This window comes from Cupressus sempervirens, chromosome 1, assembly GCF_028749045.1.
Source record: "Cupressus sempervirens isolate cs-2001-9-10 chromosome 1, ASM2874904v1, whole genome shotgun sequence".
Classification (NCBI taxonomy): Eukaryota; Viridiplantae; Streptophyta; class Pinopsida; order Cupressales; family Cupressaceae; genus Cupressus; species Cupressus sempervirens.
The window spans coordinates 244,596,611-244,668,699 of NC_143118.1; the positions used below are offsets into that span (position 1 = coordinate 244,596,611).

General features: G+C 35.7%; 1 pseudogene across 1 annotated transcript; it reads left to right on the plus strand.

Moving 5' to 3' along the window:
* Positions 1-14,319: 14,319 nt before the first annotated feature.
* LOC149577074 (putative LRR receptor-like serine/threonine-protein kinase At5g48740) lies at positions 14,320-19,728 on the plus strand (annotated as a pseudogene). Its single transcript, XR_016364001.1, has 14 exons — positions 14,320-14,416; positions 14,510-15,074; positions 15,159-15,631; positions 16,105-16,231; positions 16,324-16,395; positions 17,270-17,338; positions 17,545-17,616; positions 17,709-17,780; positions 17,894-18,347; positions 18,442-18,568; positions 18,649-18,720; positions 18,817-19,006; positions 19,100-19,232; positions 19,340-19,728. The product of XR_016364001.1 is annotated as a putative LRR receptor-like serine/threonine-protein kinase At5g48740 (transcript).
* The last annotated feature ends 52,361 nt before the right edge of the window (positions 19,729-72,089 follow it).

Here is a 72,089-nt window from a genome sequence, read left to right on the forward strand (position 1 = left end):
TGACGAGTTAAAGTAAATCTTTCTAAGAGTTAAGTTGGATAAGGCTAAGGTCTATGATAGAGTTAAATGGAGTTTCCTAAGGAGTATTCTTCTTTCTTTTGGATTTAGCTCTGACTGAGTTAGTTGGACTATGAGTTGTGTTACTTCTGCCTCTTTTTCTATTCTTATTAATGGGCAACCTTCTCAGCTATTTGGTGCCTCTAGAGGCCTCCGCCAGGGTGACCCCCTCTCCCCATATATTTTCATCATCATGGTTGAAGGCTTGGGTAGATTCATTAAGCATCAGCTATCCCAGAATCCTATTCAGGGGTGTCAGTGGGGTAATGGCTTACCTTCTCTTTCCCATCTCCAATTTGTTGATGATTCTGCTCTTGCGTGTCTTGCTAGGATCAAGGAAACTGAAGCCTTTCGACATGCTTTGGAAATTTATTTGGCAGCTTCAGGGCAAAAATTTAATGAGCACAAATATTCCATTTACTTTTTTAACACTCCTGATTCTATTCAACATAGGATTGTTGGTATCCCGCAGTTTCAGATTGGGACACTTCCTTTGACTTATCTTGGCATTCCTATTGTTGTTTTTAGGCAGCCACATCTCTTCTAGCAAAATTTGATTACCAAGCTTCAAGATAAGGTTAATCATTGGACTCATAGATGGCTTTCTACTGCTACCTGGGTTACTCTTCTTCAAGCTGTTATCCAAGCTCTTCCTACTTATAGATGTATGGTTCAAGTTGTTCCTATTTACTTTCTCAAGGAGTTTGATGTTCTCTCTTGACAATTCATTTGGAGTGGTAATTTGCGTAGTAATAAATGGAGCTTGATTAGTTAGGCAACTATTTGTAGGCCTAAAACGAAGGGTGGTCTTGGTCTTCGATTAGCTCTCTTGAGTAGTCAAGCATTGGCTGCTAAACTTTATTGGTGATGGTGCTCTGGACAATATCAACTTTGGGCTCGTATTATCACTCATAAATATTTTCATGGTGTTGATCCTTGCTCTATTTTTACACTTCCTCTTGAAGGTCATGGCTCAATGGTCTGGCATACTTTGAAGATAGGTGCGGTGTTAGTCAAGAGGGGTTTGTTCTGCATATGTAAAGGAGGTTCTCAGGATTTGTTTTGGTCTGATGCTTGGGATGGATTCCCTTCCATTTTATCCATGTACCCTCATATTCAGTCTCTTTGTGACTCTTTTCATGTCGTTGGATGGGATAAAGTGGCTCATTACAAGACTCCTTATCAATTGGGACTTGTTGTTGGCTACAGATGGAAGCATTCTTCTGATTGGCCTCCTAGAGGCATCATCAGCTTTCTCATATTTTGGCCTCTAGAGAGTGTTCCTCTTTGCTTGGTCCAGAGGTTTTGGCTTGGGGAGGTACCTTGTCTAGTAAATATCATGTCTCTGCTAGGTATCACGAGATAACTAGACAATTATTTGGGGATGCTGAGGTCCCTTGGTGGAAGCAAGTTTGGAATAAAGTCTCTTGGTCCAAGTGCAATTTTTTCATGTGGCTAGTGGCTGACAAACACTGACTTACATGGGATAATCTTTGTAAACGTGGATTTTAGGCCCCTCTTTTTGTGTTTTGCATGGTAATGGGGAGGAGCCTATCTCCCATATGTTCTTCCATTGCTCATATTCTCTTTAGCTATGGCACCTTTGGTGGAGTTCTTAGGGTTGCTCTTGTAGGCATGCTTCCTCTTTGCCTAAGTTCTGGGCTCGCTTGGGAAGTGCTCCCTCCAAGTCTTCTCCTCTCCATGCTGCTTGGATTGCTGGCCCATCATTCTTGCTTTGGCATAAATGGTTGGAGAGGAATCGTCAAATATTCCATGATGTTCAGCTTGGTGTTTTGCATCTTTGGTGGAAGATCTCACATTCTCTTCAGGAAACTATTCATGTGAAGTGTGAGCTAGATGGGGGTATGGATCCAGTTGATCTTGCTATATGCAATCACCTCAATTTTCATCTTCAGGATGGGACTGTAACTCAAAGGTTTCCTTCTATGTCCAGGTAGCTTCAACATCAGAGGAAGGGTCGAGTAAATCGGGATGGGCATTGGACTCCTCCTCCCTATGGAGTTCTGAAAATTAACACTGATGATTCTTCCCAGGGGAATCCAGGCCCTGCTGGTATTGGGGGAGTGGCTCATTGTAGTTCTGGTGATGTTAAATTATTTTTCTCGGTTCATAAGGGTGATTTCACTAACAATCTCATGGAAGCTCAGGCTATTTTATATGTTGTGGAATAGTGTTGCTTGCGGGGATGGAGTAAGATTATCTGTGAGTCTGATTCCTAGGTGGTGGTGAACTCGCTTTCTTCATAGGAGCTTGAGGATGTTAGTTGGCAGCTGACCACTTTTGTTAATTAGATTATTCTCTTCTCTACCTCTTTTCAATTCATTAGGTTCGTGTATATTCCTCATGAATGGAACAGAGCTACTGATTATTTAGCCAAATGGGCTTCTAGTCATGATCCGGGTTGGAATATTATGGATAGGAGCCAACTTTCCTTTGAGATGGTGCAAGAATTTGATGATCTTGTTGCTTAGGATCGAGCTCCTTGTTGAGCTCTCCTTGTTGTATTCCTTTCTGTCTTAATAAATTTTTACCCCTCTTTTTCAAAAAATGTTTCTAAGAGTATAAAACCCTTCATCTAAATGTAGGCATTGAGGCAAATGAATTAAGATTATATTTGTAAATTGACACAAATAAAATATTCATAATTCTAATATTTAAATTAGAAGAGGATAAAATCATCTTGCCTAGGGCATTTCTCAAATGATCTAACTTTTCATATTAGTCTTGATCATGAATAGAAGACTTTAGCATATATCTGTGAATGCTTAGGACTTCTAACTTCATTTTCTTTTATCAACCTAGTTTATTTCACTTCCCCTTTGGCTGTCTATTTATGAATTACCTCAAAAATTGTAAGTTGTATGTGTCTTTTCCCTCATATTGTTGATAGTGTGATTGTGATTTCCATGCTTAATTGTTGAGCAACTATTAGATTGTGCCTTCCTTAACATATTCAAATTGTAAAATCTTATGAGTTACATACAACATTTTGCAAAGGCTCTGTGTGAGCTATGGTACCGAAAGAAAAAAATTTTGTTATTATGGAACATGACTCTTCTAAAAGTAATAAACAATTTTGGAGCGAAATTTTTTTGCTAAGGGCCTTCTTTTAGATTTAGTGCCTTGATCTTATTTTGTACTTTTGTATAGTGCAAAAACTTCAGCAGAGAATATCAAAGAGAATGAGTTTATGTATTCCATGTAGAATCAACCTCAAGTTAATGTAAGACTAGCATATAACATATCCCAAGCCCAAAACTGAGGTTGAAATAAAACAATCAAAATCTATTTAATGCAATTTCCTTTTTCAGAAGGGATAGCTAAAGGATAGCCATTCCTGTGTCCAAATGATAAGGCCCTGCGAATTGGATTGGGTTCATTTTTAGTTAAAATTTATACTATATGAAGCACCCTGTATTTATAGGAAACCTTAGATTCTAGTATCTTTAGTTTATGACAAATTTTATATAGATGGGTTCATTTCAAAATAATATCTACTTTCGAGTACATATTCGGATGCAATTGCTAGGGTTATCTATTGCAGAATTTACTTTGACATTTAGTTTATTTAGACTTGATCTGAATATGCTAGATTGAAATATTTCCAATTTTATTTTCATCTCAAAGTTTTGTTAAAATTTGGTACCTATACAAATAGTTAAAATATTTAATTTGCTTTATAACATATCAAATTTATTTGAAATATAGGTAGAATATAATCTAATTAATTTATGCCTATATGTCAACGTGAAGTAGATTCCTAAATCTAAAACCAACCAATTAAATGAAGCCACAAAATAAATTTTGGAAGCGAGGATACAGAAAGAATTTATTGATATTTAATGTGATAGAGTGTGCATTTAGTGACACCTATTATTAAGATGGGTCAATTTTTAAAATTCATTTTGGGTCCAATTTTCTTTTGTTCTTACTCTTTTTCTAGACTACCAATAAGATTTTGAATAAATGGTTTATATATATAGTCTTTAACTATATAACAAATATATAGGTTAAAAAAATTTGCATTTTATTAATTAGATAAATATTTTTAATTTTCTTTTATGTGCTGAACTAATAATTGATGCATTTAATTGTATTTATATCTTTGTTAGCTCTTTCTATATCTCCTCTCCTTTTTCATTTCAATTCTATCTATTATATATTCGATTTTTCTACACAAGTTTAAAAAGAATTATTTTATCATATTTTCATTCAAGATACTATTTGAAACATTTACTAAGTAAAATGTTCAATATGAAAAGTTGAACACTTCTTTCTTTCACAAGACATTTTCATTGTAAAGAAGATAGTATTTGAAACATTTAGTACGTAAAATGTTCAATAAGAAAAGCTTCATAATTTTTTTTTTTCACGAAATGGGACTATAGCGCAACAGAGCTCTTGTCAATTTTGTTTTCAAATTTATACAAATGTAGAATAAAAAAAAATATTGATATATAAAATTAAAAAAATTTAAAAATAGATAATTATAAAAATAATTTAGAATTTCTTATAGAAAAAATAAATGTACTGGAGACAAATAATCAAAGAGTGATGATTAAAAGATGATCATAGAAATACAAAATTATTTTCTTATCTCTATCTAAATTCTTTCGTGTCAATTTAATTTTGGAATCCTAGTGATTTACATTCCTAATAGGGTCTGTTTGGTTGTTGGAATTACTGAATGCAACAATCAACTATCACTTCTAGAATTCACCCATCACTTGACCCTATTTAGTTGATCTGAAAGAGGAGTCAAGATGAACATTTTCTATGTTTGGTTACAAGAACTGGAATTGACAAGAATCAAATGACCAGTTGTAGATAAATTTCTCTTTCAATGTCACAGTCAAAATTTAAAAATCCAACATAACATGTATATAATCATTGTAAATCTGCTCTACTATTTTCATACAATAGAGTCCTCCTAAATCTAATTTGTGCTCTAATAAAAACATTCCAGCCAATGACCATCAAATTTACCCCCAACTACCTGGAACAACAAAAACAACATTCTATACAATAAATTTCACACTGTATGTTGTGCTATGTTAAAGATTAAGCATGAACTTCATTCCCCTTCACTCATTTGAAGAAGAATCGGGCGAAGCCAAACGAGAAACAATTGCAAAATGATACATTCGAAGTAGATCCCAGGGTTTTATTCAGCAATTTGGCCTTGTCTGGGGTGAAATGCACATCTACACACAAAATATCCATGTCTTTTGGTATCAATTGAAATGCTTATGCAAATGTTGGTTCACACCAATTTCCCACTACAAACTTCGCTAATGTGGGCAGACCCGACCAAAGATAAAATTTAGTTTTAAAAAAATGGACCTTTTAAGTAGGAAGTCTAGGGCGTTCATTTTGGACTAAAATTAGAATTAATAGATTCTAATTCTATTTTTTAATTTTTATAACCAAATAATGAATTTCCAAATTCTAACAGTCGGAATTTTCCTATTGACATCCAACTCATGCTATCAAACGAACTCTTAAAAGATTTGAATATATTATCTATATTTTTTCCTAGTCGTCCCAAGACAGTTAAATATCACATTGTAATATACCTTAATTTATAAGTTAGAAGTGTTAAATAGTCAAAATTGACTTATATTCACTTAATTTAAATTTCTCCGTCATGTTTATGAATGTGATCTTTGCTCTCTACACTTACCAATTCCGCGTTTATGTGTTTAATGGATTGGACAGTTTATGGTAGGCACGAGGCTATGATCGTATTATTTACCCACGTATTAACAACGTATAGAGAGAAGGAAAAAATGCATTAGAAGATTTGTCCCTTGTTTACCTGCTAAATATATGAGTGCGTAGATAATTCCCCATAGTTCGGTGTAAATATGGACGGTTGATCTGAGAAGTCTGCTGACGCTTGAAAATGAGCAGTCCCTCACCCTCGCCCTCAAGTGATAAATACGTTTATATAACAAGAAGAGGGCATGTTATTTACAGAAAATTTCTGCAACTCCTACTTTATTCTTATAAAAAAATGTCGGCCGAACGACTTGAAATTGTTCGGATTCTCTGTCAAATCCTGTGTAAGTCACGAGACATCACTTCCCCGGCGAATTTTGGCTCAAAGCAACATTATTGTAGCCACAGAAAGTGGAGATGACGAGGCCTGATGGTGGATGGAAGATAAATTTATGAGATGGGACCCTTGGCACGGGGGTCCCACTCCTCTCAACCTCCATCACTTTCCTAGCGTGATCGCCCATGTCAACTCACGCAGCAATGGAGGATTTGAGGTGCTGCTCACCTTGTAAACCCGCCGGCGGATATATGGCTTTCAGCTTTGACGGGTATAGAGAGCATTCACGCGCGTGCAGGCAATGTGTGCGTGACTATTACTTCAGGGAAACGTGATCAATGACAAGGAAACACGGTGTTTAAACCAAAAAGTTATAGTGGCAACATAAATTATGGGTGTTGCTATGTAACCAACAATTATCCAGCTTAATCAAAATTGCTTCGCAGGGCACAAAGTTCACCATAAACCATAGCATAACAAAAACTAAAAGGAAAAAGAACATAGGGGCTAGCTCCACTCTTTACCATCTAGGTCCTCCTTAGCCTCTTTGTCCTCCTCCTCTTTGATAGGCTTATCTAACAAGGTCTTGAGCCAGTCATCCGCCAGAAAGCTATAGAGGGAGCAGGTGATATCACTTTCTTTTTCTGCTCTCTTTTCCTCCTTGTTCATCTACAAAAAGCACAAAGCGGTGACCACTAAATGCATTACCTTCGTAGAAAACTCTGCTTGAGGGTCCCAAATTTCTGGTACAAGGCCTCCTGATTGTTTGTTAGATCATGCATGGATTTCTCTAGCCTATCCATCCTAGTTTTGCTCTTATCCTCTTCATTGTGGCAACTCCCCATTTTCCCCCACCCTTAACACCCTCCTTCATTTGGGAGGTGATATCCTCACCCAGGCTCTTATCCGAGGACGGGTTGTCTTCCATGGTATCAAAGACATAGGAGGGACTAGGGATCTCTTTACTCTCGAAGCTAGGGTGGATCACTTTAATCTTCCTCTTCCTTGCAAGTTTTGTTTTGGTCTCCTTCGACTCCAAGCTAATATCTTTTATTTTTTGTTGGGTGGAGGGATCTTGAATTTATCCATTTTGAGCCTTTTAATGGATCTTCTAGCAACTTTATTGCTCTGCCTAGTATCGTATCTGAATCAATAAAGCTAATATATTTTCCAAAAGCATGGGGAATTTTTTACACATCTCTTTGAGGTTGACCCAAGGCTCAAGTCAGTTGAGGCTTAGGGAGTCACAGTGGCAAGAGGATTAACCACAAGAGGAGGGTTAAGGGCAAGTTGGATTTGTACAATTTGAATACGAAGGCCTCGTGAAAGATGTAAAAGGGTCTCCCTTCTTTCCTCTTTTTTTTTTTATATTAAAAACACTATCCTCCATAGAATGTAGAATAAGGTGCAGGAAAGAGATTAAGTTCTTATTTCTAAAGTGATTTAAATAGGGGAAGAGGTAATAATACAACACCTCGAATTGGTCCTCAAGCATAATGTAGTACATGATGGTGTAGCACACAATGTCCCATGGCTTAGGTAGGTCCTCATGAGAGAAGCCACCATGCATATGAATAGGTTCCTCCTTAAGGGTCTTTTCGTCAAAAATTTCCTCAGGCTCTTTTTGTCCAAAATTTTAGGTTGATTGTGCCAGCTCTTACCATCGAGAGATAGGTCACCAACCTTAGCAATGAGCTCCTTTATTATTTTAAAGGAAACCCCATTAATGGTCACCTTTTTGTTAGCTTAGGAATTCACAAATTGTAGGGACACATACTCATCATACCCTTCAATGCACTCCATGAATAGTAAATGACCTCCTTCCTACAAATAGACCCATGCCACCTCACTATCTCTAATGTAGGCTTCAATTTCATCTAGCTCAACATGGTTCAAACTACCACCCATTTCGCCTTCTCTAAGCTTGGTCACTAAATCCTTAATTTGAATTGACATACCCTTGTTAGAGAACAGAGCATGAAAGCAAAGGTCATTTAAGCTTATAATGTTTTTTTTCATAAGATTATTACATTGTCAATGGAAATATGATTTATGGTTGGGAAGTTGTTTTGTTGTGCATAAGAACAAAATTACACTATAACATGGCAACTTCTTATAGAGGGATTATTTGATAATGTACCAGCTTGTTTAACTAAACGTATAATCAAGTGTGCAAATATCTTGCCTCCATGTACATTGAGTCCCGATATTAATGTGTATGTCCCATCAGAGTAACCCCTTTGTAGATTTGCAAATGAAATAAGTTTAAAGAAAGATAGATACAAATAATAAATGGTCTCTATTTATATAAACTTTTAGGCAACAAAACAATAAATTGTAGCGTATTCTATTCATTGAGCACAATATCATCAAACTATTGGGATTTTTAGAGAGCTCAACATATCATGAAGCTGCAGTTACAATAACACTCATGTTATATTATTGTAGACTCTATACAATGCTAAAATTAAAAGACAAATTAGTAGAGATCAACGGTTCAGTTGAGGCACCCTACATTAGGGAAAGAGTGAAGCTTTATGTGGATATAAAAGAGGCACCCTACATTGAGGAAAGAGTGAAGCCTTACGTGGATGTGAAAGAGGTGCCCTACATTGGGGAAAGAGTGATGCCTCATGTGGATACAAAAATGGCGCTAGTAATATGTTGCAGTTTGGATAAACCTCGAAAAAAAAAGGTATCCAGTGAGTACATAAAATAGTGTGCAACAGCTCTAATACTTTCAATTCATTTTCTCAGGAGACCAAGGTTGTTCTAACCTGGACTTCTCCCAAGTTTACCAAAGTTAGCCACATGAGTGTAACAATTGATGTGTTTATCATTTACAGTCATTTCAACATCCTATAGTTCGAACAAATAATGTGTGGATAGTTTCATTGACTTAAATAAATAAAGACATTTATTGTGGTGGTTATTCCATTGAAAGAAGCAAAGGGAGATGTTTCATTTGGTCATGGATCTAGTGGGAGAATTAAAATTGGAAGTGGCATAGATTATGATGACAATGTTGAGTATGATAGTGATGTTGCTGGTGACAAGTCCCTAACTAGTATTAAGGTTCAAATTTTGCATTCAATATTGATAAATGATGTAATTAAAAAGTAAGCATTAGTCACAGTGAAACATTTCTTTCAAGTGTGATATTTTATGCGTAAATTTATTTGATGAAAAAAAATATATTGAACTTAATTAAATAAAATTTCATATATTTTTTAATATACATTTATTGTATAAATAAAATATTAAATAAAAAAAATATGTTTTGAAATATTTCCTAAAATCTATTTTTACAAAGTGTCTTATGATTGAAATTTGTGTATATTGAAGAAATTACTTTAGCTAATCAAATTATCATAAATATTTATTTCAACTTTAAAAATAAAAAAATGCATGTATATATATACACTATATTAAAATTGAATTTTGTAACAACAAATTTTTTTTGCATTTTAACTAATAGAAATTACCTTTTCAGTGACTAAATGATTCTCAATTGATACAATAGTACAATAGTACTCTCCAATACTAATAAATAATAAGTCTAAGACCATATTCTAGTAGCTTTGACCATATATATCAATTAATCTTGATCAGAAATTGAAACAATAATAATAATAATAATAACTAGACAATTTTATAACTTTGATATTAAGCCTTAAAATATCAAACACTAATATATAGTTTCCATATATATTAAAGTTAATACCTATGAGTATTAAATAGTAAATCGATAATACACATATTTTCAAAAGTTTATTTGAGATCCGGAGCCATGTTCGATGGTCAGAAGTCTTCATTTTATTGTCAGCCACTTGAACGCAAAGTCTACGCATGCCATTTATTAACAGAGTACATCATATCCATTTTTACTTTTGTCAATTTTTGTTTAATCATTTTTTCTCGGGGATGACTGACTTGGAGTCTTAGAAAATAGAATGTAAAGGCATTTTTAATATTTAATATTTCGGTATATTCCTTTCAATTTTTTAAATATTTGATTTATTTTTTATTTGCATGGGTTCTCCCTTTAATTGTAATTTAATAATTGAGATGGAGTTTAAATTTTTTTGTTCATACATATTGAATTGAATTGAAAACATACATTATTTCCGGGATTGCCATAGCACTTAAAATAGGTGCATTTATTGAAAATTTTCTCAAAATTGTGGACCCAACATATAAATAGTAGAGTGATCAAAGTTGTAGGATCTTTCTTTTGCAAAGGGTGACTAACGGTGATTGAGGACTTTTTTTGGGTAATGATTTAACTTCTCCAGTCTTTGAAAATGGGTCATCACTAAATAATATATACGTTCATTTGAAAGAGATTTATTTTGTGCTACCTCACTATTCATTTATTTCAAATCAAATTATGATTTCAGAAAGCTATGTTAATTTAGTTGAAAAAATGTACTTTAATTTATTTTAAAAAATTATATTTTTATTTGATTAATAAAATTTTAGATAAAATTTAATCTATAAATCTTTAGATTATTTAGAATTAAAACTATAATATAATATAGAAGACAAATTTAAGCCTCTAAACTATGTTAGTGTAACATTAGCAACCCTTCAAATTTCTTTTGGGTCGTTTTGAAACACCCTTCAATTTTTTGGTCGTATATTAGACATACAGAGATAGTTTGACAAATCTTATATTGTCAACTAGAAAGTTCTTTTTGAGCCCTATCCATTATTTGAGGTTTAAGTTTGTTTTGTTTTTTGATGGCTTTCTTTGTTTTCAAAGCAAGAAAATCTATTTTGCACTCTTCTGTACATAAATTTAGCATCCAAACTCTTTTGTTCAAAAACTTTACATTGTACAAAAGATGGTTTTATGCTCTTTCCATTGATATGGGTTTTTTGCAAAATTCTTCTCAAAATATTGTTCATTCATTTTTAAATATTTTTGCACTCTAGTGAACATCCTTGTTATTTCAAGTTCACTGATCATTTTTGTTGAAGAGGGATGACTCATCTTTTTTTCCTTTTTTCTTTTTTCCTATTTTACCATCCTTTTGTCTCTTCTAGTTTTATTGACATCTTTTGTAAGTGTTTTTATACAAACCCACCGAGATAAAGTGTCACACTGAGATAAAGTATCACTACACCTTGTATACTTGAGATCTATCATATCTTATGTCTTATTTTACTTGCACTTATTTATAAAGTGTCATGGGGGGTTGATGAATATATTTTTTATCATCTACCTTTGTCAAATGAGTATTCTTTCCACAACATTAGCCTCATGATATGTATAAAGAGCATGTGAGTTTCCTTGCATCTTGATGTTCCTCATTCTTGACATGTAATTCTTGAAATAACCATCCTTTTTAGTTGTCTATCACCTCTCCCTTGTATGAATTATGGGAGGGTTTCTCTTATTCATTATAAACTTCCTTGCTTCATTTGAGTGAGCTATGTATACAATATTTACTCATATGTTCTAGGAAAATATAGTGGCTAAGTACCTATGCATTTCAATGAGATGAATCATCTAGCATATGCACACTTTTTCATTCAAATTTTAGAGGCAACCTTTCATCTTTGATTGATCAACTCTTCATACTTTGAAGTTTTATGTCATCTATATATGTGAGCTCAGTTATTTGTCTTTTTTTTGCCTCCTCATTTGAGTAGTGCCATTTGAGGGCATTCATGCAAATTATAGTCTTCTCTACCTGATCATATTCTATTTAGTGAAGGTTCTTTAGATCAATAGTTACTTTTTGATGATATTTCTAGCTTCTTCATGCTTAAATGGTGTTCTTCATGACCATTATTTTGTTCCTATTTTATTTAAAGCTTCTTCATGCTTCAATGGTGTTCTTTATGGCCATTATTTTGTTTGTATTTTCTAGGACATTTTTTGTTTGGAGGTTTTTTCAATCCTTCACTAGTTTTCAACTTCTTTTGGAAAAGACCTTTTTCCATGTGATTTTCTCTATTTCTCCACTTTACAAAGATTTGGCTATGATTGCATACCTCATTAGGCCATATTGCTAGGACCCAAGTTTTCTTTCAACATTATAGTTGCCTTTGCCATTCTAGCATTATTTGTAGCCAAATTGTTGCTTATCTTAATAGGGGGTGTCAAAATAGAATAATAACTTCATCATTAAATCACCTTGACTTAATCATTAAGTTACCTTTACTTCACTCTTGCAATATCACTTTATGCATTAGTGTCATTTAATAGTTATATTAATTATTAATTCTTTTGAAGGTTTCTTATTTTAAGTTACTCGATCTCCTATATTAGAAATGATTATTTTATATTTTATTGATTTGTTTGATCCAATAATATAATCTTTCCTATTTTTAAAGCTCAAACCCTTTCTTTTTTATTATATTCTTCCTAGTCATAGGTTATCATTGCATGCAAGTGATATTGGCTTCATAAAGTTTGATTGACAAAGTCTATACATTGATGAGTGTTCTATGAGTAGTGGTTCACAATAACACATCTCTTATGAGAAAGAATAAAACACTGGGCACTCACTAGAATAGGTGATGCAAAGAGATGTGAAGCATCAAAACTTCCTTGGAGGTCACACATCTAGTGTTACTTTAATTTGAACATACTTAACGATAGAGTTTTCTTCAAAGTCAAACCCACTCTCCTTGAATGTTCACCAAGTGTTTTAAAGCCCCTTAATCTCATGAGTTGATAAGTAGGAGATATTTTTAAAGATAAACAAGGTTGCACTACAAAACATGGGTTAGTTTGAATCAAAACCTACACAGTTAAATCTTGATAGCATCATCACAATTTTAAATAATAGAATAGTTTTATAATAAAATGTAAAATTTGACTAATAAAAAATAATAGTAATTGTGATTATGAGTTAAAGTGTGTGATAGTTGATATTAAAAGCTCTGACACAATCTAAACCAAAAGCTATTAATTGTTAAAATTCTAAAAATTGTAGAAAAATGATGCAGGAGCATCTTGCATGGAAAATTATTGGAAAAAAAAAAAAAAAAAAAAATTGAAAAAGAAAAAAAAGGAAAAAAAAAAAAAAATTCTTTGGAGAGAGAAAGTGACGAAAATTTGAGGAGAAATAATTAAAAAAATAAAAAGGAGAAAAGAAAGAGAGGATTTTTATTTTCGAGGTGCATAGGTGGCATAAATAGAAAAATAAGAAAAATAGTTGTCATTACATTAATCGAGGTGTGTAGGTGGTATCTTAGAAGCTTGTGGAAAGTTTCTTAAATCTTGCATTTAATATTTGTTGTGATCCATAAAGGAAATGTAATTTTCTAATTGGGCCACATGGTGGTGCTTAGTTGTAATTCTAGAAGGTTATGGAAGTTTTAGAAGGTTGTGGATATTGTGTAGGAGGAATTCTAGAAGGTTGTGGATAAGTCATGCATAGGGTGGTAAGTGCCTATTTAAGCAAGGCATATGAGCATTTCTAATCAAGCTCAAGAAGAAGGTGAAAACTCAAGGAGTGGAAGCTCAAGGAGAAGCTTGAGAAGTGGAAGCTTGAGAAGGAGAAGCTCGAGAAGGAGAAGCATCGGAAGGAAAGTTTGAAAGTGTGAAAGAGAATGAGGAAGTGAAGAGTGAGTTTTCCTGAGTCTGTGGACAGAGCGCCGAATGTGAGGCAATTTACACTTGGATCTTGGATAAGGTTGGAGAAGAGCTAGTGACTGCGGTTTAGAAACAAGGAGGTTGCTTGGTGGTTTGTGAGTACAAGTTGAGATCTCAGAGGTTTCTACCAGAGTGTGGATCTGGACTAGCTTGGGTTTGGATTGGATCTTGAGAGATCTTGAAAAAATGTTATTGTAATTGCTATTGAATTTTCAGGTATAATAAAATTGTCTTCATATTGTTGCATTATTGGTTGTGAGTTGGTAAGGGTGGTGTGTACCTTCATCAAGTGGTATCAGAGAGGTTCTTCATCAAAAACTGATAACAGTTAATAATAATTATAATTGTATGTGGTCAACTTGAACGTGTAGGTGAAGCTTGACCAACTATAAGAACCAGATAATATGAATAATAGTTATGTACGATATTTAGGTGAAGTTTGACCAAGATCGCACAAAGTAGAATTTGAGTGGTGCATATTTTACTGGGTCATAAGAATGGCACCATATCGTCAGCATTGCTTCAAGTAAAATATGTGAACAAATAGAAGTTATTGAAAAATATGTGAACAATGGAAGTTATTGCTTGCAGTAGATACATAGGCGTCATGAGTCTGCTCCTCTTCTTCTTACTCTTGTGGTGCACACGTTTTGCTAATGCTCAGCCGGGTATTATTTTCCTCCACTGTTTTGTTTCAATGTTGTTACTTTGGTTTCTTTGTTTTAGGGTTTAATGTTTTACACGGGCTTGCAAGTCAACAGGATTTCTGAGTATCGATTGTGGGGGAAAAGGAAATCGCAATCATTCTGAGACCAATATCACATGGGTTCCTGATGATAACTACATTGTACACAACCTCGGGGAGAAAGCAGAATCATACTACAAGTACGAGGACTACCCTTTTTATTTGGAAAGCCTCCGAGTGTTTCCCAAGCCTATTAATAAGGCTTGCTACGAATTGCCCCTCACCCCGAATGTGCCGCACCTCTTGAGAATATCGTTTCTTCAGCCTAATTCCAGTGAATCTCGACGCTTCAGTTACTCTGTGGAGACCATCGATATGCTCTACATGGACAAAGTGCTGTTGTCCACATACAGCACTGTTTCCACGTACAGTTACACTTACCAAGAGGTGGAGAATATCTTGTACAGTGCAGATAGTGTGTTGCATATCTGCTTGATCCGAACCTCAGACTGTGACGATCCATTCATCTCAGCTATTGAGCTGAGACGTCTTAAGCGAGGCATGTACTGTATGGCTAAGCCAGGAATTATGTTGGGTTTAATAGAAAGGGATAATTTGGGGCCTGACAAAAACGCAACCAGGTAAACGTTGTCCCTTTTGTACCGTTAATGCTATCCTTGAAATTCTTTTCTGTTTTGATGGTTATTATGTAATCAATTAATCAGGTATCCCGAAGACCCATTCGATCGCTTCTGGTATCCTTGGGAGCCTAGTGGATATGATTTTGTGAATGTTTCCGAGTCAATTTCAGTAAGCAACACCCAAAACTTTCCTCCGTCAAATGTAATGAAGACGGCCGTCGTCGGCAGCGCAAACGGCTTTGAAGGCATAGATCTCAGCTTTTTAGAATCCCCGACGGAAAAATCCCTTGTACTTCTGTATTTTGCAGAGCTCAACTCATCACAAGCAGGATCCTTCTCAGTTAGAATTAGTAACAACAAAAGCACCAAAAGCAAGACAACAATTGATCTGAAGAAAGCCATTTTTTCTGCCAGAGAGGTGGCCTTGACATATGAAGGAACCAGAAATCCAATTGTCAGTCTGGAACCAATTAGTACCTCTCTTCACAGGCCTATAATCAATGCTGCTGAGATGTACAGTATTGTTGCCTCCAAGAATCCATCTTTTCGAGATGATGGTAAGAATTTGTGATATTGCTATCAAGATTTAACACTGTAGTTTTTGAGTCAAATTCATTGAGTCATGTTTCATTGAGTCATGTTTCATTAGTAGCGATTCACACGAATCCATCTCTCATGATAACAAATGGAACAACTTAGCATTCATTGGATCTAGGCGATACTCACATAGGGGAAGCACCAGGACTTCCCAAAGGTCACCCATCCCAATACTACTCTAGCTTGTGCGTGCTAGGGAGGTCATCCATCTCAGTACTACTCCAACTCGAGCGCACTTAACTACAGAGTTTCCTCCATGATTAAACCCACTCTACTTGCAACCCCTTTTTTGAGAGGATGTGCTGATTGAGGGTCCATAGATTGTTCTGACCTCCTTATTAATTTTTTTTAGTCATTCACTCTTAGGAATTGAAATACTAAATTAGTACCTCCATATACCTCATTTAAGAATCTCCTACTGCCAAAACTGCAGTCAATGCACTGATAGAGGTGTGGAAAGCGTTATTTCTCAAAAACAACAGTCGAGATCCTTGCTTTGGTTTACAGTGGGAGGGAATCTTCTGTAGTAATGTCAGCAACACTGTTAGGATTTCTGCAATGTAAGTTTTCTTTTCAGTATTCTCTTCTTTTCCATTTAAATTGGACAGTCGAAGGAATACTGAATTTGGTTTTAACTGTGTTGTCCACGCAGAGACTTGTCGGCGAGGAACCTTACAGGACCCATACCTCCAAGTTTTGGAAAGTTAACGGAACTCGTTTCATTGTAAGCCTCAACCTCTTAATTCTGGTGTGACTAGGAAATCAAGTAGGTAGTCGCTCCTTGTTTAGCATCGTTGAAAAGTATGCTATTAATTTACGACTGCAGAGTGTTGATTAAAGGTATGCTATTATTCTACCGTCTTTATTCTGCTTGTTATAGTTGTTCAAAGTCCAGACAAAATGTACGAAGACAAAACAAAGACAATTTTTTTTTTTTACAAATTTTTTCTAAATTTTGTTGTTGTTTTTTTACTATAAATTATGATGAAGATCAAATGTTAAAATTTTTAGAAAAGTCCTTTTCGATTTTTAATGTGTGTCATATATATATATATATATATATATATATATATATATAATTTTTGAAGAATTTTTAAATTTATTTCAGTTTTATTATGTTACTTCCCATAATCATATATTTGTTTATTTAATTATAAATTCACTTAAAAGATATTATATACATTGGTCAACTTTTTTGAACAATTTTTTGGATAATTATTCTTTTTTAATGTTCAATTAAGTTTATGTTTAAAATAAATTGGAGCTCACGTGCTAATTTTAGAATAATTTAAATAATAGTTGGATACACCAATGATGTGCTATCCATTTTTTTCACCTATCTCTTAACAATTGTAAAAGATAAAATATTAAGTTTTTTCCATCTCCTCTCAATTTTGTGTTCAAAGATCTTTTAGAATATTTGACTGACTTCCCTATAATATTATATTTATTAGAAAAAATTCACCTTTGATTTTGTAAAAGCTCTCCTGACTTCTCCTTATGGACAACTCATTATATGTTTTTTTCGAAAGAACTTTTATAATATCAATCCATTCATTCTTTTACTTTTATAATATCAATCCATTCATTCTTTTTAGATCACTCAACAACAATGATTTGAATGGAAAGTTGCCTAACTGGACCAGTCTCTCCAAGTTAAAGACATTGTGAGTACTCCAAATCTTTAATTATAACTTTCAGTTTTACTTTATTTTTATCTTTGTAAACATTCCATTATAATTTATTATTAATTTGATTATAATACTTTGAAATATTTCTAATTATTGTCACTTCAAATACAAAGTTTTGTTTTATAAGCAATAGAACATACTTGAACAAATTTACAATTACTATGTTTGATGTATGTATACAGACATCTTCAAAATAATCATTTATCTGATAAATTTCCAGACTGGCTATCTAAACTTCCTCGCCTGAAAGAAGTGTATGTATATGTCATCCTTTGCTACACTTCACTCATCTTTACACAAAAAAATCACAACTATTAAATTTTATTTTGTTTTGACATTGTGACAGAGATATATCCAACAACGATTTCAAGGGTGTCATTCCACAGCAACTTCTCAACAAAATAAATTTTACAATCCAGTAGTTTTATATCCATTGCAGTTTATTTTTATATACTTTATAAATTTCCAATTTTGAAAATTTAAATTTAAAAATTAAATAAATAAATTATAGGCATTTAACATGACTTTCAGCGGCAACAAACACCTTTGCCGGACAAAGCGGGAGTGTCGTCATCACTTTCCGTCCATCGCTGTTGGATTAGCGGGAGCCTTCATTACAATTGTGATTTTAGTGGGTGTCGTCATCTATCAACTGAAATTTAGAAGTGCATGTCCTCAACCAAGCCCTCTCGGTAGGTTCTTTCACATTTATTAATTAGCTCACACAGTTATCAATAATTCAGTGTGAGAATAAAATTAAATCACACAAAATGCAGATTATTTAATGGTTAATGTAGCAAACTCATCAAAATCTCGTGCCTTTACGCTGGAGGCAATGGCGACGGCGACAGAAAATTTTACCCGTAAAATCGGACAAGGGTCGTTTGGAAATGTTTACTTGGGTGAATTGAAAGAGGGGAAGCAAATAGCTGTAAAAGTACTCTCTGTTTTCTCCAAGCACGGAATCGAACAATTCTTAAATGAGGCAAGTATGCTTACACCCATATTATAGTACTGGTTCGTTTCCTTTTCTCATCTATTCGAGAAATATTAGCGTTTAATTTCAACTTTATGAACAGGTTGATCTTCTGTCAAAAATCAATCATAAGAAGTTGGTTTCCTTTCTTGGGTATTGCAATGAATCTAGAGACCTCATGCTTGTCTACGAGTATATGTGTGGAGAATCCCTCAGTGATAATCTCTATGGTAAATATTTCTAATTTCATTCGAACAAAGGATAGTAGAAATGAAAGATGACAAAAACATGTTGTGCCTTTTGTTTGCAGATCCAGAGGCACCTAAATATTCCCAACTAGACTGGAAAACCAGGCTTAAAATAGCTTTGGATGCGGCACAAGGTTTATTTCAAAGTTCATTTTCAAGTAAATATTATTTCCTCAAGCAATTGTTTTCGAAATGATGTTTACTAATTATTTAACTAAAAACATTTGCAGGGCTGGAATATCTGCACGTGGGTTGCACTCCAAAAATAATTCACATAGATGTTAAGACGTCCAACATTCTTCTTGACAGTAATTTGAATGGAAAGCTGGCTGATTTCGGTCTTTCAAGAGTGACTGGCAGTGGAGAAACTTCTCAAATAAATACAACTATAAAAGGAACTCCTGGATATTTAGATCCAATGTATGTAATTCTTACAAGTCTTATAATATCCACTTCACTATTTATTAATCTTTGTTGATTCACTACTGATTAATTGTTCTTTTTCAACGGCAGGTATTATAGAACCCACATGTTGACAGATAAGAGTGATGTTTATAGCTTTGGAGTTGTTTTATTGGAGCTTATATGTGGCAGGAAACCCATAGACTTAAAATTCTCCGCCGAGAAAATATTGTTGACAGAATGGGTAAGATATCTGACTGATCATTTGCCAAACAAGAAAAACAAAATGCCGATTGCCGCCTTCTTTTAGTACAAAAGCTTAAAAGAGTGGGTTAATGCTTGACTAAACAGGTTGCATCATATACGGAAGCAAATGAAGATGACGCTCACATTGAATAAATAGTTGACAAAAGGCTGGGCAAGCGTTACAATGTGAAATCCATCGCCCATTTGACCAATCTAAGCAGGAGATGCATTGCAAGTGAGCCGTCCGATAGACCGAGCATCAGTGAGGTTGTGGTGGAGATCAAGGAAATTGTCACTTTTGAGGAAGAGAATTATCAAGTTCCAGATGAACTCTCACTCACGTCCACTACCAGTTTCTCCAATTCCCTATAACAAAGAGGTTTGGAATAGGTAAGAGTGTCCTAAATTGAGTGCGGTGTACAAAAACTGTAAATACATTTCTTCGAATTTTAAGTAACATGGTCATAAAATCTTAGGGAGTAGGACAGGAACCCAGCAGCTTTGAAATCATCTTTGCTAATGGAAGCGAAATATTACATTTCAAGTATATTGATTAAATTGTTATTTGAAACAATTTAATATGAAAGAAATCATTAGGATTAATTAGAGTATTGAATAAATGTACATAGTCAATTATACAAAATAATGACATTTAGCATTAATTAGGTGTTGATCTAATTATAATAATAGATATTGGTAAATGATTGACGAGTAAGTTAGAAAATTTGGGCTTAGTCAATAAAGGCATTGACATTGAAACATTTTTAGAACTAGTTCTAAGATGAATTAGTTGAAATAATCATTATTTAAAAGTCTAAAGCATGTAGGTACACCTAAGTCATTCATGTGCTTATATCTATGCTCTTTGCATCTATACATATATAAAAGTAAATTATGTTAATGAATTTTGATGTCTTAAATGAACTTGAAATTGATAACCTTTCTATACCTCTATATTAGTACTTGCCTTAATGTTTGATCTTATAATATAAATCATTGGGTATGTGAAAATAGCCTTGGGATCTTACTAAGTGAAGATATATGGTAGTAAAACCCATGATTTGATTTAATCTTGTTGATAAAGGTAAGAAAATTGTAATCTAATTAATGTATTAGGAATCATCCTGAATGGGGATGAGTTGGACTTAGAATTAATTGCTACATGCAAGATGGAAACACTATAGTGAAAGAAAATTTACTTAGTATAAGAATTAGGATTTTGAAACTCACTTGCAAACTACATAAAATAATATGATGTTACAATAAAGACAGGTGATTATGAAGAGGTTCTATTACAAATAAATCTTCACCAGTGAGTGATGGATGACTAGTTGATACTATATACACTAATCTAATATGCTAAAAACACTAATTTAATGAAAACAAAAGCATTTACACATTAAACTACCATAACATATAAGAGAGACTAAAGAGAAACCCCTAATTGGGAATGTGATCCATTGAAAGACTCTCCCAATAGGAATGGCTCTTTGTTGATTTGCTATGTCTAATGAAGGCTTTTGTTTTAGGGATGTATGCTCAAGATGGGTACTCAAACTTGCTTCAATGGAGATTCTTGGATTTTGGATGTGGATAATGGATGGAGATGTAAAACTTGTTCTGAAACTAGCATTATAACTTTAGCTTAAAGGATTGTGATTAAAATGGCTTGGGAGGGGATCCAATTTATAGGCTAAGGGCTTGAGGGTTTGAGGGCTAAGATGCAAGGATGGGGAAATGGTTAAGGAGGGCTCAGATTGCATGACAGGAGAGCACATGGATTGTGCTTCCTTATAGCCAATCAGGGACTGACACATGTCACAGGGTGAGTGGATGGAGGAAAGGGTAAGGATGAGTCAACAAGGGAAGCTCAAAGCCTTAAAGACCCTCATAAATAGCTTGTAAGAGCAATGAATGGGCTTGTAAGAGTCTTTATGGCTTTGTAAGAGCATTCATGGTTGGGTGGTTCGGATATTTTGGAGGGAGTTGAGATTGTTGACTTTGCTTGGCTTAGGAAAGTCTTAAGCTTGCTTAGGGAATGTGACAAGGTTAGGGGGGGATTAGAGGTGATTTAGGATTTAGATTAGGAATGTTAGAGATATGAAAGTGGATGGCATTCAATGAGGTTGGGTGAGTTAGTAGCTAAGCTTGGTTAGTATGGGTGGATGGGGTGGATTAGGCTAAAATAGAGGTTTAGAGATAGGCTTAGGATGAGGATAAAGACCTTCTAGAAGAGTCTAGAATTTTCTAGGACAAGGCTTTTAGGAAATAAATAAAGTTTTATTTATTTCATGGGTTTTGGGTTGAGGAGATATTCATTAAAACATAATTAATAAATATAAGGATTAATATTTAACCTTAATTAAATATTTTGAGTTGGAATTAGGGGTAGGAAATGATGGGATTAGCCTTTAATTGAAATTAAAGAAGGATTAAAAGATTTTGGAAGAGGTTAGTGATTTTAAGGAAATTGGCCAAGTTTTGGGGAAAACAAATTTTAAATATTTATTTTGAAATTTTTGGTCAATTTGTTAATTAAATAATTAATAAATAAGGAATATAATGTTTAAATAAGATTTAAACATTTTTGGGAGGGATTCCTTAATTAAATATTTTTAATTAAGACAAGGGGATTTAATGACATAAAAATTAATTAATTAAATAAATAAATAATTAATAAATGATGATGTCATCAGGGACTTTTCAAAAAATAAAAATACTTTATTTTCTAAGGGATTTTAGGTGTCTACATTTTGCCCCTCTTTGATGTGATGTTGCAAGTGGCATGACATCGAAGATAAGAAAATAAGATGCCCAAGGCTAGAGCAGAAGAGGAGAGAATGGACTGCGAGATGCCCCCTCAAGAAGGTGGCGGGGAGAGAAAGCGAGGCTCGATGGCTTCTTGAAAAGTACAAGAATCTAGGATGAGCAAGGAGACTTAGATTGGCAACAAGAAGGGGCTGAATTAGCTCAAACTCTCACTGCGGGAGAATGATAAAGGGCTATTAGAGGCACAAGAGGAAGCAAGCTTAAGACTTCAAGGGAAATGGAGGATGAAGGAGTAGAGCACTATAAAAAGGAATCTAGGAGAAGGAGATGGAAGATGGGATGATAAAGTTGATGCAACAGGATTTCAAAGAGTCAGATTGGCAGAAGATGGGTTTCGGAGATCCTTAGGACTAGGATTGTGGATCTCAAAAGATGAGGCTTGGTGGATTGATTGGATTGGTGGATCCCTAAGACTAGGATTATGGATCCCTAAAGGTAAAAGTGAAGATTGATTCAAAGAGATACTGATGCATAAGCTGGGGTAGGAGAGACATATGCTAGATATGGATGGGGGATAATGGAGATTAAGGGAATCTATTGGAGCTTATTGAGCAGGGGGATACTTCAAAGAGAAGTACGACCATGTAGTTGAGCACTAGATTTGCTATAGGACGATTGGTTAATTGCCAAGGTTACGAAGAATATCAAGGCCTTTTCACCAACTATCTAGAGGACTGACGAACTGACTCAAAACAAACATGCAAGGATTGCCCCAGCATCACACATGAGTCCCAAAGGAAGCAGCATGGATCCGACACTGGGTAATCCACAAGTAGAAAAGAAAAAAAAATGAAAGACCTGATCAAGACCTTACGCTTAGATTGCCCCATTCGTAGTATACCATGATATGGAAGATCATGGCAACCTTGAAGAAGGAACAAAAGGATTGCTTGGAAAAGATATTTCAAGACCCAAATGGAAGATTCCAAATCAAAAGAAAGCGAAAATCCAAAAGAGAACCATTTGCCAATGAGATGGGTGGGACGAGGTACTAACAGACCAAGATCAGACATGAGGAAAGCTATATCCTACAAGGATCGATCGGAGAGCACCTAAGCTGATGGATCTGGATGAGTGATGTGTCTGGCAAGCTGAACTAAGAAGGATAACACTTTGGTGACAGGAGATCTAGCTAAAGGATGCATTGGAATAGCTAACCAAGGGTTGTGTGATGTGTGCAAGATGTTGATCAAGGAGAAACTGACATGAAGGATGAATAGATACAATGGTAATAAGCTAAAGAGGATGTACAAGTTGACGGACCAAGATATGTTACAAATTTACAAAGTTGTTCATGTTTTGGTTTTGTGAGATGGAAATGTTTTAGAGTGTGTTGGATGGATAGTTGGAGTTGATAGGTGGATAGGTAGATGGTTTGCGAAAAGCTTAAGTGAAAATGGGGTTTTTTGTGTGCATGTGATAGGATACAAACTAGGATACAAGCTTATTTACAAGCTAGAATATGGGACAAGCTTTGGACAAGATTTGGATATACAAGCTATGATACAAGGGATGATACAAGATTTACTAGTTGGGGTACAAGATTTACAAGCTGAGGTACAAGATTTACAAGCTGCACATGAGGTATTTACAAGCTTCATTGGATTTTGGATATTTGGTTGGAACACCAAGGGAACAAGCAGGTGTTTCATGGGATGGTGAGTGGATGGATGAGAGGTAGGATAGTGATAGATAATGGATTAGTCTTAGTACACAAGGCACCTGAATTACCAAGTTTTCACCAAGGTACCTATCCAAGGCGCTTGAATTGCCAAGTTTTCACCATTGGATGCTTATTTGTCTTTACTATTTTTTTGTATTTTTCAAAAGCTGGGTATACCAAGGATCTTCAAGCATAAAACTTCTTGGGATGAATGATGTTAGTAGGATCATTCAAGAGTTCTCCTTTTGGTGTAGATAGCTGATAGGCTCCAGAGCCAAAGGATGCAGTGACAACATAAGGACCAAGCCATTTGGGTTTAAACTTTCCTTTCTTTTCTCAATTGGCTTGGACTTTCATATTTTCTTTGAGGACCATGTCGCCTGGTTGAAAGTGTCATGGAAGCACCTTCTTGTTGAAATTCTTTTTGAGATGAGTTTGATAGACTGTGAGATGATCATAGGCTTGTTGTCACTTCTCGTCTAAGAGATCTAGTTGGGTGAGCTGAGCTACTCTATATTCTTCATCAGATATTTGCCCTTGCAAAGATATGTGCAAGGAGGGAAGTTCAACCTCTATGGGTAGTACCACTTCGGTACCATAGACTAGGGAGTGTGGAGTTGTGCTTATGGATGTATGAAAGGAGGTTCGATATGCCCATAGGGATAGATTTATTTGTAGGTGCCAATCGCAACTGGAATCATTGACAACTTTCTTTAGGATTTTGAGGAGGGTTTTGTTAGTTGCCTCTGCCTGGCCGTTACCTTGTGGGAAATATGGGCTAGAAAAGCGGTGATGGATGCGGAGGGAAGTGCATAATTCTTCCATGTTGAGATTTTTTAAGTTACCTCCGTGGTCAGTGAAGATGGTGGATGGGATGCTGAAGCGACAAACAATGTGGTACAAGATGAACTTGGAGACCTGAACTCCTATAGCTGAGACTAAGGGGACTGCTTCCACCCACTTAGTGAAATAGTTTGTAGCTATTATTATCCATTTATGTCCATCAGATGAGAGAGGTGTGATAGTTCCAACTAGATCAAGGCCCCAACAAGCGAAAGGCCAAGGTGGTACAATAGGCTATAGATCCTGTGCTGGAGTGTGCATAAGATTTGCATGCTGCTGACATGGGAGACACTTTCTAACAAAGTCACATGAGTCTTCTTCAATGGTAGGCCAATAGTAGCTTGCTCTAAGGATTTTTCATGCTAAGACAATACCACTCATGTGGGCACCGCAAAGTCTGAGGTGTACTTCTTTTAACGCCATCGCGACCTCATTTTCATCTAAACATCAAGAGAGAGTATCATGATAACCCTGATGATATAGGGTATTGGCTATGATAACATAGCGAGATGATTTTTAGATGAGGCTCTAGCATTGGGTACGTGTGAGGTGAGGGGAGATGATACCATTTTTAAGGTAAGCATGAATCTCATGGTACCAAGGGGATTGGGGACCAACCAAGATACAAACATAGTTTGAATCCTCATTTGCATAGGCAGGTGTGAGGAGCTGCTCAACTAAAAACTCATACTATGTAGCCGCTTGGGGGATTTCCAAGAGCGAGCTGATAGTAGCCATAGCGTCTGTTGCTTTGTTCTGTATTCGAGGCACTTGTGTAAACTGAAGCTTTGTAAAATGCTAGGTTAGCTGGTCAACTAGCTCTTTGTAGGGTAATAGCTTTTCATCTTTGGTTTGATATTCATTTAGGACTTGCTTGATGATGAGCTGAGAATCGCCAAATATTTTTAACTCAGTGATGTTCCATTCTGCAGCTATCTTTAATCCTACTATGAGAGCCTCATATTCAGCTATATTGTTGGTGCTGGGGAATTGTAGCTTGAAGGCTTTTGGAATGTAATCTCCTTGAGGTGTGACCAACAATATTCCTGCCCCTGATCCATGAGATATGTATGAGACGTCAAAATAAAGTTTCCATGGGGGCTGTTCCTCAATTAGGTAGATATGCTCATCTAGAAATTTTGTGATCAAAGGATATGCATCTATTAGAGGTGCATCAGCTAGGTGATCTAGTACAGCTTGCCCTTTGATTTCTTTTTTGTCCACATACTGAATGTCAAATTCGCTAAGGAGCATAACCCATTTGGCCAAACGGCCTGCAAGTTTTGTTCTGGAAAGTATATACTTGAGAGTGTCTATCTTGGAGACTAGTTGGATGGTATGACTTAGCATGTAGTGGTGAAGCTTTTGAGTTGAGAAAACAACTGCCAAACAAGATTTTTCCATAGGAGTATAATTGAGTTCATAACCAACTAGGGTTCTACTGATGTAATAGATGGCTCTTTCTCTGCTGTAGTCATCGTGCTATGCTAGAAGTGCCCCTAGAGAAGTAGGCGTTGCCGATATGTACAAGATCAAGGGACGATTAGGAACTAGTGGAACCAAGATAGGGGGATTGGTGAGATACTGCTTGAGCTGATCGAAGCTACGTTGACATAAAAGATCCCACTTGAAGTTTTCATCCTTCTTCAGTAAATGTGTAAATGGTGTACACTTATCTGCAAGCTAGGAGATGAAGTGTTGGACGGATTGAAGCTTTCCTTGAAGAGTGTGAAGCTGTCGCAGTGTTTGGGGAGGAGGCATGTCTAAAATAGCCTTGACCTTCTTAGGGTCGATCTCTATACCTTGTTTAGAAACTATAAAGCCTAGAAGCTTACTAGATGTGACCCCAAAAACACATTTCTTGGGATTCAACATGAGATGATATTTGGCTAACCTATCAAAGGCTTTCTCCAGGTCAGCAAGGTGATCCACAAAGGTATGAGATTTAACCGAGATATCATCTACATAATCCTCCAAAATGCTATGGATGAGATCATGAAAAATGGCTGTCATAGCTCTTTGATAGGTAGCCCCAGCATTCTTTAGGCCAAAAGGCATCATGTTGTAACAAAAGGTTTCCCAAGGGGTAATGAATGCTGTCTTATGCTGATCCTCATTTGCAATCTTGACTTGATTTTACCCGAAAAATCCATCCATGAGGGACAAAATTTCATGTCCAACTGTAAGGTCTACAATAATATCTATGTTAGGCAAGGGAAAATCATCTTTTGGACAAGCTTTGTTAAGATCTCTGAAATTAGTGCAAATTCTGATGTCACTGGAAGGCTTAGTGACGAGGACCATGTTGGAGATCCACTCTGAGTAGTCAATAGGCCGGATAACCTTAGCAGCTAACATTCTTTCTAATTCAGCTTTGACCAGTAATGCCACCTTGGGGTGCATTTTTCTAAGCTTTTGTCTGACAGGCTTGATCTTTGGATCGACTGCAAGATGATGAACTACAAGTTTTGGATCCAGCCCTAGCATGTCCTGATATGACCATGCAAATCATCCAATGTTCTCTCGTAAGACCTCAAAGAGGAGATCAGCTTGGTCTTGCGATAGGGATGCACCAATGTGAACAAGTTTGGGGATCTCTGAAGAACCGATGTTGACTTCTCTAGTATCCTCAATTAGAATAGAAGACACCTTTGGTCGATTATCTTGAGGAGGCAATGCTAAATCCTCATGTTATTCTTGTGGCTCTGGAGTTTCTTGCTGGCGGGTTCTCTTTTTTGCCTTAGCTAGTCTCGAATTCACCTTAGTTCTAGTTTTGGGTGTATCAGAACTAGGCTGGGGATTTTCTACAAAATACCCCTTGGGATCTAATTTATAGATATAGGAAGAATTTGGCTTTGTTTTCTTGTGAGGTGTTTCAACTCTCATGAATCTCAGAAGCGCTTCCTCTGATGTGAACTCATCAATGTGTATGACGCTTGGTTGGTCACAATCTATGAGTTGTGGATGGGCGAGTGGTAGGTCAATGAAATGGATGGATAGTTCTTGGAGAACAGAGTCTCCTAGGGAGATTTGGTCTGGGATATCATCGTAGGCTCTCTTTTCAACTTCCTCAGGAATGTTTTCAATTTTGACAAGGTTGCGGTGAATGTTTGAAAAAATGTGACTGTTCTCATTGGTGCCCCCAGTTGTGGGTATGCCAAAGCCAAGACTTGACTTCGATTCCCACTTGTGTGCTTCGATGGGGCACTGTATGCCTCTTTCTTTTGGTCCTAGACCACCACCTTGATAGTTCCATTTATCAGTGATGAGCTCATGTTCTTGGGGATAATTCTGGCTAAAGTGATCAAGGTGTGCCTGATTTCTTGGAGGTGCATCCTTATGTAACCAATTGTTGATATCTGGAGTGAGCTCCTCATGAAGAGGGATTTTCGAGGATACAAAGGTTGTTGGGCCAAACTATTTGTATCGAGGAGGTGGAATCTCCTTAGCTTTGTGATATGTCGGTCATCCATGGGCATGTGGATCAAGTGGGAGTGCCCCAATAGCAAATGTATTTGACAGACTATACTCTCCACAACCTTTTTTATTGATCTTCACAATAGATAGGGTGGAGGCGAGGATGGTTTCTGGGTCATTACAAGTGTGGGATGTGTTGGCGATGGCTGTGTCGATATCAATTCTAGGGCAATAGTTTGTATATGAAGCTTCAACCATATTGCAGTAAGCAAAGGGTTCTGGATCAGCATGGATGGTTACCTCAGTGCCTTGATGTGAAAATTTGATGCACTAATGGTAAGTGGATGGAACGACTTTCATATTAATGAATCCATGGGTGATTGAGGAGGATGTTAAATGGTAGGTTTAGATCAATAACATGACAGAGTGTTTCTTGGATGACTGGCCCAACCTTGATTGGTAGCAAAATAGTTCCTTTTGTGGTTCTTTCTAAGTTGTCATAAGCTTTGATGGTGATAACCTTACTGATGATATCTACCTTAGTATACCCAGCTTGTTTTATGAATTTTAGGGTGCAAATATTCAAGGCTGATCCATTATCTATCATTACTCTTTTTACGGCAAAATTGGATACCATGATGGCTATGCGAAGCGGAAGGGTGTGATCTGACTCGACCACGGGTATGTTGGTGGGTTTGAATGATAGGGCACATGAGGAGGATAGGTGTCCAATGAGATTACGAAAATCAGTAGTGTTGATATTTGAAGGGACACAGGATTCTATGAGAGCACTGTCAAGGATGTTCTTGTATATAGGACTAGTGCGAAGAAGGTCTAAAATGGAGATTTGGGCTGGCATGTTCCAAGGTGTTCCAAGATATTGTACTGGCTTTTTGATGGAGTTGATGGTGCTGGTGAAACTGGTGGGCCTACGATGTTAAATCACCCTCTTTGAATGGTGACTGCACACTCATTGTTTGGTCCTTGGATATTGATAACATTGATAGAAGGCTCTTTTTTAGATATACAACCGATGAGGCTACCATAGTCTATGTAGGATGAAGTGTGGTCATTGTTCTTCCCCTGCTGTTGGTTTGGCTGGTGGTTGTTGGTGTTGTTGTTGTTGTTTTCGATAGGTGCTTTTCCAAGATTTTGATTGTTGTGAGGAGGAAAAGCATTTTGATAGATCTGTAAGCCTACATTGGGAGAGGTTTGGGCACCAACGGTGATTTCTTTTCGATCAATGAGGTCTTGTACATAATCTTTTAGTTTCATGCATCTAAGGGTGGTGTGACCTTTTACCATATGAAATTTGTAGTACTCATTGTCTTTGCACCATGCAGCTTTGGATTGGCTTGAATCGATTTGCTAGGTAGGAGGAAATTTGATGAGGTTTTCCTTAGTCAATTTCTCAAAAATGACATCCAATGGCTCACCAAGGGGTGTATAATTTCTAGGTGTAGGTTGGAATCTAGGCTTTTGCCCTGCAGCTACATTGATGGCATTAGCTTGATTGCTAGACCCTTGGAAGTTGGGTCTTGGATTGTGGTTTTGATAGCTTTGGTTATTCTGTTGTTGGTAGTTGATAGCTTGTTGATTATTTGGTTGATAAGGTGGGTTGGACTGATTTTGGGAAGGACTAACAATATTCACATGTCTCGTGTCAGTGTGTCCATCTGTTGCAATGTGCTTGTTTTTGTTCCAATACCTAGACTTGTCATTGGAATGTGATTGATTTTGGTTGGCTTCCTTGTAAATCTTGACCACACCATCTTTAATGAGTCCTTGCTCAAGGATCATTCCTTTCTCTTTGATATCTTTGTAGGTCTGCAAACAGTTCATGGTCATGTGGTGAGCCAAGCTGGGATGGGCATTATCAATAAACATTTTCACCAAATGGCACTCTGGCAAGGTGTAAGATATGTGGGTGGTAAGGGTTTGCCATCTTTGCAGATATTCGGGAAGGCTTTCTCCATCTTTTTGCTTAGTGTGGAAAAGATCAACTACTGATAGCTCTGTTTCAACAAGATGTGCATATTGGGCTACAAATGCCTCAGACAATTCAGCAAAGTTTTTAATTGTGCCATACGGGATTGTATAAAACCATTCAAGAGCTGGTTTGGCCAAGCTTTTTGGCAAAAGGCACAAGAGGAAGACATCACTATATGCCACTTCTTGGCAGTGCATGTAAAATTCTTTGATATGTGTGACAGGGTCTCCTTTTCCACTGAATTTGTCAAACTTGGGTGTCTCAAAATGCTTGGAGAATGGAGTCATGGTAATGGCTCTGTCAAATGGGTAAGGACACACAATCTCAAACTTGAAGGTTTTTGGATCGTTTCCTTCCTGGATGTTTTTCAAAGCTATCTTCATGGCTTCCCATTCTGAATTAATGGGTGATGGTTGGGGTGCCCCCAATGTAGGAGTGCCCTGAGGTAGGTATGTTCTAGATGGGGCAATGGAATATGGATGGCTTTGAGGGATGGGCTGGTAGGGATTGTACATGGCTTGGACAACTAAATGGTGGATGATGGGTTGCTGAGGTGGAGGTGGCACATATCGCTGCATGTGTTGCGAGGCTTGCTGTTGGTATGGGATTTGGGATAGGGATTGAGGGATATAGGTTAGCTGTGGGATAAATGTATTTCTTTGTGGAGGTAAGGTATAAGATGGTTGTGAAGCTTGGGGAAAGGATCGGGGAGCTTGTGGAACTTGACTTTGGATTTGAGGAGTTTGACCAATATATGTGGGTTGTGCCCCCATTTGGGAAGGCATCTGCATGGCAAAAGAGGCCAAGTAATTGGTGGTTGGTGGTGGTGGATTTCCTCCTAGAAGTGGCATAGAAAAATAGTTGGTGATAGGAGGTAATGGATTAGTTGGTGGTGGAGGTGGTGGGAATTGAAAGCTTGGAAATGGAACTGATGGGGTTTGATAGCTTGGTGGCTAGATTTGAAAGCTTGGTAGAGTGGTGGCAGGAGCTTGGGTCACTTGAGAGCTTGGCAGAACATTGGTAGTAGCTTGTGGGGTTTGATAGCTTTGTGGAATGAAGATAGTAACTTGTGGATTTATGGCTGATGGCATTGAGCTCCAAGGACCTAATGGAAATGATGGAATTATGCTCTGAGCTGAGGTAAACAAGCTGGGGGTGATGAAAGGTTGATTACTTGGCCCCATGGGTGGCATCCCTATTGTATATTGCTGAGGTTTGCCAAAGATGCTAGCACTGATTTGGGAGATGGGTGGATTTGGAAGGCTGGCTTGGAGAGCAGCAACAGCAATAGTGAAGGGAGTGAATGATGAGGTGTTTTGGGCAAAGATAGTTTGGAGTGGTGAGGTATGAACCAATGGTGGAGTGGTGGTGGCTGGATTGGCTTGCGGAATGGAGATTTCAACTTGGGTGGAAGATGGTATGTTTGGGTCTATTGGATCATATGGACTGGCTTGAGGCTCTTCTTTTGGCACATATTGAGGATAATTCGAATCATAAGAGCCTATGGGTGGTGGGAGTTGCTCAAACAATGGGTGAGATGGATCTGATAAGGGAGGAGGTCTTCCAAAGTTGAAGGCTCCTATATTGTCCCTTCGAAAGTTAGCCATGATTGTTTCTTTGTTCTTGTCTATAATGGCATTCACCAATACTATATTTTCCAGTTGGTTCATGAAAGCTTCAATGTCAGTAGGTGATGTTATAGTGTTCTCTAGGCTGAAGGATGGTTGACTACTTAAGGGGAGCAAAGCTGTTTGATCCAAATGATAGGGCTCCATTGTTTCCTTCTTCTTCTTGCCTAAGCGAGTGATGGGTGGAATGAAAATGTAGAATGTTTCCTAGGTATGAGATGCAACAATGCTGATGGATGCAAAAGGGGAAGGGTTTTTTCTATGCAAATGATTTCCTAGGTTGAGGCAAAGCTATATGAAAAAACCTAAGGAGGATTGGGTTGGGGATTCTAACTTCAAAGATATGTTTCCAAAGCATGAAAGGTTTTCTTTCCTATGTGCAAGCTTGGTGGTGATTGTGTCAACTTAAGGATAGATTGATGATCCTTTAGGAAGAACATGAGATTGACCACTTGTGGATCCCAACCTTTAGCTCAAGGTGATGAGGGATGACAAGTGACAAAGCTAGATTACCCTAGACAAAGCTCTGTCAAAAGGATAATCTTGGTGAGATTGGTGGATTTGGAAGATGTTAGGAATGGAAAACTTTTGGCAAGGTGACAACAATTTTGAAGGCTTGGATGTGAAGATTAGGCCTTTGGGATGCTAACTAGGTTTGAGAGGATTGGTTTGGTTCTAAGGCAAAGATCTAAATGAGATGGCAAACTAAAATGCTTAAGGGGATGACTAAGGATGGCTGGCTTACCTATAAGGATGACTCTAAAGTGGAGCTTATGCAAGAAGATGTGGAGAAACAAGGGGGTCTAATCATAGAAATCATGTCTAGTTAGTAATGCATAAGCAGAGTTAACTCCTAGATGTTGGTTAAGTTGGATAGTGCAATCTAACTAGGCATCCTGAAGGGCTTCATCGATAGCTTTGTCCTCTTCTTTGTGAAGTTTGGCAATTCGAGGGCTTGGTGTTATTTCCTTTCTCTTAGCTAAAAGTTCTTGGTATGCCTGGGATGGCTTGAGTTTGACTTTGTGAAACTTTTGTTTGGGTTTGGGTTGTTCCGACATGAATTCTCGAATCTGCTTGGCTTTGAGAGATCTTGGTTGTTTTGCTTCGACTTGTTCAACTTCTGAAATAGGCAGTGACTATGCTAAGTGTGCCCTAAGCTAGGATTGACCAAGTTTGGCAAACATTCATTCAACAAATAAAATATCAAGCAATAGATAGGAACAACCAGATAGAAGTTTTTTTTTTTTTGGATTCTCAAAATGTGATACTTGCGCCAAGGAGTGTGTATCTTTTACAAATGTTTCGATCAGTCACTTCAAACACATTAACACCCTAGATGGTTGTCGGCAAGGTTGACAGTTGGTTTAGCTAGGGAGTCCTCGATATACCTAAGGTATGTGAGGCCCAAATCTGTAGATGAAACCAAAAAGATGTCACACAGCCGAGAGGAGTGGTAACCCACTTCTCCTCTTTCACTTCTCAAGGGTATAAAGTTCCTTGAGGCTTAGCTCAAGTGACAAAATCTTGATTCCAAGAGAGGTGTCTTTGGATTCACCTCCCAATCTTTATACTCTGCCAGAACGCTGGAGTTGATGTCGTCCAAGGGGTGATGAAATCCCCAAGCAGGCCTCCTAAAAGCTAAGACAAGATTTTAGATCCTAATATTATGCACCCAAGACGGTCTCAAAATGACAAGGGGAGAGAAGACTTGGATGATCTTGGGCTAAAAGACATAATTCTTTTCCAACTGACGCTTAAGTTTTCTGATCTAGACTTTGCAAGAACTCATGTTTAAGATACAATGTTTATTCTAACTTTGAAGCATCAGAAAAAGTAAAATCGATCGAAGAATGCAAACAAGAAGAAGAGTTAGGGTCAACAAAAAAGTAAACTAGCATGCCCAGAGGCCCTCCACGTCAAGTATTGATTAATTTCCTTTAGGGCATTCAAGATTTGGTGTGATTTTGTTTTATGCCCAAAAAGAAAGATGTGTAAAATTTGATTGTTAAGCGCGTGCCCAGAGGCCCTCCACATCAATTGGTTGTTCAGTTTTAAAATCCAAACTTGAAGTGTGATCGATTTAATCTAGATTTTTGGACATTGAAGAAATCTTATAAGTTTATGACAAACCCTCAAAATTTGAATTAAGTAGAATCTGATTATGGAACACTTAACACTCTCTTAGGTGGACCCATCCCCATATATGGTGCTGAGATTGCAACCAATGGTTAGAATGATGGGTGATTAAAGAGGGTGAGTCCAATGAAGAAACTACTCAATTTGATTTTTTTGATTTATTTTTAACTTAACAAATTTCTTAAGTGTTCAAAAATTAACTTTGCCTAAGTTGCATGCAAAAGAGAGATTTGTTTGTTCTTTTTAATGCACCAAAAATTGAAGTGTGAGATATTGCAATGGTTAGTTGATCTATTGCATTCAAGATTGTGTTTTGTTTATTTTATGCATGTATTCCAAGGAAAATTGATTTTAATCCATGGCATTCAAGAGTGCGTTTGAGTAACATTCATTCAAAGAAAAAGATGGTTAACCATGGAAGTTCATTCTAAGAACAACTACAAAAGTGCCAAAATAGAAATAAGGATGATGCAGATGGGCAATGATAATAGGCAGAGATGACAGTTCACCAGGCGGAGACGCCAAACTACGGAGATGCTGAATTGCGAAAACGCTAATCTACAAAGATGACAAAGAAAGAGGCAAAGATGATAGGTCAGTTTGGCAGTGCAGATAACCAAAAAATAGGTGGAGACGCTGAACTGCAAAGACGACAGTTTAGGTTGGTGGTGCAGACAACCGCAAAATAGGCAAAGACACTAAACTACGGAGACAACGGTTGAGGCTGCGAAGATGACAGTTTGGTGGTGGCTTAGCTAACAGTAGACCAGGTGGAGATGCCAAACTTCAGAGATGACGATTGAGGTTGCGGAGATGATAGTTTACCAGGAGCAGACGATAGTTCACCAGGCGCAGACGCCAATTTGCGAAGATGACACTACGCCTGAAAAAAACTTAAATGCGAGGGTTTTTCCAAAAAAATTTAATTTTTTTGATTATTTTTTAGTTTTAGCGGGTATGTCTTTCTCCCAAGTGTGTCTTTCAACCTGTTAAAACAAGCAAAATACCCTACAACCCACTCAAACAACAACAAACGTTAGATGGTTAGTTTATAAGAACAAAACATAGAGTGAAATGGATGAATGAATGACCCATAGTGGTGTCCCATCGGGTGTGCCAAAATGTATACACTAATCTAATATGCTAAAAACACTAATTTAGTGAAAACAAAAGCATTTACACATTAAACTACCATAACATATAAGAGAGACTAAAGAGAAACCCCTAATTGGGAATGTGATCCATTGAAAGACTCTCCCAATAAGAATGGCTCTTTGTTGATTCGCTATGTCTAATTAAGGCTTGTGTTTTAGGGATGTATGTTCAAGATGGGTACTCAAACTTGCTTCAATGGAGATTCTTGGATTTTGGATGTAGATAATGGATGGAGATGTAAAACTTGTTCTGAAACTAGCATTATAACTTTAGCTTAAAGGATTGTAATTAAAATAGCTTGGGAGGGGATCCAATTTATAGGCGAAGGGCTTGAGGGTTTGAGGGCTAAGATGCAAGGATGGGGAAATGGTTAAGGAGGGCTCAGATTGCATGAGAGGAGAGCACATGGATTGTGCTCCCTTACTCCCAATCAGGGAGTGACACATCACCAGGTGAGTGGATGGAGAAAAGGACAAGGATGAGTCAACAAGGGAAGCTCAAAGTCTTAAAGACCCTCATAAATGGCTTGTAAGAGCAATGAATGGGCTTGTAAGAGTCTTTATGGCTTTGTAAGAGCATTCATGGTTGGGTGGTTCGGATATTTTGGAGGGAGTTGAGATTGTTGACTTTGCTTGGCTTAGGAAAGTCTTAAGCTTGCTTAGGGAATGTGACAAGGTTGGGGGGCAGGGGGGGGGGAATTAGAGGTGATTTAGGATTTAGATTAGGGATGTTAGAGATATGCAAGTGGATGGCATTCAATGAGGGTGGGTGAGTTAGTAGCTAAGCTTGGTTAGTATGAGTGGATGGGGTGGATTAGGCTAAAATGGACGTTTAGAGATAGGCTTAGGATGAGGATAAAGACCTTCTAGAAGAGTTTAAAATTTCCTAGGACAAGGCTTTTAGGAAATAAATAAATTTTTATTTATTTCATGGGTTTTGGGTTGAGGAGATATTCATTCAAACATAATTAATAAATATGAAGATTAATATTTAACCTTAATTAAATATTTTGAGTTGGGATTAGGGGTAGGAAATGATGGGATTAGCCTTTAATCGAAATTAAAGAAGGATTAGAAGATTTGGAAAGAGGTTAGTGATTTTAAGGAAATTGGCCAAGTTTTGGGCAAAAAATAAATTAAATATTTATTTTGGGATTTTTGGTCAATTTATTAATTAAATAATTAATAAATAAGGAAAATAATGTTTAAATAAGATTTAAACATTTTTTGGAGGGATTCCTTAATTAAATATTTTTAATTAAGACAAGGGGATTTAATGACATAAAAATTAATTAATTAATAAATGATGATGTCATCAGGGACTTTTTAGAAAATAAAAATACTTTATTTTCTAAGGCATTTTAAGTGTCTATAGATACTAATGGTCAAATATTTTAGATTGCTAATATTATAAATTGGTCAAACTCTTATCTCCATTTTTGTTTCCTATTTTATCTAGTAAGTCACATTGTTAAGTCTAGGGTAAGTGCTTTAACTTTTTTCAAAAGTTGTCCTTCTATCCAAGTAATGGTTATAAATTTCAAGGTAATCTTTAAGAAACTTCCTCCGTAAATAAGATATAAAATATTGGTAAATCTTTCATTATTTTCAAAAATAAAATTATTTCTATTCATGAATCTTTCAAATTTTTTATTTTAAATATTATTTATATTGGTGATTATTTTAGAATCATAATTTTTGTATAGAAAATAGTGGTGAATCTCAATAATAATAGAAATTCCATTAATCACCATAGAATATTACAAATGAAAATTGAATATTCTTTAACTCATGGAATATTATCAAGATCATTACATTATATTTTAAATCAATAGTGAAAACTAAATATTGGTGATATCCCTAAAATAACTAATAATTATGATAATTATTGGTGAATTAATTTTAATTTCTCCAATAATATATAATATTTAGTTGAATCATATGTAATCATATATCAAATATTATGGTAAATCTTTGAATATAAATTTTATAATAAAATAAACTATTGAGTGATTGTAAATATTCTAGAGCTAGAATTTATAAAAATATGGCGATTTAGGTTGTGTTAAATCTTAAATTATTAGCCAAATTACAAGCCAAAATTTTCTAAAATTAGGCAATTGATGAATATTAGCCACTAAAAAATACCTTGGTTATAATTAGTTTTTTTTCCTTTGTGTCAACTATCGAATTTATTACTATCTAAGTTGGTCTAGTGGTTGAGAACTTGTTCTCTTCAAAAGGACAACACACTTTAAAATCTCAAAAAGGAGATAATGTATTTATTCCTAACTTGTAGTACAACTAGGCACTTCCTAGTAGGAATTGTATTAAATAGTCCCATATCACTATTACTATAAGTAGCCCAAAAATTAACATCCAATATCATGAATTATAAAAAAATATTTTAAATTCCTTTATATTAAAGAGATCAACAGAACACCATGTAAGTTCTTTGTTAGTGAGAACAAAGAGAAAAGACAATACACTTGAGGTGGCCAATGTAGGCAAGGGAGTGCAAGAAAAGTCATGGATAAATAAACTTAAAGTGCATGGATGATGAACCCAACCTCTTGGATAACTCAACTCATGTTGCATTATGTTTTGTGATGGAGTAGCATAGTGTGGGTGGGAATCTGATTGTGCACGCTTTCAAAACCTAAACGCAATAGAGATCTTGTGAATTTCTTGCCAAGAAACTACAAAAGTTTGGAAGAAAAAAAGGCATTGGATATTCATAGGTTCCACTTAGAGAGAATTAGAATGAGGATTAGTACTTTCAGACCTTTTACTTGATGTAAATTTCATAGTGGTTACTCATCGCAAGCTTAGGTCAAATGATTTTAAATGTGCAAAGTGGATACATGAGAAAAATAACATTAAAGAGGGATGTATGATAGTAGCCACCAAGAAATTAAAACTAGGTTTCTTCTACTTATTCCAGTGGCCACTTAGCTCTTCACCTCTTTTAGCCCTTGTTATTTCCTCGTACTCACCTTCAACTAGTGGTAGGAAATCCATAACGTCTTTTAAACCTAAGATGGAGCTTGTTGTTGACTTTGGTGAAATAGGAATTGATTACTCTAGGTGTAGGTGAAGATCTACCATAATTTCCAATAAACCCGAAAAGAAAAAATGGTAGGAAACACAAGACAACCTAGAAGAGATGGATTTGGATTATAATTCTAAGGGGAGTGGTAAAAAAGGAACCCATACTAGATAGAAGTAGAATGCTAGGATGAAATTTTACATTGAGGAAGAGGAGGAAACACCACAAGAAACTAAAGAAGCCTTCTATGAAAAGACACCCATGTTTTAGCTACCTTTAGTACGGGTACAAGTGATCTCATAATCAAGGATGGTATTCTAGGCACCAATGACAACTCTCCCATGACTCCTACTTGCCCACTCAGGAATTCTAAGGAGGACCTCCATATTTCTTACCCTTTAAAGAAACCCCCTATTCAACCACCAACCCCTTTTACTACTCCTACTTACCCCCCTATTCAGCTACCCCTCCCACCCCCCAATTTGGATAAAAATGCTTTCAAACAGGTTGAAGTTTAATTGAAGAATTTTTGGATTGAGCTAGAAAAATAGAAGAACCAAATCATTGATTTGAACCTAAGATTCACAACTACATACCATAGTTTTTTGTGAAGGTGGTGCATTCCATGACAACTATTCTCCAGCGTCTTCGATAGGAGAGGATGGGAGGCAAGGTAAAGGAGGAGGATGAGAGTGCCAAGAGAACCTATAGGTTCCTTTCAGATGACTTTCTAGATGTGTTGTTAGGGAAAAAAACCCTCCTCCACCCACCCATAAGAAGAAAGAAGGATGGCTTGACCTCATTTAGGGTCAAATTTTCCACTATTTTAAAGATGGTTAAGCTTTGGTCTTGTGTGGCCAATATGAAATTATTTTATACAAACTTTAATACTTTTAGTTCTTTTAGTTTTTTTATTCTTGCTAGTTACTGGTATGACAATAGAAATTGGAAAACTCTCATAGATACTTATTTTTTATGTTAATGGGTGACCGATGTGATGTTTTTGTTTCCTAGCCAGTGAGTTGTCTATCAGCTTATAGTGTTTCTTTCACTATGGTTGTTTCTACTAGGCCAATCACCCATTTTTCACTCCTATTAATATAAAAACACTAAAAAATATAAAAAATAGTTCAAGTCCTAAAATACTGATATATTATAAACTCTTCAATTATAATATTATCAAAACATCATTTTCACAATATATTTGATGCCATATTATAAATTAAATATGCTAATATATTCATTCATATCTAGCTATCATTAAATTTGAGATACTAGAAATAATGATTCATAAAAGCGTATTAAAGTAAATAAAACATAAATAATTATCCAAAACTAATCAAAATTATGATTATCTATTATAATAATGATTATTTTAAGAACTCTAAAATAAGGTACCATACTAAAATCTAAAGATTGTGTTTAAATTATAAGAAATACCAGTCTCATAAATTTGTATCTACTAATCATCTATTATTTGTTAATCAACATAATTGCATTTTTAGTCCCTGTCTTTAAGGTAGGAGACTATAGCTTTTGGATGCTTCTTTCTTATTAGTTTATTTCTTGGAAACTGTGTAATACATTTTATGTCCTATTGTTTGAACAATATTCTTATTAAGTTGAAATTTTTCCCAATTTAATTCCTATTTTCTCAGTTGCCCCATCAATTTTAATTGGTGGTATTTTTAATTTTTGGTTTAGAATAATGTCATAATTTTAACACCATGTTCAAGGTTTCAACATGTGTCCTACATGTACGTACTACTAGGAAAATGAAAGAGAGGAAAAATTTGTTAACATCATGTATGTGTCTATTGCATGAACCTCTTACTAGGAAAATAGAAGAGAGGACAAATGCCTCAATTTCTTTTTTCCATTGATCTTTGTTTAATGTATAAAGCTACCCTCCTTGTAATTGAGTGTGCATGTTTAAGCCATTGGCAACAAAAGAAATGATCCTCATTGTTAGAGTCTTCTTTTCAACTTCAACTTTGAACAAGGTAACATGTCAATATTTCTTGAAATTTAATGATAAAAAATGTTGCAATGTTCTTATGGTTTTCTAGAGTGAAATTGAGCAATTTCCTCACTAGTTCCCCCATCTTTTGTGACTTTCTTGTTTGGATTCATAAGACACAATTTAAGGGCTGGAGGCATTTTTTAATACTTATTTTAGTCGCTAGTATATGATTTACTAGAATAACAACTATTTTTGGCTTTCAAATGCTTGTAACCCTACTATTTACATTTTCCTTTGCACCCTGTATGCATATCACAAAAGTTTTACTAGATGAAATTTTTTGCAAATTTTTATAGTTTTATTCATTTATTCAACCTAAAAATTAGTTGAACCATAATTTTTTTGATTATCTAGATTTAATTGAATATTTCTTTTGGTTTAAAGTTTTTAAAATTAAGAAGCAACCAAAATGGTTGTTGACTCATAATAAAAAAGAATAACCGTTTAGAGATCATTTAGTATTTACTAACACATGGCTATCCCACTACCTTTTGAAATTTCAAAGAAACACTAACAACCATAATAGTAAAGTAAATACACCATAAGCATCAAGAGTCTTAACAATATACAAAATCATGGCCATCAAATAAATATTGCCCCTACTATTAGTCCAGAGATAAAAACTAAAAGGGGCCCAAAGGCTCAGAATATAACTAAACATCATATAAAAATAAAATATAAACATAACTATGCCAACAAGGGAACTATCAGCAGTTCCACCAAAATTTCTAGCAGCAATCAAAGCTAGTCATCAACCAAGAAGCCATACAGGGTGCAGTTTGTCTCTACTTCCTTATCATTAGTCTCGTAGTCTTTGTTGGTTTGTAATAGGTAGAGTTTAGTGGCCACTAAGTGCATGATGTGAATTAAGAAATTAGCCACCCTATCATTCTTGTCCTCTAGGTCCTCATTCTATTGAACTAACTTTGCAATTGACCTTTCCAGTTTCTTCACCACTTGGTTCCCCTTCTTTGTGTTCTCAATTTTTGTTTTAGTTTCTTTTTGCTAAGTGTGGTCTCCCCCCTTCTTATCCCTAAACTCTTGTTCTCCCCTAGTGCTTTCTACCTAGGCTTGGCTATCTAGACTTCCCATCTTAACCAGTGAGGTGATCGTGTCATGCTCGACATTATCAAAAATTTTGGACTCCAGAGGAACAATTTTAAACTTGTCAGAAACCTTGGAGGGAAAAGGTCAGCTTCCTCCATATTTTTGGTTTTTTCCTAGGTATGTGCAGGATCATGGTGTGCGAAAAAGTGGCGATGTGGAAAAAATTGAGTTTGAAAATGTCTAAAAGCATTTCAAAATTTGCTCTGACATTTTTCCACCCATCTTGATACCAAAGCTAGAAAGTAGGCCCCCAACCCTTATCAGGTATCTGATATCAAATTAGATACTTGATGATTGTGCTTTTATTTTAAGAAAAAACACAACCCAAGGGTTATTGTTTTGACAATGAGTTAGCATTTTTGAGTTTAGATATCTATTTTGCAATCAGATATGCAATAAGTAGGTGTTTTTTAATGTTTTTAATCAATTTTAGTTTAAATTTATTAAATTTTATTATAAATTTGTTAGTTTTAGTTGAATTTGTTAGAATTTAGGTTTTTTTTGATAGAAATTATTAAAATTTAGGTTTATTTTAATATAAATTATGTTTTACAAATTAATAGGTATGGCTCACCAAAATGATGATACTAAGGCAAGGAATATTGTTCCTTGTAACCCCCCACCAAATGATCTAGTGCCCCCAAAATCATCCACCAAATGATCCTTTACCCCCTCAAAACCCTCCTCAAATCAAGGATTTGATATTTGAAAATCTCACCAAATTGAGGGCTTTGTGAACAATATATAATACTGTACTTGCATTAGCTCCTATGTTATCCAAGTTAAACACCAGAGTGGATAACATTGAAACACTTACTAAGGAAAAAAATACCGCTCTTCGTTGGCATGATGAAATGAATGAGATGTTTGATGATGGATTGGACTATGATGAGGTTGTAGCCCTTAATATAAGTAAAGATGATTTGGCTGCCCTTTTTGGGAACCCAAAAATTGGTTTACCAGTCAACCAAAAAATGCCTAAACTATCAATTAAATGGTGCACAAATGACACTATACATGCAAACTTTTGGGATTTTTGGTGGATTCTTTTTACCATCCCTCCACATAGCAATTTGGAGGTGCCATTTTATTTCCTAAAAAATTATATGCATAACTTGTGTTAGGCCTAAAGGTGAACTATTGGAGCATGAATCCCAACATGGGTGTAGGAGGCGGAGCTCCTCAGGATAGACCCTCTTCCTAGTGGAAGAAAGTTGGAACTTTTGTCCCCCCTACTAATGTCTCCCCACCCCACTCCTCGAGTGCAACATCCTGATATTATTGTAGAGGCTAGCTCTCAGACCATTAGAGCCATCGATAGACTGAGTAGCCTATTGATATCCTAGGCTAGATCAGTCCTACCTCCCCATGTTGATGATGCTGGTGTGAGTTCATATTAGCTAGCTCATCACACGTTTGTGTGCCTCATGCTTGCATCATGTGCAAGCATATTTTTTTGGGTCCCATAGGTGATCTTCCTATGTATCCGTTTGTATTAGATGAGGATACACTAGATGCATGTGCAAAGGCTACAGAGCCTGATGCAAGAGAGGAGGGGCATGGACTCCTTTTGTGTCGGTACATATATACATTTTTTTGTTATAACATATGCGATTTAAATTTAATCTTAATAATAGAGTAATTTTAATTTTTAAGCCATATTGACTTATACATGTATGTGATCTTCATTCATGTTTAGTTGATGATTGAGGAGGAGCTAAGACAGGTTGATGATGCCACGTTCTTGGCTATTTCATTTGGCCTTGAGACATATACGATACACTATGTTGTGTTCTCATTATTTTTTCTATTTGATATTGTAGCATATATGGTTTCTAATCTTTCTTTTATCTTATAGGTACCACTTGTCCCTGGGGGACAAAGTGCAGGGGATGAGCCAGGACACATTGAGAAAGGAAAGGTAATTAGGTGCTTTCTATTTGATTAAATATTGATGCATTCTTGCAAAATGTTTGTGGTAATGAAATTTAATTACATTCTTTATTGTATAGGGCATGGCTACTAGCGATGAGCCCATGCAGATTCCACGTTGTATTTGCTCAGGCATTTCCATTCACACTGAGAGCCCCATTATATGTATAAGTATCATTTATTTTTTATTTTCCTTATTTTCATAAATAAATTCAAAAATAATTTCCATGATATTAACAACTAGTATTTTGTATCTCATAGGAAACTCCTAGTGCACATTAGATTGGATGGGAGAGTTTTGTATCTTTGATGATGTAGCCACTATATCCTAAGGATGAGCCTACACTAGTAAGTTGTAGTTTGAATTCTTGATTATATGATATAAATTTAGCATGTTATGAATTATAATGTTATAGTTTAAGTTGTAGATTCATCTGAAAAACATATTTGAACATACATAAGCCATAATCAACGAGATACAAGCATTGTCGAGGGCATACAAGAGGACTCCTGACTAGCGCAGGAGGTTGAGGAGAGAGGTATTTATGATGAAATTTTAATAGTATAAATCTTCATTAAAAAAAATATCATTATGAATTTGAGTAATTCAATGTTAGATACAAAGAATCATATTAAATTTAGTAGTCTAACTTTGGGTTTTCCTTTATTGTTTATGAAGGAGACATCCGATCCACCTAGTGCAATGAAGAGATTGCATTTTGATCATCCATGAGTAGCCTAGGATAGTATAGTTGTCATAGGATGCATCATGAGACATTTTGAGATGGCATATGCCACATTGCTTACAGAAAAATTGATATTATTCACATTCTGATGGCATGGTTAGACACATTTTATATATTAATCTATGTATTTTGATATATATTTGTGTAATTTGTCTATGGGTACATGAAATTTGATATATATATTTGTGTAATTTGTCTATGGATACATGTATTTTGATATATATATATTTGTCATTTATGTGCACAATGATATACATATTAATTTAGTATCTAGTATTGTTCAATTTATTGTGGATCATGTGTATTGTTCATCTTTATGGAATATCATTAATTTTGATCATGTTTGTTATATTCGATTCAAATGCAATAATTTGTGAATAAAATTTTAACAATTATCAAATTTGGATGCAATGTTTAATTTGAAGTGTTATCATGACATAAACACACTTTAACCTCCTACACAAGGTTCACATTGTTGGTGTTTGAAAATGTTACCTGTTTCCAATTATCCCCATGAGAACCTGACATATCTAGGGGCAGCTAACTTCCATTTTAAACATATTATTTCAGACACAGGGCCAACTATAAGGCATGACCCTTCTTCTTCTTCAGGCTCTACAAAACCTAGGCAGGTGGACCTGTAGATTCTTTATATGGTACCAGTTATCAAAGCATACACTGAATCTATTCAAAGCAGATAAAACCCTTATTTCTCCTAAGAAATCATGAAATAACATAGACCTACGATAGCTAGATGCAGATCTATGAACCTCATAAGCTGAGTGAGGGCATTCTGTTTATAGCTCTTCAACATGAAAGGGAAATTCATTTGATTAAAGATGTTGATTCAACAAAACATCAAAAATGCAACAGTATAACTAGTGATCCTATAACTGATCAGTGCCTAATCCATTGGGCAATTCCATGAATTCAAAACATACATCTATGACATCAAGACGTATCTCATATACCCAGACAACAGATCTATCCAACCACCTTGTGATTCAGACATCAGTGTTCATTCAGGTCTCATTCTCACAAAATATCCTTCTCAAACAACCAGTAACCTTGTTTAAACATATCGAGCATTACTTGGCCCTTTGGTCCAACAGCAAAATACATCAAACATACAACCTGAAAGGGATGCAAATGGGTCTGAAATCTTTGTTCCAAAACCACATAAGACTTACACATTGCTGAGACAGGAGACAAGAACCAGAACAAAACTAGTGAAATTGTTGCTCATATGCATTCATTTCCTTGAAACTATACATTCAGATGCATAAAATTAAAACATGAAACAACCTAATATCTTAGAACTATCTATATTATCTCTACAATGCTATTCACATGAGAGTTTTGCTGAAGAAAAATGGTGTCACAGTCATCGAAACATGTCAAAATACTGGATCCAATGGTCTCACAGTGCAAAAACTGGAATCCCTAATGGTATCACAACAATGAACTTCTTCTTCCCAAAAATTGGAACCAATAAATGATAGAAAGAAAGAATGATATAGAAGAGAAAGAATTCTCGGATCTATTCTGAAGACGACAAGTGTCCACTTGAAATTCAATCCTGTGCAACTGAGTAACCTCTTTCTTCTTTCATCCCATCTGATTTGATTTTCTGTTTCATCATTACATTGCAACTGCTTTGAAATATCTCTGCCTAATGATGAAATCCTTTTGCATCTAAAATATCTGAAACCTTATGCAATTTTGGTAAAATTATGAGTTTTTACTGATTTTAATGTAACCAATTCAACCCCAATTGCATTATTACCATTTTTTATGCATATCTAGGTCATTATCTTGACAAAAAATCAAAACTAAACTTCTTGGTCTGAATATAGTTGCGATTCAGGTACCTAATGGAAACCCTCGTGTAGCTTAAATTGACTGATACCTGTGCAAAAACTAATCTCGAAATTGGAAAATTTAGATTTTCACAATTTCGAGGGTATATGATAAGGCATACTTTGCCTTCGAGAAATGCCCAAAATCTTGATTTGAAAAACACTCCTTTGGTTAAGATTGTTCAGGTGTGTATTTAAAATAATTTCAAAAAGTTTAAAGTTTAAATTTTAGAAAAAAAATATCAATCTAAAAGACCCTGCATGTCATGTCAGTTTGTTGCCAAAATAATTTTAAAATGAAAATTTTAAAATCATTTTATTTTTCCTAGCCCTTCAAAATTTGAGTCAACTCTAGTTTTGACCAATGCCACATGGCGCACTCTGATTGGACACCTGATCTGCATCATCCGCCACATGTTGTCTCCTTGCTACTTTGCCATGCTAATTGTTATGCATCTTTCGCTTGACGAGTAAGCAAGGAGTGCTGGATGTGCCACGTGGCACGATCTTGTTCAACTGCTCTAAACTTGACACATCCCCTCTTGCTCGCTGCCACTTGTCATGACCTGATTCGCTGACGACACTAACATCAAACCCATGCAACATTTAAGATCTTTCCATTTTTTTATGTTTTTTCGGCAACCTCACTACTTCGCTAGCCGAAGTTGCCAAGATTTTTCGGCTAGTGAGGTAGCGACCGTCGAATTCTTGGGTTTTCTTATTTGCCTTCTAGCCTGCTGACATCATCCTGCTTGGACTACATTTTTGTTTAAAATTGTGTCTTTGACTACGCAGCTGATGTCATCCTACAACTACCTGGGACCCATCACGGAGCATTGCCTTCCCAAACGGCACCTTTCTTTACACACTCAAAAGATGCAAGCAATAGTTTTTAAAAAACAATTTTACTGCGCCACAACGCATGTGGGATAAATAACTTCCATGGTTTCCCATACTCCTGTGCATGGGTAGCTCTTTTCTTGTATGGGACTGCTCGAGCATAAACACTGGTGAGTTTTTTATGGGTCTACGCCTTCTCCTCCAGCGTGATCCCTTTTCATGATGCCCTTTGCTACTGTTTCTTAATGTGCTTCTTTGGCATGTGTTCTCCCTGTTTGGCTACAACTTCTACCTAGCAACGAGTTGGGTTTACCTTTTTGACTGTTGATTCTCCACATTTACATGGGTCCCCCTTTTTTAATGCGTTCCTTTTACTACCTTTTCTTGGCATCTATTCTGCAGTGTCAGAGGTGGACCTTTTCCAAGTATCTCTCTTCATTTAATGTTTCTGCTGTTAGACATGGAATGGCTTTCTATGCGTGGAGGCTTTTGTCTGCTGGATCCGCTAACTACCTCCAAACGTGGGCTTCTTCTGCATGAATGCTCCTCCTTTGGCATGTTCTATCTTAAAACTACGTGGGTCTGCTTGGGAATCAGCTACTTTCAAGGTAGATCCCTTGCCTCCTCCCATGCATGGATTGCCCTGCATCTTTCTCGTGAATGTTTCCTCTCTTTAATGTATGTCCCCTGCCAACATTCTACATTTGACTAGTGGCCTGCCTTTTTAAGATTTCTTGCTTGCGTTTACTTTTCTTATCTTGTTTACGAGTTCTTTTACTTTCTCAATTTCTCCACACAGAGCTTTGTAAGGGTATTTCTTTCCTCTATGCAATGGCAGTGGCTTCCTCTATTAAAACTTTGGCTTCCCTTTGTTTTGTATCTCTTTTTAAGTGCAATGATAATTATAACTATAATAGCAAGTTTCCTCTCACTTGTAATTGTCTATAGAGGCAAGCCAATAAAATTTGTAATTTACATCTCCCTTACGTGCAAACATAGTAGTAATGATGAATTAGAAATCCCCTTTTTGCTATGGCCATTACACATATATCCCATTTCACTTTGCAATGATATGTGTACATGCCAAGAAATCAACATGAAAATAATTGTTATAATATCCTTTTGAAACACCTTCATTCCTTGACATCTCATCAGTTTGAAGTAATTAGTCGGGCCTAGAAAGTGGGTCCGGCTAAAACAAAATTTTGTTTTCAAACGACTAAAGTGTCAAATTGATACACTGAACATCTGATACCGATTTGAATCAAAATCCATCATTGAGACATCATTTTAGTTCATTTTATCACTTATCTACAACTTTTGACTTTTTGCTAATAGGGCTTCTCGGCTGGCTTTAAAAACTGACCTGGACAGATAACTAGGCTTCGAGATCAACAGTACTGAATCTCTGTTCCTCATATTCCTACCCTGTCGAATGTCGTCTCATGAAGAATTTGGGATCAAAAGATATTGATATTCAAAGTTGCTTACTCAGAATTATCTGCAAGAAAACATGTCAGAAAATGATAAACCGGGTTTGGATTCAGCTCAAAAAACTAGGCAAATGAGCATTTGGGGAAATGAAAACTGGGACACTGGTTCTCTGTCATGAGGACATTATGGATCTGTGATTTGGGCTCATGAAGAATAACAGGACACGTTTAGCAAGTGGTCAAAGTGGGCTACTTGGAATTGTAGACTGGAAACATTGACAAGATAATAATTTTTGCTAATGGAAATGACCTGGTAAGGTGTGAAGACGGATTTTTCAAGTTCTAAAAACTGGCACACTTGTAGTATTTTCAGTATAGAACATAGGGAAACAAACCATTTGATCTCACCTATCATGGATCAGGAGATATGACATCATAAATAGGGGTTTCAATCAATCTGCAAATGCTGACACTAGTAAAAAGTTAGAAATTCCATTTGGAATCGCGTTTGAAGACTGATCAAACGGATTTCTCAAGGGCTGAAACTTGAAACATGAAAAGTCTCTAATGTCTACAATGCAACATAAGAGAAATTTCAACATTTGGGTCAATTGGTTAAAAGTTACAATATGTCAAACAGGGCTTCCCAGAATTATAAACATTTTGCAATTGTGTGAAAATAGTAACTTACCAACTTCGAGGGATTCAAAACCTAGTCATACGAACTTGAAACAACTCAAAATCTAAAACGTAGGTTCTTGGGTATGGACACTAGATACTCTCAAAATAGAATGTCACAAAACCTTTCTGGGTGCGAGATATTCGGGTGCAAACACAACCTTCTATCACTATTTGACACTAAGGTGAAAATTGCAGATTTGGCAATTGCTTAAAACAGGACTTCGCCAAACAACTCGGAATGATGTTTTAACTTCATGGAACAGGTAGACAGGTTGAATGGAAGGTGTTAGAAACATTAAACAGCATTTATGCATTAACTCAACAGCGAGGCACAAACTGACAACCATGTACAAAGTCGTTTTAAAGCATTTATAGGACTAAAAATTTCAATGGTGCTCAAAATTGACCATGCAATTTTTAGCACCAACAGTGGCTCTGTCTGGGGATGCATGTCCCTTGCAGGCATGGTAAGATCTCAGATCTCTGGAGGAAGTAGACCATTCTCAAAAACTTCAAAACTCTTCTCGAACAACTTATTGAAAGAAAGGAAACTACTACAACTACCAAGACTATGTACACATGATGGCCCCGGGCCACCGAACTTCAGCAGAATTGTTTACCTCTGTCATAAACATGATTCTCATCTGAACTTTCCTGAGGTAAACTAAAAATTCTACTCCTATTAGTCTCACCAATCAGATTATCATTATGAATCAACTCATTTAGCAAAATTGAATCCAAACCTTGACTTTCACAATGCAAATAAAAACTATGTTCGTCTTCAACCACTTGCTTATTATGAAAGTTCTGATCAACATGCTCAAAAATGTCAAAGTGAAACTGAAAACCTTCTCTAACAAATGACTCGTGCATGCTATCAATTTTGAATATGAATGCATCATATTCAACATGGGGAAAAGGACCACTCATACCTTCAAACTGTGTTTCCTTATGCATAACTGGATGATATTCAAATGAACATTTTGACTTGTACTCACATATATCATCAATGTCAGAATCTGAAGCTAATCCACAACCTTCAAATGGTTCTTCACAATCAGCGAACAGATTAGTCTTTACATCAGAGAGTTCATCATAAAAATCATAACAAGGTATAGGTAGATTTTCAATAACCGTTTCATCAAACACCTTGTCATTTACCTCCTTAGATGCAACATAATCATTATTTTCACTATCAAACTCGGAAGAAGAACATTCTGATCTCTTACAACAGTAAGACAAGGTATCATCATCAAACTCAAATTCAACTAAATCTAAATTACCCATGTGTTCTTCAAAAAGAGGATTGATAATTCCATGCAAAGTGCCTTTGTAGACATTAGGACAAGTGATGTGCTGATCAACATCAAAATCCTCACCATATAATGGATTAGTGAAAACTTTAAAACCACTTCTAACATCACTATCATGGACACTTTCAGCATATGAAGAAGAAAAATCAGAATCATATGAAGACTCAACATCCACTCCATGAACGAAGCATGTACAATACAAATCAAAGTTGTTTTCATTGTCTCCATATAGGTGATTACAATGTCTTGCAAGAAAATCATCATTTATCTTACCAATAGGTGTTGATGCATTAATCTCAAGATCAATCACGTACTGATCATCACTACACTCATCCTCAAGACACTCTTTCTACACAATTAGATAATATGTCTCTATGGATAACCTCTTTGTCTTCATATTGTGTAGACACATTTTCTTCATAACTTTCAATCTCAAACTAATTTACACAATTCTGAAATGGCAACTCACTTTTAGACTTAGAAATAGTACTCATACCTTTACTAGCAAGAGAACACTCACTTCTGTCATTGTTCTCTTCTTCCCAATCAGCATTTGATTCACATGAAGATGGACACACACTAGCACTATCCTCTTCTTGACTTGAGTAATAACTCTCATCATCAGCTTCATATGACACCTCTTGATAATATATTGGATCAACAACTTCATTATCACTTGAAAGATGACTTTCAACTTTATCATACTCACATTGATATGATTGTCTTTCAACTTCAGATTTAATAACGTTCTCAACATGATGCAATCTCTCAATGAGATAATTCATTTGTTGCCTATCCTGTTGGTCAAGAGAATGCATCTCTACCGCTGAAATATTATCAACATATGAGCTTAGTTCTTCTGAATGTGACTGAGATACATATGATTTACATTCTTTATATTGTGTCATCTCTCCATGGCATGTCGGGTCAGAAATTTCACCTCTATCACTTGATATATCACTTTTGGTTTCTTCCTCCTCATACTGAGATGAATATCCTTCAACTTCAAAGTTTACAACTTTCTCAACCAAAGGCATATTATCAATACGAGGAGAAACAACTGAATTTATTTCTTGCATGTACAATTCATCAAGTGAACTATCTTTATGTTCTAATGTTGTAATACCATAAACATGTGCATTTAATTCAGCAATAATGGAATCATTTCTTCTTTGCAATAGAGAGATTTCATGTTCACATGTTTTTTTTTCTGAATCTTCAACAAAACTATTTATAACAGCAGGAGTGCTTATTTGCTGATATGAAATTAAACATTCTAAATGACATTGATTTGTTCTTTGCACCCCATCTTGCCGAAAAACATTTCTAGAGAAGTGACTCTGGGTTAAGCCATATTTTATTTTATTCTCAATCTCTATTGTTATCGTGAATGCCTAATGCAAAGTTCTAGGTTCCTTATCTCTCAACAGATAGTTCATCTTTTTATCAAATGCACCGAGATAAACCACTAAACACATTTGATCATCCAGCTTGTAACTTTCAGGAATTTCATTTAAAATCTTTGCAAATTTGATATTGAATTCAGGAACTAACTCACCATTCCTGATTTTAACTTTCAAAAACTTATCAAAATAATCAGAGATGCTTACTCTTTCCCTGAATTGCATCATGAAGGTTGTCATTAATTCATCACAAGATGAAACTAAACATGCTGGTAAGAATGAAAACCAGTCCCTAGCATCATCCTCTAAAGTCTGAACAAACAATTTCATCTAAATGTCTTCATGAGCAATTTCAAAATCACCAACCAAGTCACCAAACAACTGAACATGATGACTGGCTGAAATTTCATGGTTTCCACTAAACTTAGGTAAATACTTTCTGAGATCATAAGGCATAATATTTGGAAAACTATGAATACCATTAAAATTCAATGGCATATACCTCCTTGGTAGAGATGGATCTAGGAACTTCATTAATAGGCTGCATACTAGATGAGATGAAACTCGACATTCTTCAACTCAAGGCTCATTCATCATTAAATACTTTCAGAATTCATAACTTGCAGTAGATCTTCACAAACCTCTACCAAATGAACGCTTCAAATACACTTCACAACTTTAAAACAACAATTGAAACTCGTTCTAATGAAGTGCATAAAACTTATCAAATCATTCTCCTCTTCTTAGTGCTAAAACTTCACTTGATGGAGAACATATATGTGGAACTCACTTTCATTGAAAATAAATCATATGAAAGCATAAAATACCTCAAGTGTTGCTGCATGAAACCACTGATCTGTTGATTGGCCTGGCGCTAATCTGAATTCTTTATACCACTGATCAAACCTTACAGAGTCGCCATCTCCTTGAGGAGAATTAAATGACATCACTACTATGATTCATCTTTATCATTACAAATTCTTATAACAACAAATCAAACAACACTTCAAAACTTACTAGTCAGAAACTTATATACTCTCTTCTTGTTTGCAAATTCATCTAACTTTCAGACTACTTGATTCCACTGAAAACTCTTGAAAACAATATACATCACTGATCTACAATGATTCAGAGATCCTTTAGATAGAGTCACCACTCACTATTGTGAGAAAGATTTTAAACATGATTCATAACACTACAGATCTGAACTAAAAATTCAACTTGAAAACTTTGCAAAACTTTTAAAAACATTTAAAAGAGAGAAAACATCTTTCACCAATTCAGACTATGAATTACAACAGTATTTTGAAAACAAAAACCGGTTGACATGACTGAAGATGAACACTCTTAGTAGCACAATCTGTATTCAACCTTGAAAAATACTGTTGTAAATGGATAGAACTTAACTGGGGTGCATGATTTAGAGTAATAAAACTGGAAAGAACATCAGAGAACTTACTGCTAAAACTTTTTAATGCACTTCTCCTACTGTATTCAATCTCTTCTTTTCAAATTCTCAAGGTTTGTCTTAAATCTGATTCAATACATTCCCCAGTAGAGTTGCCATTTTGTTGGTGTTTGAAAATGTTACCCGTTTCCAATTATCCCCATGAGAACCTGACATATCTAGGGGTAGCTAACTCCCATTTTAAACATATCATTTTAGACACAAGGTCAACTATAAGGCATGACCCTTCTTCTTCAGGCTTTGCAAAACCTAGGTGGGTGGACTTGTAGATTCTTTATATGGTACCAGTTATCAAAGCATACATTGAATCTATTCAAAGCAGATAAAACCCTTATTTCTCCTAAGAACTCATGAAATAAGATAGACCTACAATAGCTACATGCAGATCTATGAACCTCATAAGCTGAGTGAGGGCATTCTGTTTATAGCTCTTCAACATGAAAGGGAAATTCATTTGATTAAAGATGTTGATTCAACAAAACCTCAAAAATGCAACAGTATAACCAGTGATCCTATAACTGATCAGTGCCTAATCCATTGGGCAATTCCATGAATTCAAAACATACATCTGTGACATCAGGATGTATCTCAAATACCCAGACATCAGATCTATCTAACCACCTTGTGATTTAGACATCAGTCTTCATTTAGGTCTCATTCTCACAAAATATCCTTCTCAAACAACAAGTAACCTTGTTTAAACATATCAAGCATTTCCTTGGCCTTTTGGTCCAACAGCAAAATACATCAAACATACAACCTTAAAGGGATGCAAATGGCTCTCAAATCTTTGTTCCAAAACCACATAAGACTTATAGATTGCTGAGACAGGAGACAAGAACCAGAACAAAACTAGTGAAATTGTTGCTCATATGTATTCATTTCCTTGAAACTATACATTGAGATGCATAAAATTAAAACATGAAACAACCTAATATCTCAGAACTATCTATATTATCTCTACAATGCTGTTCACATGAGAGTTCTGCTGAAGAAAAATGGTGTCATAGTCATGGAAACATGTCAAAATACTGGAACCAATGGTCTCACAGTGCAAAAACTGGAATCCCTAATGGTATCACAGCAATGAACTTCTTCTTCCTAGAAATTGGAACCAATAAATGATAGAAAGAAAGAATGATATAGAAGAGAAAGAATTCCCAGATCTGTTTTGAAGATGACAAGTGTCCACTTGAAATTCAATCCTATGCAACTGACTAACATCTTTCTTCTTTCATCCCATTTGATTTGATTTTCTATTTCATCATTACATTGCAACTACTTTGAAATATCTCTGCCTAATGATGAAATCCTTTTGCATCTAAAATATCTGAAACCTTATGCAATTCTGGTGAAATTATGAGTTTTTACTGATTTTAATATAACCAATTCAACCCCAATTGCATTATTACCATCTTTTATGCATATCCAAGTCATTATCTTGACAAAAAATCAAAACTGAACTTCCTGGTCTGAATATAGTTGTGATTCAGGTACTTGATGGAAAACCTCGTGTAGCTCAAACTGACTGATACCTGTGCAAAAAATAATCTCAGAATCGGAAAATTCAGACTTTCACAATTCTGACGGTATATGATAAGGCATACTTTGCCTTCCAGAAATGCCCAAAATCTTGATTTGAAAAACACTCCTCTGGTTAAGATTGTTCAGGTGTGTATTTAAAATAATTTCAAAAAGTTTAAAGTTTAAACTTTAAGAAATAAAAATTTCAATTTGAAAGACCCTGCATGTCACGTCAGTTTGTTGGCAAAATAATTTTAAAATGAAAATTTTAAAATCATTTTATTTTTCCTTGCCCTTCCAAATTCGAGTCAACTCTAGGTTTGACCAATGCCACATGGCGCACTCTGATTGGACACCTGATCTACATCATCCACCATGTGTCATCTCCTTGCTACTTCACCATGCTAATTATCATGCATCTTCTGCTTGACGAGTAAGCGAGGACCACTGGATGTGCCACATGGCACGATCTCGTTCAACTGCTCTAAACTTGACACATCCCCTCTTGCTCATTGCCAGTTGTCATGACCTGAATCGCTGACGACACTAACATGGAACCCACACAACATTTTGGATCTTGCTAGTCTTTTTATGCTTTTTTGGCAACCTCGCTACTTCGCTAGCCAGAGTTGCCAAGATTTTTTGGCTAGCGAGGTAGCGACTGCCAAATTCTTTGGTTTTTCGATTTGCCTTCTAGCTCGCTGACATCATCCTACTTGGACTGCATTTTCATTTAAAATTGTGTCTTTGACTGTGCAGTTGATGTCATCCTACAACTACCTGAGACCCATCATGGAGCACTGCCTTTCCAAAAGGCGCCTTTCTTTACACACTCAAAAGATGGAAGCAATAGTATTTAAAAAACAATTTTACTGCGCCACAACGCATGTGGGATAAATAACTTCCATGGTTTCCCATACTCCTACGTGTGGGTAGCTCTTTTCTTGCATGGGACTTCTAAAGCATAAACACTGGTGAGTTTTTTATGGGTTTGCGCCTTCTCCTCCAGCGTGATCCCTTTTCATGATGCCCTTTGTTGCTGTTTCTTAATGTGCTTCTTTGGCGTGTGTTCTCCCTATTTGGCTGCAACTTCTACGTAGCAAGGCATTGGGTTCACGTTTTTGACTATTGATTCTCCACATTTACATGTGTCCCCCTTTTTTAACGTGTTCCTTTTACTACCTTTCCCTGGCGTGTATTTTGCAGTGTCGGAGGTGGACCTTTTCCAAGTATCTCTCTTCATTTGATGTTTCTGGTGTTAGACATGGAGTGGCTTTCTATGCGTGGAGGCTTTTGTCTGCTGGATCCGCTAACTGCCTCCAAACACAGGCTTCTCCTGTGTGAATGCTCCTTCTTTGGCATGTTCTTTCTTAAAACTGTGCTGGTCTGCTTGGGAATCAGCTGCTTTTAAGGTAGATCCCTTGCCTCCTCCCATGCATGGATTGCCCTGCATCTTGCTTGTGAACGTTCCTCTCTTTAATGTATGTCCCCTGCCAACATTCTACATTTGACTAGTGGCTTGCCTTTTTAAGATTTATTGCTTGTGTTTACTTTTCTTATCTTGTTTATGAGTTCTTTTCCTTTCTCAATTTCTCCACACAGAGCTTTGCAAAGGTATTTCTTTCCTCTGTGCAATGGCAGGGGCTTCCTCTATTAAAACTTTGGCTTCCCTTTGTTTTGTATCTCTTTTTAAGTGCAATGATAATTATAACTATAATAGCAAGTTTCCTCTCACTTGTAATTGTCTATAGAGGCAAGCCAATAAAATTTGTAATTTACATCTCCCTTACGTGCAAACACAGTAGTAATGATGAATTAGAAATCCCCTTTTTGCTATGGCCATTACACATATATCCCATTTCGCTTTGCAACGATATGTGTACATGCCAATACATCAACATGAAAAGAATTGTTATAATATCCTTTTGAAACACCTTCATTCCTTGACATCTCATCAGTTTGAAGTAATTAGTCGAGCCCAAAAAGTGGGTCTAGCTAAATTTTTTGTTTGTTTTCAAATGACTAAAGTCTCAAACTGATACATTGAACATTTGATATCAATTTGAATCAAAATCCATCATTGAGACACCATTTTAGCTCATTTTATCACTTATCTGCAACTTTTGACTTTTGCTAACAGGGCTTCTTGGTTGGCTTTAAAAACTAACCCGGACAGATAACTAGGCTCCGAGATCAACAATACTGAATCTCTGTTCCTCATATTCCTACCCTATTGAATCTCGTCTCATGAAGAATTAGGGATCAAAAGATATTGATCGTCAAAGTTGCTTACTCAAAATTATCTGCAAGAAAACATGTCAGAAAATGATAAACTGGGTTGTGATTCGGCTCAAAAAACTAGGCAAATGAGCATTTGGGGAAATGAAAACTGGGACACTGGTTCTCTGTCATGAGGACATTATGGATCTGTGATTTGGGCTCATGACAAATAACATGACGCATTTGGAAAGTGGTCAAAGTGGGCTACTTGGAATTGCAGACTAGAAACATTGACAAGATAATGATTTTTGCGAATGGAAATGACCTGGTAAAGTGTGAAGACGGATTTGTCAAGTTCTAAAAACTGGCACACTTGTAGTATTTTCAGTATAGAACATAGGGAAACAAACAATTTGATCTCACCTATCATGGATCAGGAGATATGACATCATAAACAGGGGTTTCAATCAATCTGCAAATGCTGAAACCAGTAAAAAGTTAAAAATTCCATTTGGAATCACGTTTGAAGACTGATCAAACAGATTCATCAAGGGCTGAAATTTGAAACATGACAAGTCTCTAATGTCTACAATGCAACGCAAAAGGAATTTCAACATTTGGGTTAACTAGTCAAAAGTTACAATATGTCAAACAGGGCTTCCCAAAATTATAATCATTTTGCAATTGTGTGAAAACAGTAACTTACCAACTTTGAGGGATTCAAAACCTAGTCATACGAACTCAAAAAAACTCAAAATCTAAAATTTATGTTCTTGGATATGGACACTAGATACTCTCAAAGCAAAAAGTCACAAAACCTTTCTAGGTGTGAGATATTTTGGTGCAAACACAACCTTTTGTTACTGTTTGACACAGGTGAAAATTGCAGATTTGGCAATTGCTTAAAACAAGACTTCGCCAAACAGCTCAGAATGACATTTTAACTTCATGGAACAGGTAGACAGGCTAAGTGGAAGGTGTTAGAAACATTAAACACCATTTATGCATTAACTCAATAGTGGGGCACAAACTGATAGCCATGTACAAAGTCATTTTAAAGCATTTATAGGACTCAAAATTTCAATGGTGCTCAAAATTGACCATGCAATTTTTAGCACCAACACACATAACCCCAAATCTGATTTTAAACTCCACCTTGAACCTTGAAACTAACTCTTGGCTTCAAATATAATCTCAACACACTTAAGGACTCCACTCCTCAACCATAATTTCTATTCCTAAACATTAACTCATTCCTAGACTCATAATCTTTGATAACTACCCCTTCACTTTGTTACTATCCTCATACTACAACTTTTCAATTTCAATATAACCTCAAAATATTCCAACTTAAGAGACTTGATTGGATCAAACCTTTTTAACTTGATTCCCCAATACCATATCTATATGAATAACATCTATACATTTCTCACATTGATTAGATTACCCATACTAATCCACTTAACAAAACTTAGAAACTAAATCATCCAAAACATACCTTCTTGTTGTCATTTGTATAGACCCAAACATCATCATTCATAACTTTTGAACCATACTTCATTTCCTCAATCCAACCATCAAGTAATGCATGCTATCATTTCACACCTTACATAGGTGTTTCCAACCTTGTATGATCATGCTCAAACCCTTAACTAACTCTTTGCACTCATTTTCACTTGGCAAGAAAAAGTTGCAAAATTACAATTTTGAGCAATTTTTGCTATAACTTTAAATTTTTAATTAGATGAGTTCACAAACTTGGTAAGGGGTTATCAATAGCTCGCACAAACTCCAAGTTATGACCCTTAGAAGATTGACCTCAATATACACTTAGAGCACCTTGGAGACTCCTTGGTATGGGGTGGCGGTGGACAATGGAGGGTCTCCATGGTCGGAACAAGGGTGTCACTAGGGTTCACTCACCTATCTAGAGCTAATAGTGTTGAAGATTTGATGCCAAGATCGACAGTTTCAAAGTTATGATGTGGTGCACCTATGAACTGAGGCACACTATGAGTTTTGGCATCAAGCGAGATCGCTATGCTGAATCCAAACAGAATGCAATCTCTCAAAAATGAGATAGGTTATTTTAAGCCTCATCATAAGTGTCCTATAACATTCAATTATTGATTGATATCCCTCATGAGCTCTGAGTTACGACCCTTGGAAGATTGACCTTGAAATGCACTTAGAGCAACTTCGAGACTCCTTGGTACAGGGTGGCCGCGGATGATTGATAGTCTCTATGGCTAAAACAAGGTTGTCACTAGGGTTCACCCATCCATCTAAAGCTAATGGCACTGCAATTTGATGCCAAGATCAGTGGTTTCAAAGTTACGTTGTGTTGCACCTATGAACTGAGGCACACTGCGAGTTTTGACATCGAGCGAGATTGTTGTGCCAAATCTAAACAAAATGTCATGTCTCAAAAATGATATAGGTTATTTTAGGTCTTGGCATCACTGTCTTATAGAATTTGACATTTCATTGATAGCCCTCATGAGCTCCAAGTTATGACCCTTAGAAGATTGACCTCAAAACACACTTAGAGCTCCTTGGAGACTCCTTGGTACGGGGTGGCCGTGGATGATGGATGGTCTCTGTGGCTAGAGCAAGGGTTTTACTAGGGTTCACCTTCCCATCTGAAGCTAATGGCATTAATGATTCAATGCCAAGATCAACGGTTTCAAAGTTATGCTATGGTGCACCTATGAACTAAGGCACACTACGAGTTTTGGCATTGAGCAAGATTATTGTGTTGAATCCAATCTCTCAAAAATGAGATAGGTTATTTTAGGCCTTGGCATGACTGTCTTATAGCATTCAACATTTAATTGATAGCTCTCACAAGCTTCGAGTTGTGATGCTTGGAAGATCAACCTTGAAATGCACTTAGAGCACCTTGGAGACTCCTTGGTACAAGGTGGCCGTGGATTATGGAGGGTCTCCATGGCTGGAAGAAAGGTGTCACTAGGGTTCTCTGTCCATTCAGAGCTAATGGCACTAACAATTTGATGTCAAGATCAGGGGTTTCAAAGTTACACTATGGTGCACCTATGAATTAAGGCACAGTACAAGTTTTGGCACTGAGCAAGATCACTATGTCGAATCCAAAAGGAATGCGATCTCTCAAAAGTGAGATAGGTTAGTTTAGACCTTAGCATGACCATCTTGTAGCATTTGGCATTTCATCGATAGCCCTCACAAGATCCAAGTTATGACCCTCAGAAGATCAACCTCAAAACATACTTAAAGCACCTTGGAGACTCCTCGGTATGGGGTGGTTGTGGATGATGGAGGGTCTCCATGGCCAAAACAAGGGTGTCACTAGGGTTCACCTATCCATCCAGAGCTAATAGCACTAACAATTTGATGCCAAGATCAATAGTTTCAAAGTTACACAGTGGTGCACCTATGAACTGAGGCACACTATGAGTTTTGGCATCAAGTGAGATCGCTGTGCAGAATCCAAACCAAATGTGATCTCTTAAAAATGAGATAGGTTATTTTAGGCCTCAAATTGACATTTCATCGATAGCCCTCACAAGCTCTGAGTTATGACCCTTAGAAGGTCGACCTCGAAATGCACTTAAAGCACCTTGACGACTCATTGGTATGGGGTGGCCACAAATGATGGACAATCTCTATAGCTAGGATAAGGGTGTCACTAGCATTCACCTTCCCATCTGGAGCTAATGGGATTGACGATTCAATGCCAAGATCAATGATTTCAAAGTTATATTGTGGTGCACCTATGAACTGAGGCATGCTGCCAGTTTTGTCATTGAGCGAGATCACTGTGCTGAATCCAAACAAAATGTGATCTCTCAAAAATGAGATAGGTTATTTTAAGCCTCAACATAACCATCCTATAGAATTTGACATTTCATCGACAGCCCTCATGAGCTCTGAGTTATGACCCTCGAAAGATGAACCTCGAAAAACACTTAGAGCATCTTGGAGACTCCTCGGTATGGGGTGGCCATGGACAATGGAGGGTCTACATGGCTAGGAAAAGGGTGTCACTAGGGTTCACCTACCCATCTAGAGGTAATGGTGCTGACAATTTGATGCCAAGATCAGCGATTTCAAAGTTACGTTGTGGTGTACCTATGAACTGAGGCACACTACAAGTTTTGGCATCGAGCAAGATGATTGTGCCAAATCCAAATAGAATGTAATCTCTCAAAAATGTGATTGGTTATTTTAGGCCTCGGCATCACCGTCCTGTAGAATTTGATATTTTATTGATAGCCCTCACAAGCTTCGAGTTACGATCCTTACAAGATTGACCTCAAAATACACTTAGAGCACCTTGGAGACTCCTTGGTAAGGGGTGGTCATAGACAATGGATGGTCTCCACAGCTAGAACAAGGGTGTCACTAGGATTAGTATTAAAAATATATATTATTTTTTACCTCTCTCAAGTTTTTGACATTTGGCACAATGCAAGTTTGGTGTTAATATGTATTAAAATCATCATTTTCTAGGTCCCACCACATAAATTGTATTAAGTAAAATCATCTTTGTTTCTTACATTAAATCAACAAGTTTCCATATACAATATACCAAGTGTTTCACCATTGTTACATCAATACACAACTACCAAAATTCATAGTGTCAAAAATAGAATATATTTTTCTTCATTCTACTCCTTATTTAGCTTTTTATCTTCATGCATGGCTACTCTTCATGATGTACCTACATTCTAGTATCATAAAAAATATTAGTAACTTATTGTATCAAGAAATATAATAATTGGTTTACTAAATCATTATAAAGAAAATAACATAAGAAGTAAATATACCTAGTCAAGTGTTCCAGTAGGGTCCTCTCTCTATTTTAGGGTCTCCAGTAGGGCTTCATGATCAGCATTAGTAATAGTAAAAATTTCTTTTACTTTTGGTCTTCCTTGATGCCTCAACAACTTTACATTTTTTGCTATAATAAGATGCAAATATATGAGAATTATTTTGTGCTTTTGATAGTCTTCGAATACAGGAATTCCATTCCTTCTAAGCATGTATGTCCACAACCATGTTCCAGTGACAACCACTGAACCAGTAGGATATGTGAATCCATCATCATCTGTGATTAGTTCTGCAAGCTTTTGTTTACCTCTTATAGAATGTGCTAGCCAATAATTAGATTTCTCATCATTCCCCTATGGTGCAACCAATGCAAAGACATGTTCTGGCTGAAGAAGATCTGATAGATGGTTATGCTTCAGTGAACTTTCCATGTCATCATTCTTGATAGAGGGTATGATAGACAATGGAGTAAGATAATATGGAGCCCATGTGTCCACCCACTCACTCAACTCACAGTGATCCCAATCACATTGAAAACAATTAGGACAAAAGCAAACTAATTGTTGTCTCCAAATGGTCCATGTACTAGATCAAAGCTTTGGAATGAATGCATTTTTTATGAGTCTTTTGATGTAGCACAATTTGATCTATCACCTATGGACCCTTCCTCAACCAACAAAAGAACCTGTGTACTACTGAATCAAGAGTCCCCCTCTTTGATAATGCTAAACTACACCAATCAACAATGCTACAAGCATCAAGAAGCTTCGCTCCTAAAATCTTCAATTGCTTCTTAACTAGAGCTCTCTTCACACATGCCCCTGCTCCATCATCTTCCCCTTTCCCATGGCCAGACTCAAAAAAAATCCAAATATGAGACACCCCCCTCTCTACATGCATCCTACGCAACCTATAAAACATGCGAGCATTCTTGAATTGACTTGTCTAGTTATCTAACCAAATGATATGTCAATCCATAGAATTTGCATGCTCCTATAAGAAATCAAACTAATTCTTGAAATAATGTTGCACAAACTTGTGAAAGTGAGATATATCATCACTCACATAAAAATGATACTCTCTAATAATCTTCTGATTATATTCTGCACTATCAAGGGCATGTCTATATGTTATGTGGAAGAAAATAGCAATTTGAATGGAGTTGTAATACTAAGATTGTGTCTCATTTTCAGGTTGCAATGTGTAGTTCTCAGCAAAGTCAACAAATGATATAATAGTGCCAATGGAAAAAGTTTCCTTACACATTCTAAATTGTTGATCCAACCACTGAGACCTATGACTATGTCTTGCATACTTGTAGAAAAGATTTGTCTCGAAATTTGAAATAAAACTAGCCACACTGATTTCTTTTGCAACCAATTCACATCTAGAGCCCTCACCTCCACTCTTCAATGTGTATTTCACCATTTCATATACTTTTTATTTACTATTTTCTTTCCAAGATCTTGTTCGCACCCCTCATGGAAACATTTGTCAAGCTTGGATAAGCCACCACATTTTGAACACTTCTCATTTAAGCAAGCATTTCTATAAAAGAAACAACCATTAACTCTATGACATAAAAATTGATCTAGCAAGTCTCCTGATGATTTTGGAAGCCCACTAGCACCACAATTCTCCAACATTTCTTTACTATGCAAAGTAGAATGAATGGAGCATAATAGTTAATGGTGCATAGAAAACTTGACATGATATTTACAATGACATGAATTTTGAATTTTAAGTGGTATACAATAAAATGGCTTCAATGATTCAAAAGCCTTTTGTGATATATGAAGACTTGGATGTCTCTCTCTAAATTTTTTGAACAACATAGTTTGACTTACCTCCAAATAATGTTTAGGATCTGGCATGCGATCTCTGATGCCAATTATCAACTTTAACATGTCTTTAGCATTGAGTGAAACTCTTGAGCTAGAGTGTTAAAATTGTGTAATTTCTTCCTTCACATCATTAGATAGCTTCTTATTAGAATGTAGAAGTCTCCCACCAAAAGCCCATGTTTCATTTGAAGAGGATCATCAATTCTCTCTCGTCTACTAAATGCTCTTCTAAAAGTAGTATGATTTAGGTTCAAGTCAGTATAAGTTTGTCTCATATATGTACCCTTTCTTAAGTGATGATTTACCAAAGAGGTTGTAATAACCCTTCAAAAAACTCTCTTATCCTTCTCCTTGCTATTTTTCCCAATGATATTGAGAGCACTGAAAAGATTCTTCACATAATGACATTTCTTTCCAATTTTTTATTGACATGAATCTTCTATTTGGAAAGCATAGGTCTCATCTTTTTTGTCTTTAATAACTACATAAAAAGCTGACATTGCTCCACCACTGTCTTGTTGCCGAAAAACATCTTATATAGTCTTGAAGCCCATAACTGAATGGTTCTTTCTAATTTTTTCCCTTCCAAATTGGTAATAATCATTTCATCAATTTCAATTATCCATTTTGGTGTTCTAGAACCTTCGTGTCGATTATAATTAGGAGATATGTAAGGTTCTTGTGCATTGTCATGTTCGGCATGGTCAATCATGCAATTTACATTATGACCTGGTAGCATTTCATCCTCCAAATTTTTATTCTCTAAATTTTCAATTGTGGCATTATTGTTATCAATTGGTACATTTTCATTTCCCAACTGCACATATTCATTATCTGATTCTATGATTTCACCTTTGACCAATTCATCATCAACTTGACTCATATTTAGCATACCTTGTCTTTTCCTTCGGTGATTTACCTTGTCCCTTTCCCTATACGCTGCAATGTCTTTTTGGATACCTTCCTTTTGTGTTTAGCCTTTCGATGACTATTGTTTCCCATTTAGATGACAATATCAGACACCAAATGATATATTATTAAAACTTTTTCGATCATTTGGGCCCCAAAATTTTAGTTTTCAAAAAACCTGTGAAAATGGCCCACAAAAAGGGATGTTGTCCGGTCTACAGTGAAAGGGAATATTTTGGGAAAATCATGCTAGTTTAATTGGGCATCCGATCTAAGATCGGATACCTAATAATAAATCATATATCCAATTTCAGATCAGATACCCAAATATTGATGCTAATATTTTGGAGGAAATTATGGGCAATGTATGATGATTATTATTATATAGGATTATTATATAGGATTATTATTAAGTATTATATATTATTATGACCTATTATTATTAATACATATGATTATTATATTATTTTATTATTAAATATAATAATATATGTTATTATTATTAATATCTATAAATTATATATATATATATATGAAATTATTATATTATATTATTATTATTTTTACTATTATTATTAAATATAATAACATAATATAGGTTATTAATATTATTATGACCTATGTTATTAATATAATAATATATATTATTATTATTATTATCTATACATATAATATAGATATATTATTATATATATGATTATTATATTATATTATTATTATTTTTAATATTATTATTAAATATAATAACGTAATATATGTTATTATTATAAATATTATCTATAAATATAATATATATATATGATTATTGTATTATATTATTATTATTTTTACTATTATTATTAAATATAATAATGTAAAATATTATATATGTTATTATTATGATTATTAAATATAACAACATATATTATTGCTATTATTATTATTATTATTATGACCTATGATCCATTTGGTTGGTTCTCCAATGTGTTGAGAGGGGTCATAGGTTAACCTAGGGCCCATAGGGATGCATTTGGTTGGTTCCAATGCATCAAGAGGGGTCATAGGTTAAGAAATTATGAATTTGTTTGATTTTAATGATACTTTCATATCGAAACTTGTCGAGAAGAAATTTGTGAGGACAGATACCTCCAAGCTTTGAACAATTAACTAAGCTTGTTGTCATAAGTATTTTATAATATCTATGTGAAATGAGGCAAAATATAATAGATTTAGAAAAACTAAGCTTTAAAAAGTTAATTTAGTTTAGGAATCAAGCCTTAATGTATGAAGTTTATATCATTTCCTGAAAATCTATAATTTTTTATTACAGACTAAAAAACTTGTTATATAGTGACAAAAAATTTCTTTTGTGAATAAGTGTTTTTTTTAAATTTGTGATTGTACAAATAGAAAATTTAGAAATTAAAATCCTCTTCATTTATTTTATTGTATATATATAATTTTTATTCTATAAATATTTTAGGTTTGGGTAAAAGCAGGTTTTGACAGTATCTAAAATCTCTTAAAAGTATATTTTAAAGGGTATCTAGAACCACATCCAAGGGAATCTTCACCACCAAATAGACAAAAAAAATTCTAGCAACTCAACTTAGATAGACAACCAACAACAAAGAAGGATGAAGCCAAAGAAAAACTAGCTGCCATTGGGAGGCCAACACCCATAGTTATCCTCATAGCAAGGAACAAATCTCTATACGAGAGGGACCATTGGGGTTTTGAGTCTCCCCAAGACATACTCAAAATGATCATAACTACCTAAATAGTAACTTAGACCTACTTAAGAGGATCTAAAAACATCACATTAGCTTCTAGTCAATAGGGGGCCAAGTTCTACGATAAGCCAATAACAAAAACCCTTCCAACAATATGAAACTTCACTATAAAAGAATAACTCATCACTTTCATAGGTAGCATGAATGGAGAAAGAAGACACTCCACAAGCCAAATGCCTTCTAGAGAAGACCAAAAAAACCCCAATTTTAAAACAAGGAACTTCACCTCAAGTGATGGGAGACCCCTCGAACATGGCCAATCATGGCAAGAGTTCACAATATTGGAGAAATTTCAAATTTGGGAACCATGGGGTAGACATGGTTTAGAAAATTGAAGTATATGTTTTAATGGTTATGTATAGCATTAAGATGTATTTTAAAAGCATTTCCATTAGAATAGGAAAGCGATCTCCATGAGGAGAGAATGTGGGAAACACAGGGCTTAAAAAGTAGAAATATGGTTTTAATAACCAACCTTGTATAACCACTGACAACTCTTTAAAAAGAAAGAGTGCGAACCGAATGGGACAGTTGGAGTTAAGAGAGGATAATTATGAAAGAACCAATTCTTGGTGTGCAAGTAAGACTAAAAGGATTGGCTCTCTGGCTTGTAGCCAGAGAGCCATGCATGTAAAGTTTTTGAGTTGAATTTTAGGTTCTTTTTGAAAACAGTGTTGGATTTTTGTGTCTATTCTCTATCTTAATGTGAGTGTTCTGATATGATAATGACTATTCCTTCATATTTTCCCATAGCCATCAGTTCTAATGCTGATTGTAGAGGAGAAAGAGATGATTTAGTCATGGAGAGGATTCGGTTACAAAAATTGAAATAAAATGCTTGTTTTAATTCAATTGCTAATTTCTTTGTTGTTTTTAATGAATACGGGTTTGATTATGGAGAAAGGTGCTGAAGTGTATAAATCCATGCGTGTGCAAGCTGTGTTAACTTTAAAACTGAGAACCCAATTATTATGAAGACAAAGCAATCAGCTTCTAAGTTGGAGTGCAGCCGAGTGGAAGGAAATCAATTTTTGTTAGTTATGAATGCATTATGTTTGGAAGGTAGCAGCATGCTTATTTCTTTGGAAGTTTTTGGTCTTAGCATGAAATAATATCGGGTATGACTTCATTGTTGCAATCGATATTAGTGTTCCTATATTAAGCTGCTCATTATCACCATTTGATAATGACAAAAGAAAAGGTGGTGGCTTCTTTAAACCAGTAAGCGAAGGAGAGCAATCGGTTTCTAAAAAAAATGGGTGTGGTGGAGGAATAAGAAAGTGGAGCGTATTATGGGGAGTTGATATAAAAATATAGCGATGAGTTTTGTTATACAATAATGATCTTTGAAGACCCGATTATTGGTACAATGGATGGATGTGAAGATTTTAAGCCCATCACGTTGATGTGGGTTATCTCCGGTTACATTTTGTAGCCATGAACGTGGAATTAGAGAGCATCAGCAAGCCTATTACATTAGAGTGGTATCAGAGTTAGCGAATGGTCTGGTGATATTACAGTGGGAAGAATCATAAATGGTTGCATTAATCCATCAAGCTGCAGGAAGAACGAAGAGAGTTCTTGGGAAGATCTTAATGTTGTCTCCATCAAGATGGAGCTAGGTAGAAGGTGCAAGAAGCAACCACTGAGCAAGAGTGGGAAGCATCTTCCAAAATCTTTGATGGCTACGATGACTGTATAGTAGTAGTACGAAGAATGGTGGATAGCAACAACAATGCAAAGACGTCATCAGAGTAACGCAGTGAAAGTTAAGGAGCAAAAGACCACGAAGAAGAAGAGAGTGCATTTCCTTGGGACAAGGAAATTTGTTAGTCTGGGAGTTTGATGGGAGACCCCTCGAACATGGCCAATCATGGCAAGAGTTCACAATATTGGAGAAATTTCAAATCTGGGAACCATGGGGTAGACATGGTTTAGAAAATTGAATTATATGTTTTAATGGTTATGTATAGCATTAAGATGTATTTTAAAAGCATTTCCATTAGAATAGGAAAGCGATCTCCATGAGGAGAGAATGTGGGAAACATAGGGCTTAAAAAGTGGAAATATGGTTTTAATAACCAACCTTGTATAACCACCGACAACTCTTTAAAAAGAAAGAGTGGGAACCGAATGGGACAGTTGCAGTTAAGAGAGGATAATTATGAAAGAGCCAATTCTTGGTGTGCAAGTAAGACTAAAAGGATCGGCTCTCTGGCTTGTAGCTAGAGAGCCATGCATGTAAAGTTTTTGAGTTGAATGTTATGTTCTTTTTGAAAACAGTGTTGGATTTTCATGTCTATTCTCTATCTCCATGTGAGTGTTTTGATATGATAATGACTATTCCTTCATATTTTCCCATAGCCATTGGTTCTTATGCTAATTGCAAAGGAGAAAGAGACGATTTAGTCATGGAGAGGATTCAGTTACAAAAATTGAAATAAAATGCTTGTTTTAATTCAATTGCTAATTTCTTTGTTATTTTTTATGAATACGAGTTTGATTATGGAGAAAGGTGGTGAAGTATATAAATCCATGTGTGTGAAAGCTGTGTTAACTTTAAAACTAAGAACCCAATTATTATGAAGACAAAGCAATTAGCTTCTAAGTTGGAGTGCAGCCGAGTGGAAGGAAATCGATTTTCATTAGTTATGAATGCATTATGTTTGGAAGGTGGTAGCATGCTTATTTCTTTGGAAGTTTTTGGTCTCAACACAAAATAATATCAGGTATGACTTCATTGTTGCAATCGATATTAGTGCTCCTATAGTAAGCCGCTCATTATCACCATTTGATAATGACAAAAGAAAAGGCGGTGGCTTCTTTAAACCAGTAAGCAGAGGAGAGCAGTCAGTTTCTACAAAAAATTGGTGTGGTGGAGGAATAAGAAGGTGGAGTGTATTATGGGGAGTTGATATAAACATATAGCGGTGAGTTTTGTTATACAATAATGATCTTTGACAACCCAATTATGGGTACAATGGATGGATGTGAAGATTTTAAGCCCATCCCGTTGATGTGCGCTATCTCCGGTTACATTTTGTAGCCATGAACATGGAATTAGAGAGCATCAACAATCCTGTTACATCATCAAGGAGAGAAACAAAGAAGACCCACCAAGAGACAAGAAACTCTCAAAACACAAAGAAAGGAGTCTCCCAAGAAAGAGAAACAAAACTTGCAAAGGCCCTAGATTGGGCTAACCAAGTCCCGAACCACAAGCACGATAAATTCTCCAGACACAAAGAAAGGATATCGAGCAATCAAATACCCACAACCTTGCCTTAGAATAGAGTGTCTTGCCCACAAAATAGAGACACTAAAACATAAAGGGGGGTTTTAAGACTCTTTAAGACAATTTTTAAGTGAATGTCTCTTAGAGACAATTCTAATAGTCTTTATAGAAATAATTATGTCTTAAATCTCACTTATTATCTTTCTTAAGATGATTAGAGATATGGTATAAAATAATAAATTAAAAACTATTATGAAATATAAACTAGAATATAATTTATTTATTCATGTTAAAGCATAGTGGATTCGAACCACCATCCTCCTGCTTGTAATGCAGGTGCTCTTCCATTGAGCTAGCACCTTCTAAAATAAGGAAAACTAAAATTCTAATGTTTTGCAAATATAAGTTACAAGAAGGGACAAGGAAAATTAAGGTTTCTTACCCAATTTTCTTGACACAAACATCCAAAAAATTCAGCACTCTCTTGGATTGAACTGTTAGCATGACGAAGGTGAAACCATGAACAAGTGTGTATGATGAATGGAAACACATGTATGCTAGTCAAAGAAAAAAAAATAGCATGAGCCCTGCAAATTTTCAACAATCGAAAGTAAAAAATTAGTGGTTATGCCTATGATGTTATCATTCAAAAGCTTGGAAGTGCAAAAATGTTTGAAGAAATAGAAAATCTTTTAGATCAAATGTGAAAAGAAGACAAACTCAAATGCAAAGAAGGCCTTCTATGCCATGTCATCAAACTTTATAGAAGAGCCAAAAAACCAAAAGTAGCCATGGAACTATATTTTATATTGATGGATTCTTGTAGTATCCTTGTAAGATAAGAGCCAATCTAAAACAAGTGCCCATTAGATACTACTACATATCTACTTCTATAATAGGAAGGAGGTAACTAAGGTCGTATATGGTGGACTTATTGTAATGCCCCGCCAAGGGATCCAAAGAATTAACCTAGAATTTCACTAAGTTTAGTAGCATTTTTTTTTTCCGTAGAAGTAAACATCACATATAACTTATGCACAATAACGGAAGCAATAGCATTGTCCATCTGAAATTAAACATAATATAAATAACATATTACATTCTTTAAGATCCCTTAACATTGAATTACATACATGAATCCATCTAGCACAACATCCACATGAAATAATAATGATACATCCAATATACAAATGTCCTTTCTGAATTACATTCCAGAATGCACAATCATCCACTGTACATGTCACAGGGTATGATAGGCACAAAGGATATACATATGTAGAATATGGTACATCATCCTATTCTAATCCATGATACCTCAAAGTAGAGATAATCACATGATACAACATCATAGAGAACATATACATCCATCATAAAGATCAAAACATAATAAACTAAGTGCATGGTTCCTCCCAACCGTTAATAGCATCATTAGACCATCATGGATCCTAGCCATCCCTCTGTGCGTAACATTCCAAATCATCGAAGAGATCATCGGTATTACTAGTAGGAATGTCACTCCTAATAAATACAACATCATATGTATAAGTAATCTAACATGCAAATAAAAGCATAAGATAACATTATCTAACATATGCTAATCATCAATGAAAAAGGATACATATCCACCATCATGAAGGACGCATCAACCATGATGTCTCAATGAATCTCAAAATGATAAGAGTTGAAAATACACTACCACCCGACCGCGTGGTACCAAAGTGGTCCACTCCCATCATGCTAAGGAGATAATCTCAAGTCCCAAACATGCTATCAAAATCACATAGCACAAATCTCCATAAGTCCAGGAATCCTAAAAGTATACTAACTCAAAGGTTCCAAACACAAAATCTAACATCTAATCCTAGAGGCACACAATGACATGTAGGAACCTACTATGCAAGCGAGAAAGTGTCATCGCAATTATCACGTACAAGTTACCCTGGCAGTTAGCTAAACTCCATGGGTCCATACTGATTTCATGCGGCCACTAGTATCCTCCCATACTGATGAGGCATACTACGAAATGAAAGGTTGCAACCATGCATCTCACTACTCCCATCCTAGCCTGTACAAGCGCTCAAGGCATGGGCGAGAACAAAAAACTTATCTTTTTAGGTTCATTCAGTCAGTATTAGTTGTGAATGCTATCACTTATTAATCCAACTTACAATGAGTTACCCTGGCAGCCTCTTAGGGCCCCGACCCCCATTGCAAGCCACTTCCCGTCACTACATGCAGATATCCTACCCTAATGATCATGGACTCATAAATCTCAAAATCACAAAAGATAATCCATAATAAAATCATCAAATATGCATAAAAGCATCAAATCTCCATGAGCAAACATCCATAGAAAATCATGAACACAACAACTCTCTATTGGCAACTGAAGTATCACTGATAATCAAATATCCAATGGTTCTCCATAACCAAAATATATATCTCAATCATACTAATCAAAGACTCCAAAAATGATTGAGTCAAACATGTCACAACATGACATCATCAAGAATAAATCCACATCTCAGTCCCATCATGGTGACTAGAAAATAATCAAGGATAACTGATCGATGACCAAAAATAATGGTTAGATCAAGAGTCTCATACACAAGAATCTCAACTATAAAATCAGTAATCACATCCAATACATAGAGCATTCCATCACAAACCATGGTTGGGTTTATAAAGATCGAGATTTAAACATCATCATGACATCACAATCACATAACCCCCAAGCCTCTGGTAGACGTCCTATACTGGTCAACACTAGTCAACCCAAAACCCAAAACAATAGCATAAAGAATACACAATGTAAACACATGTTTTGGTTTTGCTAAGTTTTCAAATTTGAATTTAAAAGTCTCAGTTTACATTTTTTCAAATTATATTAAGTGGAGAAATTTCACATTTTTCCTAACCCATGTATTTGTTTGATAGAAAAAAGTTTCTCCCCAAAACTATTAGACTCAATTTTCTAATTGATCTAATAATATTTTGTTTATATAACATTGTTTGAAAATTGACA